The sequence below is a fragment of the Mercenaria mercenaria genome, chromosome 10 (genome assembly GCF_021730395.1).
Source record: "Mercenaria mercenaria strain notata chromosome 10, MADL_Memer_1, whole genome shotgun sequence".
In the NCBI taxonomy this organism is placed as follows: Eukaryota; Metazoa; Mollusca; class Bivalvia; order Venerida; family Veneridae; genus Mercenaria; species Mercenaria mercenaria.
In genome coordinates, this window is record NC_069370.1 from 8,675,660 (window position 1) to 8,743,471 (window position 67,812).

Consider the following 67,812-nt stretch of genomic DNA (forward strand, 5'->3'; position numbering starts at 1 on the left):
AATGACTCTCGTATAGATTTGAGCACACGGCAGGCAAAACTGACAAAATGTGCTGCAGTTTATGTTGAGTTATTGGTAACCTAGATACTCTTTCTCTGGCAGACCTCTTCAGACCCTCACAGAGTTTTTCAATGATGTAATGCTTTGAAACATCAAAAACATTACTCATCTTGCACTGGAAACCAATTGCATTAACATACAAAGGGCTGTAGAGGGCGCCATGTCCTTTAATGATAATCACGAGATAAACATGACTATTTGCTCTATGGAAGGTGGCCAAACCGACTGCATACCATAAATGTTCCTAAAGCGCTCAAAACAATTAAGCCCTGGACTATAAGCACCAAGGGTATTTTCTGCAAATGAAGCATTTAACAATCGTACAGCCTCAGATTGAATATCATTGAATGAAAGCGATCTGGTATCTTCGTTGGTTCCTGGTTTGCACCTGGATTCAGCTTCCGGAAACGCTCCCACTGCATACGAGAAATTGAATCGGCGATGGAGTTTAAATGAGTAGAAATATGCATTGCTTTAAACACTATGCCAAATTCCATTGCTAGTAATACAAACTGACGAACTAGTTGCATAAGGCGCTTTGATTTTGACGTTTGTTTGTTAATGACTAAGACTAAAGCCTCATTATCTATGCGCAACAACACTTTCTTATTTTGCAGCTGTCTACCCCATAAACACAATGCAAGCATAACGGGGACCATTTCTAAAAAGGTGATATCCCTCATAATCTCGCCACACTGCCAGGTTTTAGGCCACTGAAAAAACAACCACAGCCCATTTCAGAGGACCCAGCACTGTCTGTAAATAACTGCAAACTATTACTATCTAACCATGTGTCTGCTGGGATATACTAGTAAGTTACACCATTAAATTTATCCAGACATGTTAGCCACATACCTAAATCAAGTTTAACTGCTTCCGAAATACGCAACCTAAGATACGGTTTTTTCACACTGGCCATAACGTCATAGCATCTACGCAATGCCCTACTACAACGTATCGCTTGACTACAAAAAGCCAATTTACCTATTAACGACTGAAACGTCTTTAATGTAACTTTTTTTCTCTCAGTAGATCCTGTTTTATATCCTCGCGCAATTCATCTACTTTATGCAATGGAATTCTTATAATCATATAAACTGAATCCAACTCAAGCCCTAAAAATATCAACTTAGTGCACGGACCACCCGATTTTTCTTCGGCAACAGGAACTCCAAGCAAACTACACACTGATAAAAATGTACAAAGAAGATCGCTACAATTACTCGTATTACCCACTCCAGCAAAAATAAAATCATCCAGGTAATGGTCCAGCGTGTCTCGTTGTGCAACAAATTTGACCAGCCATTGTAAGAAGGTTGAAAACTTTTCAAATAACGCACAAAATATTTTGCACCCCATTGGTAAAAACTTATCTATATAAATATTCCCATCATTGTCTTTTAAACCTAACAAACAAAAATCTTCTTGACAAATAGGCAGGAGCCGAAATGCTGACTCAATGTCGAGCTTAGCAATTTCTGATTTATACCCTAGATGGAAAATCATATCTGCCACCGTATCAAATGATGTTTAGTTCACTGTGCTAATATTATCACTGATGCCTGACATCGAGCAATCACAATAACTCACATAGCATTGCTCAGGTGAGCTAAAAAGCTGATACGAATATGAAATACAACAGAATCATAAAATATTGTCACCATACAATTTTGTGTTACTTGGCTGTTTTATGCAGACATATGACATCTAATATTCTAATAGTCCGTAAGAACAGCAAGGACTTCCAAGTTAATATCTATTAGTGTGGTAACAGTTTTCTTGCAAAAATGAAATATAAAATGTTTCACAGTGTATATGGTTGTCAAAAATGTCTGCAAAAAAAAATGAAATATTTAACACGACTTTTGTAACTTTTTGTCTGGCTTGCACAAAGACCTACTGGTGAAAGACAGAGCACAAACGGAACTATTCAGATATATTATACAAGTAGACTGAACAAGAGAGGTCATCAGTAACAGACAGGCAAGTGGGAGAGGTGGTATAATGGTTAAGGTGTCAGTTGCTCAACCCAGGGGTCATGGGTTCGAGACCCAATGGGGTCACGACCACACCATCTTATTATGACATCAGTACTTGTTTTTCCAGGAAGCGGACTCGTGTGGTTCAAATAAGCTTGAAGGTTTCACCACAACTGAGCTAAAATAAATTAAGTGTAAACTAAAAATGAAAACACATTAAATGAAGTGCCCTTGACCTTGGATGTAAAAATCTGACTAAGGTATATGGCATACAACTTCTCAATATGATTTAAATCTGTTTAAGGTTTCATTAGAATCCCTTGAACTGTTTAAAAGCGATAACTCAAGACACCAAGTACTTAGCACAGATGAATTAACTAACTAACATATGGCACTGTGATTAAATGTAGGCATAAACAATCTTCCAGGCCTACAGTTCCTTTTGTAATGGAGAAATACATGTAACGAGGTTCCATCAAAATGTAAACTCACTTTCCCCAACTGTCTCATGTAAAAACTCTACAACTGGCTTTGTCAAATTATCACCAATAAATGTAATCTCTGGTTTCAATGGGCCTGAAACTGTTGTAATATAATGACATCATGTCAGAAATACTCCGTCATTAACTAAGTCAAATTACCTTAAAATTATCCATTTCTTGGAAACTTGGACCTCAGCAACTGGCGTTATTTTGTATGACTGTGCACTCCAGTTATGGTCATACAAATCTATGAGCACCTGCATCTCAAGAGGTGTCATTTTATGATCTGAAGTTAGAAACATCACTCTGAGAAATAAAATTCTTTATCAATTACAGTGTCATCTATAGAATAAAGATGGCAAGTGTTCCTAAATCAAATAATGTATATCTACTTGTTATGTAATATATGGTATTTCTAACTGATACAGAACACTAGAAGAACAATGGTGAGAAATGAAAACTTGCAGGAAGGAAGTTATAAACTACTTTTCTAAATGTATAAGAAGTAACTATATGTCAACGGAAACATTTTGCTTAAACGAAAATTATATCATTCAAAAATACTGCCATATCAAGTCCAATGCCAAACTTGAGCTATTTTGTTACTGCACTGCCATGAAACTTAGCGACCTTCTTGTTACCTGCCTTACCTGTGTGCACTGCCATGAAGCTCAGTGGCCTTCTGTCTAACAGCTTTACCTGTGTTTACTACCATGAAGGTGTTAGACCTTGCTACCAGCTTTACTTGTGTACACTGCCATGAATCCCAGTGACCTCCCTGATACTAGCTTTACCTGTGTGTACTGTCATGAAGCCCAGTGACTTTCTTGCTACCAGCTTTACCATATTGCACAGCCATGAAGCTAAGTGACTTTCTTTCAGCCATCTTTACATTTGTGCACCTTCCTGCTGCCAGCTTTACCTGTGTGCACTGCCATGAAGCCCAGCGACCTTCTTGCTGCCAGCTTTACCTGTGTGCACTGCCATGAAGCCTAGTGACATTTTGCTACCAGCTTTACCTGTGTGCACTGCCAGGAAGCTCAGCGACCTTCTTGCTGCCAGCTTTACCTGTGTGCACTGCCATGAAGCTCAGTGCACTTCTTGCTGCAAGATGTACATGTGTGCACTGCCATGAAGCCTAGCAATCTTCTTACTACCAGCTTTACCAATGTGCACTGCCATGAAGCTCAGTGACTTTCTTGCTGCCAGCTTTACCTGTGTAAACTGCCATGAAGCTCAGTGACCTTCTAACAGCCTTACCTGTGTACACGGTCATGAAGTTCAGTGACCTTGCTACCAGTTTTACCTGTGTATACTGCCATTAAGCTCAGTGACCTTCTGTCAACAAGCCTTACCTGTGTACACTGCCATGAAGCCCAGCAACCTTCTTGCTACCTGCCTTACCTGACCTTCTGTCTAACAGCTTTACCTGTGTTTACTGCCATGAAGGTGTTAGACCTTGCTATTATCTTTACCTGTGTGCACTGCCCTGAAGCCCAGTGACCTTCTTGCTGCAAGCTTAACCTGTTTGTACTTTCTTGAAGCCAAGCAACCTTCTTGCTGCCAGCTTTACCTGGGGCACTGCTATGCAGCCTATTCTTGCTGCCAGCTTTACTTGTGTGCATTGCCATGAAGCCTATTCTTGCTGCCAGACTTACATGTGTGCACTGCCACGAAGCCTTATCTTGCTGCCAGATTTACCTTTGTGCACTGCCATGAAGCCTATTCTTGCTGCAAGCTTTACCTGTGCGCACTGCCATGAAGCCTATTCTTGCTGCCAGATTTACCTGTGTGCACTGCCATGAAGCCTATTCTTACTGCCAGATTTACCTGAGTGCACTGCCATGAAGCCTATTCTTGCTGACAGCTTTACCTGTGTGCACTGCCATGAAGCCTGTTCTTGCTGCCAGCTTCATCTGTGTGCACTGCCATTAAGCACTTTGACCTTCTTGTTGCAGGCTTTACCTGAGTACACTGCCATGAAGCCTATTCTTGCTGCCAGCTTTACCTGTGTGCACTGCCAAGAAGCCTATTCTTGCTGCCAGCTTTTCCTGTGTGCACTGCCATGAAGCACTGTGACCTTCTTGTTGCATGCTTTAACTGAGTACATTGCCATGAAGCCTATTCTTGCTGCCAGCTTTACCTGGGTGCACTGCCATGAAGCCTATTCTTGCTGCTAGATTTACCTGTGTGCACTGCCATGAAGCCTATTCTTGCTGCCAGCTTTACCTGTGTGCATTTCCATATTGCCTATTCTTGCGGCCAGCTTTACATGTGTGCACTGCCATGAAGCACTGTGACCTTCTTGTTGCATGCTTTAACCGTATGCTCAGTGTAACTCAGTGCCATGAAGTCTATTCTTGCTCCCAGCTTTACCTGTGTGCATTGCCATGAAGCCTATTCTTGCTGCCAGATTTACCTGTGTGCACTGCCATGAAGCACTGTGACCTTCTTGTTGCATGCTTTACCTGTGTTTACTGCCATGAAGTTCAGTGACCTTGCTACCAGCCTTACCTGTGTACACTGTGATGAAGCTAAGTGTCCTTGCTACCAACTTTACCTGTGTACACTGCAATGAAGCTCAGTGACCTTCTTGCTGCCAGCTTTACCTGTGTTTACTGCCATGAAGTCTAGTGACCTTGCTATCAGCTTTACATGTGTACACTGCCATGAAGCTCAGTGACCTTGATACCAGCTTTACCTGTGTACAATGTCATGAAGCTGTGAACTTCTTGCTGCCAGCTTTACCTGTGTACATTGCAATGAAGCCCAGTGACCACGCTACCAGCCTTACCTGTGTACACTGCAATGAATCTCAGTGACCTTCTTGCTGCCAGCTTTACCTGTGTACACTGCCATGAAGCTCAACGACTTTCTTGCTAAAGGTAAAAGGTAAAGGTAAATTTCATTTACCGTCGCTTTGTGAAACAATTAACATAAGCTCTGTAGAGTTTTTGAGCGACCCTATTTTAAGAACAGTTAAAAACCAATTGCTGCCACCTTTATCTGTGTACACCGTCATGAAGCTCAGTGACCTTGTTGCCAGCTTTACCTGTGTACACTGCCATGAAGCTTAGTGACCTTGTTGCCAGGTTTACCTGTGTACACTGCCATGAAGCTCAGTGACCTTGTTGCCAGCTTTACCTGTGTACACTGCCATGAATCACTGTGACCTTCTTGTTGCATGCTTTAACTGTGTACACAGCCATGAAGCTCAGTGACCTTGCTACCAGCCTTACCTGTGTACACTGTCATGAAGCTAAGTATCCTTGCTACCAACTTTACCTGTGTATACTGCAATGAAGCTCAGTGACCTTCTTGCTGCCAGCTTTACCTGTGTACACTGCCATGAAGCCCAGTGACCTTGATACCAGCTTTACCTGTGTACACTGTAATGAAGCTAAGTGTCCTTGCTATCAGCCTTACCTGTGTGTACTGCCAAGAAGCTCAATGTCCTTGCTACCTGCTTTTCCTGTGTACACTATCATGAAGCTAAGTGTCCTTCCTGCCAGCTTTACCTGTGTACACTGCAATGAAGCACAGTGACCTTGCTACCAGCTTTACCTGTGTACACAGCCATGAAGAGAAGTAATCTTGCTACCAGCATTATCAGTGTACACAGTCATGAAGCGTGTACACTGCAATGAAGATGAGTGACATTCTTGCTGCCAGCTTTACCTGTGTACATTGCAATGAAGCCCAGTGACCATGCTACCAGCCTTACCTGTGTACACTGCCATGAATCTCAGTGACCTTCCTGCTGCCAGCTTTACCTGTGTACATGAAGCTCAATGGCCTTCTTGCTAAAAGGGAAAGATAAAGGTAAATTTCATTTACAGTCGCTTTGTGAAACAATTAACATAAGCTCTGTAGAGCTTTTGAGCGACCCTATTTTAAGAAAAGTTAAAAACCAATTGCTGCCACCTTTATCTGTGTACACTGTCATGAAGCTCAGTGACCTTGTTGCCAGCTTTACCTGTGTACACTGCCATGAAGCTCAGTGACATTGCTACCTGCTTTATCTGTGTACACTGCCATGAAGCCCAGTGACCTTGTTGCCAGCTTTACCTGTGTACACTGCCATGAAGCTCATTGACCTTGTTGCCAGCTTTACCTGTGTACACTGCCATGAAGCTCATTGACCTTGTTGCCAGCTTTACCTGTGTACACTGCCATGAAACTCAGTGACCTTGCTACCAGCCTTACCTGTGTACACTGTCATGAAGCTCAGTGACATTGCTACCTACTATACTTGGGTACACTGCCATGAAGCCCAGTGACCTTGTTGCCAGCTTTACCTGTGTACACTGCCATGAAGCTCAGTGACCTTGTTGCCAGCTTTACCTGTGTACACTGCTATGAAGCTTAGTGATCTAGTTGCTAGGTTTACCTATGTACACTGCCATGAAGCTCAGTGACCTTGTTGCCAGCTTTACCTGTGTACACTGCCACGAAGCTCAGAAACTTTGCTACCTGCTTTACCTGTGTACACTGCCATGAAGCTCAGTGACCTTGTTGCCAGCTTTACCTATGTACATTGCCATGAAGCACAGTGACCTTGCTACCTGCTTAACCTGTGTACACTGCCATGAAGTCCAGTGACCTTCTTGCCAGTTTTACCTGTGTACACTGCCATGAAGCTCAGTGACCTTGTTGCCAGCTTTACCTGTGTACACTGCCATGAAGCTCAGTGAGCTTGCTACCTGCTTTACCTGTGTACAATGCCATGAAGCTCAGTGACCTTGTTGCCATCTTTACCTGTGTACACTGCCATGAAGCTCAGTGACCTTGCTACCTGCTTTAGCAGTGTACACTGCCCTGAAGCTCAGTGACCTTGTTGCTGCCAGCTTTACCTATGTACATTGCCATGAAGCTCAATGACCTTGCTACCTGCTTAACCTGTGTACACTGCCATGAAGTCCAATGACCTTCTTGCCAGTTTTACCTGTGTACACTGCCATGAAGCTCAGTGACCTTGTTGCCAGCTTTACCTGTGTACACTGCCATGAAGCTCAGTGAGCTTGCTACCTGCCTTACCTGTGTAGAATGCCATGAAGCTCAGTGACCTTGTTGCCATCTTTACCTGTGTACACTGCCATGAAGCTCAGTGACCTTGCTACCTGCTTTACCAGTGTACACTGCCCTGAAGCTCAGTGACCTTGTTGCTGCCAGCTTTACCTGTGTACACTGCTATGAAGTCCAGTGACCTTGCTACTAGCTTTACCTGTGTATACTGTCATGAAGCTAAGTGTCTTTGCTATCAGCCTAACCTGTGTGTACTGCCAAGAAGCTCAGTGTCCTTGCTACATGCTTTTCCTGTGTACACTCTCATGAAGCTAGGTGTCCTTGCTACCAGTTTTACCTGTGTACACTGCAATGAAGCACAGTGACCTTGCTACCAGCTTTACCTGCGTACACAGCCATGAAGCAAAGTGACCTTGCTACCAGCCTTACCAGTGTACACTGTCATAAAGCGTGTACACTGCAATGTTGCTGAGTGACATTCTTGCTGCCAGCTTTACCTGTGTGCACTGCCATGAAGCTCAATGACCTTCTTGCTGAAGGTAAAAGGTAAATTTCATTTACCGTTGCTTTGTGAAACAATTAACATAAGCTCTGTAGAGTGACCGTATTTTAAGAACAGTTAAAAACCAATTGCTGCAACCTTTATCAGTGTACACTGCCATGAAGCCTAGTGATCTTGCTACCAGCTTTACCTGTGTACACTGGCATGAAGGTCAGTGACCTTGTTGCCAGCTTTACCTGTGTACACTGCCATGAAGCTCAATGACCTTCTTGCTGCCACCTTTACCTGTGTACACTGCGATGAAGCCCAGTGAACTTGCTACCAGCTTTACCTGTGTACACTGTCATGAAGCTAATTGTCCTTGCTACCAGTTATAACTGTACCTGTGTACACAGCCATGAAGCCCAGTGACCTTGCTACCAGCTCTACCTGTGTACACTGTCATGAAGCTCAGAGACCTTGCTACCAGCCTTACCTGTGTACGCTGCCATGAAGCTCAGTGAGCTTGCTACCAGCCTAACCTGTGTACACTGCCTGCCAAGAAGCTCATTGACCTTGCTACCAGCCTTACCTGTGTACACTGCCATGAAGGGCAGTTACCTTGTTGCCAGGTTTACCTGTGTAAACTGCCATGAAGGTCACTGGCCTTGATACCATTCTTACTTGTGCTCGCTGCCATGGAACTTTCTCATGCAGAACATCTACATTCTAAGTAGTCAACCAGTGTACCTCTTCTCCTCCACTCAGCCAGAGGTAAATGTGATTTGTCAGACAGTAAAGCCCATATTGCAGCTTTCAAACTTCCATGGCAGAGTTTGACCCTTGCAGGATTTCCAGCTAACTATCCTATCTGAAAGCAAGAGCAGGAAAAAAATAGGAACACACGAGGTCCACTGACCCTAAAGCGCTCTTCTGTGTACAAGGTTTTAAGTGTGTTTGTATAATGTAATGTTACAAGTACAGAGTTAGGTTTCTTCTATGTTAGCTTATATCATATATACATGTCATAAACATTTTTGAACCTAGGGCAATAATTTGAATAATTACGGTAGAAAGTAAAATTCTGATATCACACACAAAATATCTTTAGCTATTATGGATTCAGAGAAGAAGATTTTCAAAGTTTCTTATATATAAGCCTAATAGTAAGTACATGTCACACACAGGGCGTGGCCATTTTTGACCTTAGGGCAATAATTTGGACAATTATGGTAGAGAGTCAAACCCTTATATCACATGCCAAATATCAAAGTTCTAGAGAAGAAGATTTTTAAAGTCTGATAGCTGAAGATCTATTTTAAACCAAAACAACCCATATGTTCAATGAACCGGAACCATCTGAATAATTTAGTGGTTTTGGAGGAGATGGTGTTTGATGAAAAATGATCATGCTCTTTGGTGGCCATGTATTTTGAAGAATCAGAAAAATTTGAACAGTATTTGTAGAAAGTCACAATAGGACAATTTGTGTGAAATTATTTTAAAATCTGGCCAGCAGTTTCACACAAAAAGATTTTTAAAGTTTCCACTATATACATTTTAAGTGCAGCCATGTTTTTGGATGATTCAAAATAATTTGAACAATATTGGTAAAGGGTCATACATGGACCATTTGTGAAAAAAATATTTTAAAATCGAACCAGCAGTTTCACACAAGAAGATTTAAAAAATTTCCATTATATATATACAGAGAAAAATGACCATGCCCCCTGGCTCGAATGTTTTTCAATAATCAGAATAATTTGAACAATTTTGGTAGAAGGTCATACGAGGACCATTCGTGTAAAATTGTTTTAAAATAGGGCCAGCAGTTTCACACAAGAAGATTTTTAAAGTTTCCACTAAATACAATGTACATATATATATATATGGAAAAGTGACCATACCCTCTGGTGGCCATGAGTTTTGACGAAACAAAATAATTTTAGATTTTAAAATCGGGCCAGCAGTTTCACACAAGAAGATTTTTAAAATTTCCACTATATACATATAGGGAAAAGTGACCACACCCACTGGTGGCCATGTATTTTGATGAATCGGTATAATTTGAATAATCTTGATAGAGGGTGACATAATGACCATTTGTGTGAATTATTTCAAAATCGGACTAATGGTTTAGAAGGAGATGTCGTTTAAAGACTTTTCTGTTTTTAGCTCTGATGACCCTTATGTGCAACCAAGCGAAACCATTTGAACAATTCTGGTAGAGGACTACCCAAGGACGATCCAGACCAAATTTCATCAAAACCGGTGGTTTTGGAGAAGATGTCGTTTAAACACAATTGTTGACGAAAGACGGATGCACGACAGACACAGCATGATCACAATAGCTCACCATGAGCACTTTGTGCTGAGGTGAGCTAAAAATAGGAGCACTTTCAGGAAAGTACCCTAAATAGGTAATACACATTATTTTATGCTTGTCCGAGGAATACTGGAATTTATTACATGATTTTCAGTGAATTATTGAAATATAAGAGAGAAATATATCTGGTATTGTCACAGTGAAAAAAATCAAATATATATTTTACTGCTGAGTAACTATAAAATGAGCAAATTTAGTTAAAACATTGTTACAGTTGCTTACATACAGCATCATGTAAAAAGCCAATCTCTGACAACTGCGTCAGGGAGTCAACTCTTTGGCTCAGTGGTTAGAGCACTGTACGGTTCTTCCACCTGTGTGACCTGGGTTCGAGTCCCAACACAGGCACTTTGGATTTTTTGCCATAAAATGCTATGCGCTTTAATTTGTTACGGCTAAAAGTCGTAAGAATATGAAATAAAAAGAAAATTTGTTTGTTTTACATGTAAGATCAAAATATCTTTTACTCATGATCACTATAGCTTACATTTTCACTAGTGACTATGCTACTTGTGAAAATATTGCATTTGGTGTTCACTCATGAAAGATATTTCAATCATATACCCCAGTCATACATACAGCACAGATAGCTACGTCTAGCCACGGATAGAAACATAGTAATCCGTATCGATCCGAACCTGAACCGTACCTTAAAGTAGTAATCCATATCAATCCGTACCAACACTTGGTCAAAACGTATTCAAGACTTATCCCAAACTTGCAAGTTTCTCCAACTTTTGAACATGCACAAAAGTTTAAGCCATCCGTAGCCATTCGAGCGTGACTTTAGTCCAACTTGTTTGAAACTTATTCATCCGTAGTTAAACGTACTAAAACGTAGTTATCCGTACTGAAAAGTAGTCATGCGTATTTATCAGTAGCTGAATGTAGTTATCCGAGGCTGCCCGTACTTAAGGGTAGTTCAACGTAGTTCACCGCAATCCCGTCCACGCGCTGAGCAAGTTGCCAGGCACAGTAAAACGTAGAACGCCATACCTATCTGTACTTATTTGCGTCCTGTATTTTTTTGTTCCCCGTTTCTTACCATTTTTCCCGCACTAAGACGTACTGCTCCATACTTATCCGTGTCCGTCCCCTCCACAGACCAATCCCATCGGCACTGTACCTCAACGCACGGACATATCCGTATGTGTGACTGTAGTTTTACACAGAAACAAACAAATTTCCTCTATATATCAGTGAAACAGAATTGGTGACCATGTTTTCACTGTTTCAAACAGTGACAATACTGTTATATACAGATACCTAGAGATGTATACAGATACCTATGCAAACATAAAAATCCACCGTTACCAAATGTAAAAGAAATCTGGAACCTCGTAGAACTATTTCACATCTTTTCAACACAGATGATGTGACATCATGACACTGTGGCGTCACGACGTAACGCACATTTTGTTGTGTTGTGCAGGTAAAATGAGTATAATTTGGTTAAAACCACAGAAAATCATAATCTTGTTTGTTTTACAAGTTGTATTGAAATATGTTTCAATTCTGAACACAATCATTCAGATTTTCACTTGTGGCTGGTGAAAATATTGCATTTGGTGTTCACTTTGTGAAATAAATTTGGATGTTACACTGAAACAAACAATTATTGTATTGACTGATGTTCAGTTGTAAGTAATCAGGTTAGGAAGTACATCAACTCTACAGTCATTATGTGCACTTTGATTTTATCCATATTACTGTATGGTTAAATGAATTTATGTCCAGTTGTTATCATTTCTATGTTTTATCAAAATAAAATAATGACTTAATACCTGGTCCAATTTTTTTGAAAGCTGTCACGATATGGCAGAGAAAACAACCAACAAGAGGGTCATAATGACCCTGGATTGCTCACCTGAGTAATATGAGCTACATGTATCAAATGTCAAACTGATGCTAAAATATTAAGAAAGTAGGTCAGTAGGTCACAGTCATGGTCATTAAAAATCAGTTGTTAGATCAGTGTGCAAACTGTACATGTCACCCAAATTTCAAGGCTGTATCTTAAAAAACAAGAAAGTAGGTCAGTAGGTCACATTCATGGTCACTGAAAGTCAGTTTTAAGATCGGTGTGCAAAACTGTACACGTTATCTAAATCTCAAGGCTTATCTTAAAAAAACAAGGAAGTAGGTCAGTAGGTCAAGGTCACAGTCAAGTGACCCCTAATCACTTGGGATCATCAGGTAATTATAATTAAACATGATCTGATAATTTTTGAAGTATTTTTTCCTACATAACTCATATAACAAGTGACCCACAGGGTGGGCCTCTTTTCACCCCAGTGGCATAATTCGAACAATCTTATTAGAAATCAACTAGGCATTGATACATACCAAATATCAAAGGCCTAGGCCTTGAACTTTCAGACAAGAAGATTTTTTTATTTTTTTCCTATATAAGTCTATGTAAAACTTGGGACACCCTGGGTAGGGCCTCTTTTCCATAAAGGGGCATAATTTGAAAAATCTTGGAAGAGGACCACTAGGCAATGCAACATACCAAGTATCAAACACCTAGATCTTTAAAGTTTTTCCTATATAAGTATATGTAAAACTATGGACCCCCAGTGCAGGGCCTCTTTTCACCCCAGGGTAATAATTTGAACAGCCTTGGTAGAGGACCATAAGGCAATGCTACATACAAAGTATCAAAGGCCTAGGTCTTGTGGTTTCAGACAAGAATATTTTTAAATTTTTTTCCTGTACAAGTCTATATAAACCATGCGACCCGGGCCTGGGTGGGGCCATATTTGATCCTAGGTGGATAATTTGAAAAAGCTTGGTAAAGGACCAATAGATGATGCTACATACCAAATATCAAAGCCCTAGGCCCTGCGGTTTTGGACAAGAAGATTTTCAAAATTTTTCCCTCATAATATACATTTAAGTCTATATTAACCATGTGACCTCTGGGGCAGGGCCATATTTGACCCTAGGGGGATAATTTGAATGAACTTGGTAGAAGACTATTTGATGATGCTACATACCAAATATCAAAGCCCTAGACCCTGTGGTTTTGGACAAGAAGATTTTGAAAGTTTTTCCCTATATAAGTCTATATAAACGATGTGACCCCCGGGGCGGGGCCATATTTAACCCTAGGGGGTTAATTTGAACAATCTTAGTAGAAGACCACTAGATGATGTTACATACAAAATTTCAAAGCCCTAAGCCCTGTGGTTTTGGACAAGAAGATTTTCAAACCTTTTCCTATGTAACTCTATGTAAACCATATGACCCCCAGGGCGAGGCCATATCTGACCATAGGGGGATTATTTGAACTAATCTAGTAGAGGACCAGGAGATGATGCCACATACCAGATAACAAAGCCCAAAGTTTTCCCTTTCGGTTGCCATTGCAACCAGAGATCTGCATGGATTTCAATTCTTTGGGCAATTTTGATAGGGGGCCACCAAAGGATCATCTGTGAAGTTCAGTGCAAATCAGCCCAGCGGTTTTGAAGAAGATTTTTGAAATTAACAATACAGCCATATAGGGAAAATAAGCCCCACCCCCTGGTGACCATGTTTTTTACTGAAACAGGCAATTTTGGTCACCTAGAGATCATTTCTACAAAATATTTTTGAAATCCGGCTAACAGTTTCTGGCAAGAAGATTTTTTAAGATTTTCCTTTCAGTTGCCATGGCAACCAAAGTTCTGCATGGATTTCAGTTCTTTGGGCAATTGTGAGAGGGCCACCCAAGGATCATTCCTGTGAAGTTTGGTGTAAATCTGCCAAGTGGTTTTGAAGAAGAAGATTTTTTTACAAATTGTTGACACACGACAGACGATGGACATCGAGCAGTCACAAAAGCTCACCTTGAGCCTTTGGCTCAGGTGAGCTAAAAACAGAGTATGGAGTCAGAAAAGTTGTACAGTATACATATAAGGAAAATTTCTCATTTCTCCTAGCAGCCATCTGATTATCTGAACACTCTCTAGAGAGAGTCCACAATGAGTGCAATTACAATGTATTTCAAAACAGGATCAGTATTTTCTGACAGGAATTTTTTTTCCTAAGTTTCCACTGAACACATACAGGGAATAGTGACCACATCCTCTTACGGCCAAGGGCTTCTGTGGCAGAGTGGCTATGAGTTTGAATTGCTTGCCCCTGACTGACATGCTTTTAAAACCCCATAAAATACTTCATGTGTAGAAGTCATCCAGTAGGCTTACAGAATGTGTGGATTCCAATCTGAAATTCCAGTATGGTAGGTTTGGGCAACTAGGATGTAGGAAAAGCCAATCTCAGTGGAAGAAGTATCGGACCATCAAATTTGAACAAATGGTTCATAAACTGACTGCTGAACCAGGGTAAGGTGAGCTTCAGACAGAAAGACTGAATATGGACAACAAATAAAATGGCTCTTTGCTTTCTTTACAAGAGACTTGAGTAACTACCAATAGAGTGTTTTCCTCTCCAGCAGGGATGGTTCCTGACACATCAATGGTTCCTCATCCATCTTGTATGGCAAAACAGTCTGATGTTGTCTTAACACTCCGCGTGTCTACTTTATACATAAAAACTTCCAGTCTGTCCAGCGGTGCCCTGGTATCAGCTGAAAGTTAACATACATTGTATCTAAACTTAAGTTACCTTTCAAGCTTGTATACATCTAAATACTTATCATTCCTTCAAACTTTGACTGAAATCTGACAAACATTTCTGAAAGGAGATTCTAAACAACCATTAAAAAAGACTGACAGGCCCCAGAGAAAACCTTCCTTAACCCTCAGCCTGCTGGCAGAATGTGATTCTGCCTTTGCGACCAGTGCAGACCAAGATCAGCCTGCACATCCGAGCAGTCTGATCATGGTCTGCACTGTTCGCTATTCAGTCAGTAAATTTTCAGTGAAAACCCCTTTGAGTAATAAGTGGTACTGTCCAAATTGAAAGATGGACCAGTCCATTATAGAAATATAGCAGGGTAAGGGTTAATTAATCAATTAGCCTAGCAACTTTTGTGTACATTGATACTACCGGTGATGGCTCACTGTCTATGTAGGATGGTGTCTTGGTTCAGACCCTGACCTGTATTTGTGTCTAGGTCTCATGCTCTCAAAAACGTACAGTGTCATCTGCAGTCTTTAGATATGGTTGTGCAGCCTTTCAATTCTGCAAGAGGCCCCTGTGTAGATTTGAAATTTTGATATTCTTGGGCACTGTGTCATTTACAGACAGCTAATCAAGGATACATCTATGATGTTAAAAATATTTTTGTACTAAAGGAAGATTATATTCCATCTTTACATACTCATAAATTTTGAAGATTGCTCTGATATAAAACAGAAAGTGTTAAGGATTACTTTTTGTGGTACATGTACAGCCCCAAGAAGTACTACTTTCATTGGTTGATCTTTTGTTATTAGCTTCTAAGGTCAAAGGGAAATAAGTCACTGGGCTTTTGATTGGTTGAAAAAGTATATGGAATTCTGAGACAAATATTTAAGATGTAAAGTGGTCTCTGATCGGTGAAACATCTGTTGAATATGTTTGAAAACTGTTTTATTTCTTAAATTGAAGTTCTAAGCCATGATTAATTGAGGAAAAAATAGTTGAAGGTGTATTTTGCTTGAAAATTTTGCTTGTTTTAGTGATATAGTATTTTCATGAAATGTAAACAAAAATTAAGTGCCGGACTGGGGGTTACTGACTTCCGGGTGAAAAAGTGCAGAGAAATGATGGTCAACATGTATATTGCTGGTTGTTTTCTTATAGGTCTTGAATAGTTCTATCACCCTGTGTAGGTGGCATCAAAAGTTTAAATGTTAGGAAAGGGCTATAACCCAAAACATTACAATGTAAGTCTATGGGAAACCGGTTACATGTACTTCCCTTTGACCTAAATATCAAGCATGCCACGTCTTTTCAGTCTGAGATAATCTCCTGTTGTGAGACAAGCAATAAACATACACTGCAGTAGATTAATAGACCCTGGAATAATTTATCACTTATCTAAGAATCCCTTGGCCAGGTAACTGAAAAGAATTGTTATATTATTTGATGCAGTTACTGCTACTGCTATTGTTTTTGGTGTTATTCTAGGAGAAAAAATCATGACATTTCAATAAATTTTAATATCAGTTTAAAGATACACAAGGTGAATTAATACGAGCCGCACCATGAGAAAACCAACATATCGGTAGTGCATTTGCGACCAGCATGAATCCAGACCAGCATGCGCATCCGCGCAGTCTGTTCAGGATCCATGCTGTTTGCTTTAAAAGCCTAATGCAATCTGAGAAACCGTTAGCGAACAGCATAGATCCTGACCTGATTGCGCGGACCCCCTTACTTGTATTAATTTTTTGACACAAAAATAATTTCAAAAAGTCACACTTAATAAAAAAAAAAGTTCAGTTAAATTATCTAAAATTAGACACATTCAACATGAGATGCAAAGCAACATGCAACAGTATATACTGCAAATGTCGTGGAACTGTTGAGTGTCTAAGTGACCATTGTCCTAGTTAATTAATCACACAGAAATTAATCACACTGAAGAAATTTCTCTAATTCTGTCTATTAAAATATTCTTAGTTCAATTGTCTGGCTAATGAAGAGTCTAAGTATAAAATTCCTGTTAATAAATAATTGACAAAATTCTAAGTCCTAAAACCCATCTAAATTATTGTTCATCCCATATTTTTAATCACTTATGATCAACATTTCTATGTATTAATTATGTCAAAAAGACCATTTTGTTATTTTATCTGGATTACCTATAACAATGTCAAAACTAGAAAAATGTATTCAAACAGGAAGCAGGTGGTTTAGTTTTCACTATGATATGAACAAATTGTTTTTGTTTCATGTACTTTTGTGCCACTGAAACTATTAACTAAAGCAGCTGCAATTTCTAGTTGATCATGCTTTTAATTTACTAGAAAAAGATTGATATTCTTTTTAAATTGAATTATTCAATTGAGTCTGTCAAATTTAAGCCAGTAGAGTTATCTCCACAGGTGGCATTGCTGTATCAGAAGGTAAACAATGCTACCAGTCTGCTGACCACATAAATAATAATCTATAATAGAACTAAATAACCCATACACATTTCTTTCTGTTAAAAATAATTTTCATTTTACACCTTAATGTAATGAGTGCAACACCAATAAACTAATCTAGTAACTGGTTACCAACCCAGCACGTGCCTTCCCCCCACCCCCTCACTTGGCTGAGAAGTGACCGATACTCATTAAAGTTGCACCAAACTATTATGGCAAAGAAATAGTATTTTCTCTTATGTCCCTTTTCTTTTCAAAACACTACTGAGAGAGCCAAGAAAGATTGGCCAGAATATATAAGAGAAATGATTAAAACAATCTAAAAGATCATCTAGTCAGTAGTAGGTGCAGTGAGTAATGCATATAATATGAGCCATGCCAATAGGCTTTAAAAGCGAACAGCATGGAGCCTGACCAGACTGCGCGGATGCGCAGGCTGGTCTGGATCCATGCTGGTCGCACACCCACTATGTTGGTTTTCCCATGGCACGGCTCATATATTCATAGTTTGGAAGTTTTTCAATATGTGGCAAAATTAATAACTTATTTTACATAATCTTATTCAAAAATTTGTTAAATGTGCAGGTATTAATACTTGTATGAAACACCTTTTACATATCGTTACACAATTTTTTTTTGTATATTTTATAAGCTTAGGGTAATTAAAATATAACATATATCAATAACTTTTCCAAAATACTCCAATTTATTAATTAAGTCATGTTCATCCAGATGTTGAACTATGAAGCAAAAATAAAGTGTAATAAGAATAAATGAGCCGTGCCATGGGAAAACCAACATAGTGGGTGTGCGACCAGCATGGATCCAGACCAGCCTGCGCATCCGCGCAGTCTGGTCAGGATCCATGCTGTTCGCTAACAGTTTCTCCAATTGCAATAGGCCTTGAAAGCGAACAGCATGGATCCTGACCAGACTGCGCGGATGCGCAGGCTGGTCTGGATCCATGCTGGTCGCACACCCACTATGTTGGTTTTCCCATGGCACGGCTCAAATTATAAAAAAGTACTGTCAGATGATTAATTTTTACCCTCTATTTGCTACATTTGGTAGAAGCAGCTGATATTTTTTGGGTCCCATTATTCATCACAATGTACAGTTTTAATTTACGGTCATTGACATACCCAATAATAAACCAAATTTATTGTATAGACATCTAACTTTTAAATCAAATTTATTTTTCAGGTATAGCATCATATGTGTATTATAAAGTATCAGCACAAATGAATGAATCGAGACCTCATGAGTTTAGTGACCCAGTGTATTGTGTTCTATAGAGACTCCATCCATGAAAGTATACTGGCATTATATATTACAATGTACTACAGTATATACATGAACATACACACTACCATAGTTCTATGTTTTATTGGATGTGGGCAATTGACAAATTTTCCGCAAAATGACTGGATCAACCTATTTCCAGTAGAACCCATGGCAGATTTTATAATTATCTCCCTTGTATCAAGTCCAGACCAATATTATTTAATAATGATTAACAAGAGCTGTCAGTGGACAGCACGCTCGACTATTCTCAGTGCTTGATAGTATAATCACTAAGACGCCCCGTCGCAATCATATAACACCGGTTCTGAAGGAGCTTCACTGGTTGCCAGTGAAATACAGGGTGCAGTACAAGGTTCTGACCCACACCTTTAAGGCGTTACACAATCAGTCCCCTGCCTATATTAGGGATATGCTAGAAGTGTATAAACCGGTCAGGACCCTAAGATCGCAAGACACGCTGTCACTGGTTATGCCAAAATCTAATACCATGATGTATGGCAATCGCAGCTTTTCGTGCACTGCTCCAAAGCTTTGGAACTCTCTTCCTGTCAAGATCAGGGAAGCTGACACGCTAGCTGCTTTCAAAAGCCTGCTCAAAACCCACTTCTTTGTACAATATTTTGTTAACTGACCGATACATTTATTTTTTTTTTTATCTTGTTTTTTTTTTTTTTAAATTATACTTGTTTTCATTCATGATTTTTGTTAATGTGGAATGCATTATCTTTGTATACGTATTTGTTTGTATTTTTGCAATTTATTCTGTAAAGCACTTTTGAACGTGTACAAGTGCATGAAAAGAGTGCTATATAAATGTGGTATAATAATAATAATAATGAGTAAAACTATAACATTACAGTAAGTATATTCTAAGTCGAAAAGGGGCCATAATTCAGTCAAAATGCTTGATAGAGTTGCCTCCTCCTTTTTACAGGCTGGGGTCATGATGGTAAACAAGTATGCAAAATATCAAAGCAATATCTCAATGGACTTTGAAAATATTTGGGGTGTTATGCAAACTTTAACATTTGTGTGACGCTCACGTTCACGCACACGCTAACGCCGACGCCGGGACGAGTAGGATAGCTTTCCTATTCTTCAAAGAGTCAAGCTAAAAAGTACCAAATTAAGTAATCACTTGGCAGTCAACACAACTGGGGATGTCAGTAACTGGGAGACTTCCAACATTTGAAAAATGCATCTCTTGAAAATATAACAAGTATTTATGTTATAACTTGCTTAAATCTGCAGTGTTGCCTGTATCATAAAGATGCATTACTTTGAATACCATGTATGATATTAATTTAATTTTGAAACTATTACTATGAACTAAGTACAAAACTAATAAAGAAACTAAAGAATACCCTATTTTATTTTTTCACATGCAGATTTTTTTCCAGCCAAAAAGATAAGGGTGATAAGGGTTTCCTTAGCTGGATTTTTTTCTTGCTAAGACCTTAGGCAGAATTTTTTCCTGCTAGAATTATTTCCCTAGGGGGAATTTTTTCCTGCTAAATTATTTAAGGGGTTTTTATTTTCCTCCTAGTGGTTTTCTGTCTAAATAATTTGCATATTTTGCAGTGTGTTCTGGCTATAAGGAGGAAAACACCTTATTACTGCTTGATTACAGATAACACGGAAACCACCTAATTATTTTAGGCAGAATTCCATATTTTTTTCTGGGTGTATAATATTTTGTACGGGTATTTTAATAAAATTAGTAAAGCTAATAATATAGCCACTTAAATCTTTGTCTGTGGAAAAAGAACCCAGATGCCCTTTTGAGCATTTTTTTTCACACAAGGGGCACTTAATTATAGAAACAATGATGTTCTACAAACTACCTGGATATGCTTCCTCACAAAGGTTATAGGGATCTTATGTGACTGCCTGTGTAAACAGGTTTTCTTTCCAAAGCCAAGAGGCAGCGTGGAATGGAAAACCCCCCCGAGTGCTGGTAAGATTTTTTAACCATGCTGTCCCTAGGGTTGGGAAAACACCTGCCTTACTCAGGCAGCCATGTTTGATCATCTTTCTTGCTTACCATTAATATTATTGCAATATTTTCAATAAAAAATTGCTCATACACTAATATGCCGTCAAATTACGATGTCAGTAAGCGCATGTGTAGCTTGTTTTTTTCTAAGGAAAAGATAATGTGATTTCCTACTCGGATAATCTTGTCTTTCCCCGTTAGATAGGAAAGCATTTTGAAACTGACAATGGTAATGGGCATATTATTTGGGGATATATTCCAAACTACTCTACTCTACTACCTAACATTAAATCCTTTGTTATTCACATTACTGACAACCTATATAATTCCAGAAATATGCAAATTTCATCAGAGAACACATAATATTTTTCAAATATTCATTCATTGAACTACATAACTTTTACTGCTAAACTAGCATTTCTTGAATTGGTTATTTTCATCTATAAAATCACTGGTTGGAAGCACTTGATGACTTTGCTAGTATTAATCTAATACAGAAAAGAGTAATTCATATTTTTGTATCTTTTTCCAGATTTTGCACACATTTGACTTGAACTTGGCAGTCATCCAATAAGTTGACTTTTCAAAAAAAATCCTTAAAGAAGACATGACAAAGTGGAAAGTGCTTGGATGTACAATATTTAGGTGGAGGATGAAAGGCCATTAATGATAAAGTGATGGCCCTATTCAATGTAACATAAACTGCTATCATCAGAATGAATTGAACAAAAGCAAATAAGACAATAAACCAGGTCTTGTTTATTTTCATTCTAACAACTGCTCATAAAAAATGATGATAAATGCATTAATCCGAGTAATAATGAACTAATCGCAATGTGGCTATTTAACATGTTCTCTCACCAGTGTGGGCATCAACAGTTTTTCATCACAGAATATACAATGCTTGACTAATATTTCTTTGTTTGACTGAGGAAAAATCAGCCATGTTAGACTGTACAATTTAGTTGTATCTTATAATTCTTGGCCATGTACTATATATGAGTTTTGACAGTTTTTGAGCAGATGCTAATAGAAAAAATTCATTTGTATTTTTTTACAAATACAGAATGTTAAAGATTTTCTACTGTTGATGTCATTTTGCAAAAGGAATGTTAAAGACAGAACACATCTTATATTGTGACTGCTATAGAGTAGAGGGTTATGTGACTCATATTAAGCATAAGTGCTCAATGTTAGTTATTGTCACTGACCAATGTCCGTTGTTCCTAATTAACAAGTTTGGCCCTGTCTCAATGAAATTTGTTTAGAATAATACAGGATTAATACCGGGTCAAAAGTAGGTTTCTGCTAGGCCATAATTATGAACTAACCTTCTTGGTTCTTGAAACTCCTAGACTGGATTATCAGGGTAAACAAGAGCTGTCTCCGTAGGATGACACATGCCCCCGATGGCACTTTGAATGAATAGTTATAGCCGATGTTAGAGTTTAGGACCTTTGACCTACGGAGCTTGGTCTTGCGCGCGACACATCGTCTTACTGTGTCACACATTCATGCATAGTTATTTTAAAATCCATGCATGAATGACAAAGATATGGACCGGACATGCCCATCAATGCACTATCATGAAAAATGATCTTTAACGTCTAAGTGTGACCTTGACCTTTGAGCTACGGACCTGGGTCTTGCGTGTGACACGTCGTCTTACTGTGGTACACATTCATGCCAAGTTATTTGAAAATCCATCCATCGATGACAAAGATATGGACCGGACACGCCCATCAATGCACTATCCTTTAACATCTAAGTGTGACCTTGACCTTTGAGCTACGAACCTGGGTCTTGTGCAGGACACGTCGTCTTACTGTGGTACACATTAATGCCAAGTTATTTGAAAATCCATCCATCGATGACAAAGATATGGACCGGACACGCCAATCAATGCACTATCCTTTAACGTCTAAGTGTGGCACTATCCTTTAACGTCTAAGTGTGACCTTGACCTTTGAGCTACGGACCTGGGTCTTGCGCACTGCACGTCGTCTTACTGTGGTACACATTCATGCCAAGTTATTTGAAAATCCATCCATCGATGACAAAGATATGGACCGGACACGCCCATCAATGCACTATCCTTTAACGTCTAAGTGTGACCTTGACCTTTGAGCTACGGACCTGGGTCTTGCGCACTGCACGTCGTCTTACTGTGGTACACATTCATGCCAAGTTATTTGAAAATCCATCCATCGATGACAAAGATATGGACCGGACACGAAAATTGCGGACAGACCGACAGACTGACAGACGGTTCAAAAACTATATGCCTCCCTTTGGGGGCATAAAAACTAGGTAACAAAATTAGGTCAGATTGGAGATAAATTTTGTTGCTACATTTTCTACTTGATCTGCATAAAACCTGATCAAAATTTTTTTTTTTTTATTATTATAACTGGTCGCAATGTCAGATCATACTGAAACCTAGAGGCCATATTTAACATAGAATATGCATAGAACATGGCCAGAATTGTTGTCTCAATGAAATTTAGGTCAAGTTAGATAGGGTGTCAACCAGGGTAAGAACTAGGTTAGCTGTAAGATAGAGGCCTGTATGACCCTTTTTTTTTTTTTTAAAGAATACTTATTAAGTTATATGAACTTCAAGACTTACAACAAATCAGGGTGGACTTTCAGAATTACAAAGAAATCAGGGTGGATTTTATAGCTATTTTTTCAGGGTGGGATTTAAGAATTTTAAGGAAATAAGGGTGGATTTCAGGATGAGATTAGAAATTGGATTTCAGGCTGGGATTTTATAATTTAGGAAAAAAGTCAGGGTGGATAATGCCTCATTTAAATATTTCATTTTAATTCTACCCTGATATTGCTCTATATTTCTACTGAAGGGTGTTTTTTCTAGAATTCTTGATGGACCCAGTTTCTGGCTGGAACAGTCATTTTCAGGGTGTTATTTTTTTCAGGCTGGATTTTTGTGCGCTCATTTGCATATTTCACAAAAAAACACCCTGAAAACACTATATATTTGACCATAGAATTTCTAAAAAAATAAAATCCTGTGTCTTCAGTTTTCCTTAAAAAAAAAAAAAAAAAACCCAGCTGGGATTTGTTGCTAAAATCCCATATCAAATCAAGGTGTATACTGTATGGACTTTTTCATACAGGCCTTAACAAGACCTGTCTCTTAACAGCAATCTCGACTATCCAAGGCATAGATTGTCTATATAAGAACAGATACATTGTCCAAATTCACGTAAGGGTTATGGGACTTGATGCTGTTATCTTGCTTAATTGCACCCAACACCTGTGTAAAGTTTCAACCAAGTACCTGGTTCAGTTTTGGAGAACTTAACTTCTAACCAAAATTTTAACCTGTACCTTGCAATTTCAAAATTGGCACAACTTTATAAAAATATAACTCAGAGTTATGGATCTTTCACCTTTCAACCTAAATAATTTGAAATATGTTTCAGTTTAATATTTGCACTGACTTTGGAAAATAAAATTTGTATAAAGCAAGTGGTTGCTGAGTACAGGTGGCTTCAAAGGCAAGTTTATGCAAGTAATCTCTAGGTTTAGAGTTCTTACTTGAAAATGACTTTAAAATGAAAAAAGAAATCTCACATTTAGTTAAATATTTTGTATGATTGTCATGCAAATTTAATGTAACAGGGTCAGTTTTGAAGAAAACTTAGATTTGGTAAGGGAGACAATTCTGTTAATCTTGTACATCTAACCTGTCAAGAGTTACCTCATTGCCATGATTGGTTATTTTCAATATGTGACCTCTTTGACTGGAAAAAAACTGGGCAGTCAACATTTTTAGTCTTTGTTGTAAAGAACAGTTGTTCCCCATCATCACTCACATCACATGAGACAAAGGCCATATTGATTCGTTTACACAATTTTTTCTCAGCAGGTACCAGTACATACCATTTTCTTACTTTTTCTGTGAAAATCTGTTCATGGCCATACATATGGAAAAAAATTAGTGCAAAACAATGGGTACTTCTTGCCGTGTCTCTGGCATACTGCTGACAGCTCTGCCTCATATATTGCTCTAAAAACAGAAAAGATATTTCCACATATGACGTACATAAAAGCTATTTTATTAATGCAAAGAATATAAGACAATATTTACAATTCAAATGTGTTTCCTATAAATGTAAGGCTACATCAGTTATATATAAAATCTTAATGGTTGTTAAGCTGAGAGTATTTCAAGGATTACAAAGCTCCACTGGCGGGTCCTGATTACTTATCTCAGTGTTGTATCAGAGTTGTTCAAAGTGTGTGGTGTGATGCTTTGTTTTAACAATTAATCTTCTTTGTTTTCTATGTTGTTCTATCTGAAACTAATAGCAGAATTGGACCAACTGAAACAAGTGGCTGAAGAATGGTTGATCAGCAATACAGAAAACTGTTATATATCTTGTATAATAGACACATGAAACCACACCTTTAGGGCGTAGCTAAAGTGCTACAGCAGGTATATTGTAATAATGTTAACCATATAGTGAGTAGTTCACAAATGAAACTCATTGAGTTTATACGTGATATATATATATTAAAGACTACAAGTAAAACAATGCAGTGTTTGTCTCCCATATAAATACACAACAAAAGCCCTGCTAATAAGGGGGAATTACACAAAACAAGACAGCCATAGTAGCCCTTGGTCACTCACCTGACCTTAAGAATATGACCTTGAATAAATGATGACACTTTGCTCCACGAATGGTTACAAATGTGTTTAGCATAAAAACATATAACAGGTTCAAGTACCCCAATCCAAACAAACCTGTAGCAGGACCTTACAAAGATGCTACTGATAAAGTTTACTGAAGCTCCCCCAAGCAGTTCAAGGAATAAAGTCATATACAGACATTTTCTATTCACCTTTAAGGGGCCAAGTACCTCTTTTTTTGAAGAAATTAAATAGAATTTTATAAGAATGCTACAGCCCAAGTTTGATGAAAGTCCATCAAGTGCATATGAGAAGAAGTTGTTTAAAATCATTTCTATTTTCAGCTCTAATTTCCATAAAAAAGGGTTAGTGCCCCCATTTGTACAAAATAAAGAGAGGATCTTATAATATTGCTATGTGCAATTTGATGAGGATATATCTGGCAGCTGACAAGAAGTTGTTTAAATGTATTTCTAGTTTTGGAGCCTGTAAATACATTCAGCAAGTTCTTGAGGAAGAACTGAAATAAATATTTTGCTTTTTTTTTTTTTTTTTTTTTAGCTCAAACAACCCTTCAAAGGAGTCAAGTGCCTGGATTGAAATATATTTGACAGAGGATATTACAACGATAGTACTGAAGTAGTTTGATGAAAATCCATTCAGCAAGCCATGAAAAGAACTTCTAATGTTTTCCTATTAACTCTGGTTGCACCTAAAATGATCACAGGGCTCCCATTGGAATAAATACAAGAGAGAACCTTATAATGATCCACCAAGCAGTTCATAAGAAGAATTTGTTCATTATTTTTTCTTTTGTTTTATAGCTCTGGCAGCTCCTTAAAGCACCAAGTGCCCCCAACCGTTCCCCATCTAAATGAATTTGAGAAAGGACCTTACAATGATGCTACAGACCAAGACTGATGAAGATCTTTACACAATTCATGGGAAGAAGATGTTTAAAGTTTTTTTCTCTATTTTTAGCTCTGTCAGCCCTGTAAAGGGGCCAAATGCTCAAATTAGGACAAATCTGATAGAAGATGTTACAATGATGCCACAGAGAGAACCTTACAACGATCTATCAACCAAGGCTGATGAATATCTCTCAAGTAGTTCATGAGAAGAAATCCTTCAAAGCTTTTATTTTTATTTTAGCCCTAGCAGCCCCTTAAGATTTCAGCAGATGTGATGATATTTCATACAATTCATCATGCCCTCCCACTATGACTGCCACCGTAAAATAAAGCATTTATTCAATTCTATTCTATTCTAACTCAGTGTGGAACAGTACTTAAGTCTGAGTCAACTGACCTTTGCTTTGGCAAAGTTTGCGCTTTTAACATCTTTTAAGCAGGTATTTATCATAACTGTTCAATGAATGTTAGCCATTCTTTGTGGAAAGACTTTCACTGAACTCTTATTTTCATACCAGAAATGGAGCAGATCAAGGTAGAGACTGCGGACATTTGATTTCAATTTGACTGTATTTTGTCCAAGTTGAAATGGCATCACTTGTTTTGTACAAGAATGCCAGGTTAGCAACTATGATTTATATTTCACAGAAGTCAAATTGTAAGGAAGGGTTAATGTTTTTATTGCAATATATAAGCAATTCATTATTATGTTTCACTGAAGTGAGCAATCGGCTGGGGGAATTTACAAATCAGTAAAATGGAATACTGTGAAATCATAAATATTCGTGGGGGACTAATTTTCGTGGATTTCGAGGTTGAGTCAATCCACGAAATTTAATCCCAACGAACAATTTAATTCCTATTCATTTCATGTTCAAAAGTTGAAATCCACGAATTCCTATCCCCACGAAATTGCCGTTTTGACCAAAACCACAAAATTTCATGCCCACGAAATTAAATGATTTCACTGTAGATTATTTTTGTATCGTCACTGAACATTTTCAAATTTGTTCTGTACATATATACTGTGAAATCATTTAATTTTGTGGGCATGAAATTTTGTGGTTTTGGCCAAAACGGCGATTTCGTAGGGACATGAATTCGTGGATTTCAACTTTTGAACATAAAATGAATGTGAATTTTACTTGTTCGTTGGCATTAAATTTCATTGATTGGCTCAACCACGAAATCCATGAAAATTAGTCCCCCATGAATATTAATGATTTCACAGTAAATATTATAGAGGCTCACAGGGAAGACTTGGCAAGCCAAACTGTGTTACCTCTTGAAGTCATTTTAGTTATTTGTGTTATTATTTCTTTAAATTTGGGTCAGCTGTTTCAGAGGAAAAGATTTTAAAGTTCTCCATACTGCCATATAGAGAAAACTAATAAATCATATGACTAAATCATATGATCATCCAAGGAATGTTGCTGTGAAATTATTTTAGAATTTGAACAAGAGGAGAAGATATTCAAAGTTTTCCATGCAGCCAAATAAGGAAAACTTGTCCTGCCCATGGCATTCATGCTTTTTTACAAAACAAAATGATATCTGAAGGAATCTAAGTATTTCCAAGTCGTGTCAGGGGTTTCTAGATTATAAAATTTTTCCTTTTGGTTTCTATGGCAACTAGAATTCTGCTATGATATTAGATTTTAAGAAATCTTAAATTGGATCTCCGAAGGAACAATCCTGTGAAGTTTAGTTGAAACTGGCATTGTAATTTAGGAGGAGATGCTCTTTAAAGAAATTCTGGTTGATGGGTGGACGACAAACAACCAATGATCCTAAACCCTCACCATGAGCATTTTGTGTTCAGGTGAACTTTCCATTGGCTTTCCACCAATGAAGCAAAACTAGAGCTGTCACAGGAGTGACGAATTATACCCCCACAATATGGCCTTGTCAGAAAAGTAAGTCAATATCAAGGTTGAACTTGTCATATATTTGACAATGTTACATATGTGTATCAAAATGATTTAAATCTGTCAACTTTGCAAAAAAAGTTCTACTCTTCTGGGCAATGTGACTTTGACCTTTGACCTACTGGCTTCAAAATCAATAGGAGTCATCTGCTGGTCATGATCAACTTCCATATTAAGTTTCGTGATCCTATGCCCAAGCGTTTTAAAGTTATCGTCCGGAAACAGTTTCACTGTTACGGTCACTGTGTCCTTGCCCTTTGACTAACTGACCTCGAAAGCAATAGGGGTCATCTGCTGGTCATAACCAACCTTCCTATCAACTTTCATGACCCTAAGCTCAAGCGTTCCCAAGTTATTGTCCAGAAACGGTCCAACTTTCCGGGTCACTGTGACCTTGACCTTTGACCTACTAACCTCAAAGTTGTACTTGACCTGTATTTTATGAAGTTACACCTGTGTATACAAATTTATTGATCCTAGGCCCAAGCATTCTCAATTTATCATCCAGAAACCTTTAAATGTTCTGGGTCACTGTAACCTTGACCTTTGACCTAATGACCTCAAAGTAAAATTTGACCTGTTTTTTATGATGTTACATCTGTGTTCCAAAATTTATGATCCTAGGCCAAGTGTTCTCAAGTTATCATCTGGAAACCATTTAACTGTTCCAGATCATTGAGACCTTGACCTTTGACCTACTGACCTCAAAGTTTAACTTGACCTGTATTTTATGATGTTACACGTGTACCAAAAATTACTTAAATCTGTCGGGCCTTTCATAGGTCATTGTCCGGAAACCATGAAAACCAACGGGCCGGCCGACCGACCGACAAGCTCACTCCTATACACCCCAAAACTTCGTTGGTGGGGGTATAATTACCTAGAAACTTTTGCAATCTGTCTTTGTTACTGTGAAAAGTAATACCAAGTTACATGAGAATCCATGTAGCCACTGCAAATTTGTTGACTGGACAGAATGGGATAGACTGATCGACTGGTACACTCATCACTGTCCTATAGATCTGTATAAATATATGGTATGGTTGCAGTTAATTGGTATGGAAGTACAATGTTGCATTTATAGTAATTATTTAAAAATACATCAATTCTAAAATGTAGTGTGTACTCACTCTAAAACTATAAAACTGATTAGATTCTGTTAAAGCAATGGCATTTTAGTGTTCATTTTTAAAACTGAGTTAGCTCCCTTCAATTGTAAAGTTTGTTTTATGAATGAAAGATCAGTTGGTTTTTTTGTGTGTTTTTAAACTAATAGTATCTGTTCAGCTATTCTGCAACTCTAAATGCAGCTTGTATGTGGTTTTTAAAATGATTTTTAATATAAATTATCTGGTTATTTATTAAATATTTCTATGACTGCCAGGAAATCAAAAATTCCACAATAGTTCCCTCAAACAGCATGTAGAACAAAGACCTGCATCTCTTCAGTTCTGAACTAAAGGTCTGTAGTCATTCTGCTTTACAGTTAATTCACATTACAAAAAGAGAGATTTTTCAAAATGTTTATAAAAAACATAGAAATATAAGATGCACAGATAAGAAGCCACTGAACAATTTAATGATAATTACGGGGATTTTTACCTAAAATCTACACGTACCTTAAAATTAGGGTCAAAATGCTTTCTTATTTCAGCAATATTTTATCCAAAGTTTGTTGGAAGTGAATCCATGCATGCAAATAAAATGTTTCGACTGAACAAGTAAAATAATCTTAAATGTTTTATGTTAAAATTTTACGTCACTTTAGCCTTGCTTGAAACTAATTCCTTAATTTCAAATTCTATGCAAGTACAGCAAATTTGTTGAACAGAAGAAAACGAGATAAGTTTACTGAAAGATTGTCTTTAGGGGACTAATGATATACAGGGAAAGAACAAAATTTTATATATATATATGAAATGAAAAATACTCTGCCTTATCGGAATGGCTTATTTTATGATCTACTATTTTATACTTGCCATCTCTATAACAGTCAAAAGTCCCTAAACCTCCTATCACTTGGACTTATATACCGGTATTTCATATTAAAACTGAAACCTAAAACTTTTCTTGAATGTTTGACATTTCTGTAAAATCAAACCCTGTAGTTCACGAAGGACTTTTAAGTGTTCTTTTAAAAAATTGAGTTATCTCCCTTCAATTGTAAAATTTGTTCTGTGTTTAAAAAAACTTAAAGTAATGGACCAGTAATAGTGTACCTCCTTTTGAAGAGTATTTAATTCCTACCATAAACCTACTTTAATTTTACAGGAAGGTGCAGGTTAAAGCTGTACTAGGACCAAACATTTTTTTTCTTTATATTTCGTTTTTCTAGTAAGTCTGTTTTTCAAGACTTATGACTGATTAATTGTACAAAAGTGGAAATTTTTCATTTAATAAGCCATTTCTTGCTGTTTAAAGTGAATCTTACTTCTGATACGGAAGGGTGCAGGGATAGACATCTTTGAAAATACTGAGTTACATGCAGTAAAAAGTTCTTTACTTTACCTTTACTCTTTAGTTTACATATTGTGGAAGAAATGGAGGTAGGTTTTACTTCTGCCCCATGGTTATTTCTGAATGAGCAAAATTTAAAATAGTCTCACAGGACTCGGCCATAAGTTTTCAGTGTTGGCGCTAAATTTCTGTCCGATTAAAAACTTTTACTTAAGGCTCCCTAGAAAAAAATGTTCTCGAAAGATTTATGTTGTGTTTTATAATTGTTTACCAATACTTAGAGGTTTCTTTTATCAAAACTATTGGTGTAATGAATTCTCTGTGAACATTTTGTACAGTGGTTATCACTTTGAAATCAGTCTCTTATTTGAAATTGAGGAAATATAAATTATGCAAAACTGCAAAAAAATGACATGGTAAAAGTTGTTTAAAAACTGCAACAATGTAGTGCGAAACAATGTAAACTTTAAGACTGTATCAAGTTAATGGAATTTTTTAAACATTACTATTATGGGTCCACTACCTTAATGTATGTATTCAGTTCTTCTATAATTCTGCAGCTGGATTAGATGAAAATGGTTCTAAAAACAAATAATCTGTTTACTCATCAAATGTTTTCTAGACTGGCCATCCACTATATTTTCCATATACACCATGCTGAACAAAGACCAGCATCTCTTATGATCTGTAACTATTCTGCTTCACTAACAGTTCACAGGGTTCACTACAACAGAAGAGACTTTTGAAAAAAATATATCAAGTAAATCCAGGAAAGTTCTATAGATACACATTTCAAATGTTATAACACAAATCAGGGCTCCAGATAACATTTTTGGCCAATGAGCATTTACTCATCATAATTTTCAGTGGTCTAGCTAGGTCCAATTTTTTGGGAGAAGTCACTTCTCCCTCAAGCTGATTTAGGGAGAAGTGGGAAGACTTAAGCAGGAAGTGGGAAGACTTTTCCTACCCCAATGCTGTTGAGTGATTCGAAAGGTAGCTGTAATTTTCTTGTTTCTAGATAAACAACATTGATGTGACTATTCATTTTCTTAGATCATTTCCCATTCAGTGGTTATTGTTTCATTACAAAATTCTGAAAAAAGTCGTTTTCAAAATTCAAGTTGATGCTGTAAATCTAACCCGCCGATTTTTGGTTATATCTTGTATGAAGTGTTTATTTTAACACTGAGTCACCACCTCGTACAACAGTATCTCACTTCAATAAAACTGAAAGTTACTGTGTAAACTAGAAATATATATTCAAGTCAATTCATCAATGGAAGTCAATTTAACGTAATAATTGTGTACAATATTCCAATTAATCGCATGGTTAATCAGCAGTTTCTTCACAAAACACTGTTTTTTGCCCTCAAACATGCTGACAATTAAAAGCAAAGTGTCAAAGATGTAATCGCGGCGCTAACTGGCTGAACACAATCGACTCTGATGTATCGGATAATTTGATTCGCTTTCACACTTCTCGGGGGAAATTCTCGCAAATACCTGCAGAAGGCGGAGCTTAAATTATGCTATCTGCGTGTGTCTGTGTATTCAACACTCATTTTGACACCGTGCAAATTGCCAACAGCCCGGGTAGCGGTAATTAGCGAGTGCAGGTATCAAAGAAAATCGGGCAACTTGCATTTCGTTTAGATTTGAGCAAAGTTTGAAGTTTCAAAGCGCCTATTTCACCCAAGTCGCCCACTCGCGAGAGCCCTGATTTTTGTGAATGAGTAAAATGGTACAATCTGAATTTGACAGGGAGTACTTTTACTCCTGGGATTTTCTGTTAATGTAAAAACCTAGAAATCAGTTTTGTTACACATGTATTGCATATATATATTTGTTTGCAGTTGCAGTCAAGTTTTTGTTTATCTATAGTGGACTTCTGAAGGTTACTAGAGCCAGATGAAGGAAACGCATTTTTAGCTCGACTATTCGGAGAATATGGAGAGCTATACTACTTCCCCTGGAGTCGGTGTTGGTTAAAGCTTTTCGATATTATCAAAGGTACTCAAATGAGACTTGGAGACAGTGCGCACATGTATGAAAAGGTATATTACTCTGTCAGCAATATTTTCAGAGTTATGCCCCTTTTTAACTTACAAATTTGGTTAAGTTTTTGATAAAGGAAAGTATCTTGAACACTATCAAAGATATTCAACTGAGACTTGGAATACTTGCATATAGTGGCTGTGTGCACATGTAAGAAAAGGGACATTACTATGTCAGCAATATTTTCAGAGCTATGCCCCTTTTTAACTTACAAATTTGGTTAAGTTTTTGATAAAGGAAAGTATCTTGAACACTATCAAAGATATTCAACTGAGACTTGGAATACTTGCATATAGTGGCTCTGTGCACATGTAAGAAAAGGGACATTACTATGTTAGCAATATTTTCAGAGCTATGCCCCTTTTTAACTTAGAAATCTGATTAAAATTAATCATAATGATAACTATCTCTGCAATGTATTGATACATTGGATTAAAACTTCACACATGTCTTTAGGGTCAGTAAAATACAGTCACAGGTTAAGGTCCTAGAAATGTAATTTGTATTTTAACAAAAATATGTGCCTTTTTATATTCAGAAAATTCATGTGTTAATACAAAGTACAATTCTCTGCCTTTGTAAGTACTTGAGGGCTACAGTATTTGAAAATTGCACACATGCATATGGTCACTGGGCCAAGTCCAATAACTCTGAATTTTATTTTAACAGAATTATACCCCTTTGTTTACTAAGTTCATATTGAGGTTTTACATGCAACTCAAAATCTTTCTAAGTACCAGGACTATTGGATTGAGACTACAGAGCTTTGTTAAGAGTCAGAGTAAAAGGTCCCATATCTTGGACTTGTATTTTAACAGCTCTATGCCCCTTTTGCACTTAATGTGTAAATATTGCATACAAATTCCTGCCAATGTAAGTACTTGTAAATTACAGCAGGTTTTATAATTTTGACCTTACTGTGACACAGTTGTAGCAGTACTATTATATAATCCATTTCATTGACAAGTCTTTGAATAGTCAAGCGTGTAATTGTCCATTTTGTACTAAATGCATAATGCACATTTTAATTTCATTTGAAGGAATTTTCGGAACCGATAGAGCTCATTCCAAACCATAAGGGTTTTCTCGGAAACAGACACCAGCTTTGGTGATACACTGATCACTCAATCCAATGATTTCAACGATGTTTTAGTGATCACTTTCTGTTGGTTTAAAATATGCAGAGTTTGTTCACTTTCTGAATCCTTTAAAGGTGTCATTTTGTTGTTTTCACCGCACCAGAAGTTGATAATTTTAACCAGCTCCACTTTAAATATACTACCGTACCAACGCAATACCTATATGTTAAGGCACACACCTTATCGACGATAGGAATATCAGTCAGACAGACACAATAAAGCATTCAGACGAATCAGTTGTTGTGTACACTAGTAAAAGGTCATTGTGTTTCTGTTATTTCATATACTGTGAAATCATTAATATTCGTGAGGGACAAATTTTCATGGATTTCGTGGTTGAGTCCATCCACGAAATTTAATCCCAACGAACAAGTAAAATTCCCATTCATTTTATGTTCAAAAGTTGAAATCCACGAATTCATATCCCCATGAAATTGCCATTTTGACCAAAACCACGAAATTTCATGCCCACGAAATTTAATGATTTCACAGTACGTAGTTAAACGCTTGAAAATCATCAGATATGAATATAATATTATGCATTATTTCAATGTGCTAATACGCATCTTATCTAGAGCCGTGACAAATTCATAAAAATCTTCTAATATTTCAGTCAGACAGCACTCGAGTGTATGATACTGATAATAAGCACTGTGTGACACTTTAATGTATGCTGTGAAATCATTAATATTCGTGGAGGACTGATTTTCGTGGATTTCATGGTTGTGTCAATCAACAAATTTAATCCTAACGAACAAGTAAAATTCCCATTCATTTTATGTTCATAAGTAGAAATCCACGAATTCATATCCCCACGAAATTGCTATTTTGACCAAAACCATGAAACTTCATGCCCATGAAATTAAAAGATTTTACAGTGCACTTTAATTTAAACAAGAGCTGTCACACTCAGGAGACAGCACACTCAAATATTTCGATGCTGGACAGTGAAACTGGGCACATCTGAGGAAACTGGAGCTGCCACTGGAGTGACTCCAATGGTGGATGAAGATATTGCACAACAGCCAGAGTAAACAAGAGCTGTCACTAATGGTGGCAAATGCCCCCACAGCACCTTGACCTTTGACCTGGTGACCCCAAAGTCAGTAGGGTTGGTGTACTCATAAAGTACTATCAGCATGTAAAGTTTGAAGGTCCTGGGTGCAGTGGTTCGCGAGTAAAGTGCCTTCATGCAAAAAGTTAACGTTGGCCCCTGTGACCTTGACCTTTGACCTGGTGACCCCAAAGTCAGTAGGAGTGGTGTACTCAGTAAGTACTATCAGCATGTGAAGTTTGAAGGTCCTGGGTGCAGTGTTTCGCGAGTAAAGTGCCTTCATGCAAAAAGTTAACGTTGGCCCCTGTGTCCTTGACCTTTGACCTGGTGACCGCAAAGTCAGTAGGGGTGGTGTACTCAATAAGTACTATCAGCATGTGAAGTTTGAAGGTCATGGGTGCAGTGGTTCGCGAGTAAAGTGCCTTCATGCAAAAAGTTAACGTTGTGACTAACGAACGAACTAATGGACGGACAGTTGAAAACTTATATGCCTCCCTTCGGGGGCATAAAAATATTAAGAAATAAGAGAGGTAAAGACAAAGTGTATCAAAACATTATACAAGTATACTCTAAGCAAAAAGGGGCATAATTCATTAAAACAGGTGCAAACGTTATGCACCTTGTGTCATCTGATGTGGCTGATGATGTGGAACAACTACTTCAAGTTTGAATTAAATATGCATTTCATAATAACTGACATATAGTGAAAATGCATCAAAATTAACCTTAAATTCTAAGTAAAAGGGGGCTTAATTCATGAAAAAAAATGTGCAGAGTTATACACCTTGTGTCATATGATGTGGGTGATGATGTTGAACAATCATTTTAAGTTTGATTCAGATCCATTCAGTAATAACAGAAATAGAGTGAAAGTGCATCAAAACTTTAACCTAAAATTCTAAGCAAAAAAGGGGGAACAATTCATGAAAAAATTGTGCCAGGGTAACAATTCATGAAAAAATTGTGCCAGAGTTATGCACCTTAAGTCATATGAAGCGGGTGATGATGTTGAACAACTATTTTAAGTTTGAATCAAAACAATTCAGAAATAACAGAGATAGAGTGAAAGTGCATCAAAACTTTAACCTGAAATTCTAAGTAAAAAGGGGGAATAATTCATGAAAAAATTGTGCCAGAGTTATGCACCTTGTGTCATAGGATGTGGGTGATGATGTTTAACAACTATTTTAAGTTTGAATCAAATCAATTCAGTTATAACAGAGATAGAGTGAAAGTGCATCAAAAATTCAACCTGAAAATCTAAGTGAAAAGGGGGAATAAATCATGAAATATTAGTGCCAGAGTTATGGCCCTTAGGTCAATTGATGTGGGTGACGATGAGGAATAACTATTTTAGTTTGAATCAAATCTATAAAGTAATTACAGAGATATGTAGAAAAAAAGAGGAAGTGTAAAAAAAAAAACTTTAACCAAGATGGGGACGCGGAAAGACGTAGACTCCGGGTCGAGTAGGATAGCTTTCCTTATACTTCGTACAGTGGAGCTAAAAATGCCTTCAATAAGTCTGGGGATATATGACAATGGTAACCTCATTCAAGTACATGTAGCTGTAAAAGGACTTCTTAATTGCAGTAGAGAACACAAAAGGTTGTAGTACATGTATGTGGAAAGGAGCCTAAAAACTAACTACATCAAGAGGGGCTCAAAAAGGAAGTGTTCTTGATCCAATGCTGTTTTGATACATGCTGCATTCCAATGGATTTAAACCTCTTAAACATGGGCACATGTATCAATGATCTACCTGGTAAATCCAAAAATCCACTAAAAATTCCTCTTTCACCATGTAGAATAAAGACCTGCATCTCTTCAATTCTGAACTTACTTCTCTCTTGTCATTCTGTTTTACTTTTACATCACACTACAAAAAGAACCATTTTTCAAAATGTTTAGAAAGATACATAATATAAAATACAATATTAGATACACATATTTAATTATTCCATAACAGAATGAAGCAGAGCTTTTAGTATCCTTTTAAAAATTGAGTTAATTCCCTTCAACTGTAAAATTTGCTTCATCATTTTAAAAAGAAAATGACTAAAAGTGAACTTTCTTTAAAAGTGAAGTTTGGTCACATTATAAACACAATGACATGAGTTTTTGTTGCTAAACTATCTTAAAAATGCAAAATCAAGAAAAAAATATGTCTGAGTAAGGAATCGAACCTGGACTGCCTCTGCAATAAAAATTTTCCTACCATCTTGATAAGTGTCACCATGAGCGAATTCGTACTTAGGACAGCTAAAGGCATTGACTGCCAGATTTTCGCTGAAAATTACCTTTCTTTAAAAGTGAAGTTTGGTCAAATCATGAACACCAGAATATAAATTTTCATTTCTAAACTATCTTATAAATGCCAAATCAAGGAAGAAAAATGCCATAGTCAGGAATCTGACCGGGGCTGCCACTGCAATAAAAACTTTCATTATGTCTTTACCGGTATACACCATGGAGAAATATGCATTTAACAACCGTTAAATATTGATATTTATAATTAAGACAATTTACATTGAATGAAGAAATACAAGCACTTTTCAATTTTCAATGTAAAAATTAGTAAAAACAACTAATTCTCATTTGTTTCCACAACATATAGTCTGTGAGTAATAAAGTTTCAAAGCTTCCTTAAGAAACATAGCATTAATTTCCTGATACCTAAAATTTTCTCTTTTTTTTGTTGTTGGCAAGTTATGCCCTAGTCCCGATCCGCGACTCTAGTTACCTCCGCTGACGTCCATCCGCTATATCAAACTGAAATGAAATGAAAATGACAATTATGCAACTGATGGGACTAGTTATGCCACAACTGGGTTAGTCCAAAATATTAGATGTGTACATGCTCATTGTACCTTCAACATTTTCCTATCCGAACATATATTGCCAAATGCTTATCATTTTTTCTTACACTACTCTTTTAAAGCCGAGTGCCAAGCAATATATGCTATAATATATACTTCCATAACCCTAGAATCAGAGGCTAGGATTACAATACCGAATGGAAATCACACAGAGCAGAAATCTAGACAGTTTTAGTAAATGTTGCGAATTTCTGCGATAAGTCATTACAACGTCTGACTTATGCAACGATGAGTCTCACAAGTCAGCTAAGAAAGATTCAACAAAATGGAGACAATCTCTTGATTGAGTGAATGTCTCCAAACTGGGAGACATTTTTTATCAGGACTTATATTAACTAGATAATTAATTTTAATGTAGCCTGATCGGGAGACACTCTATTTTAAGATACATTATCCAGAATGGGTGACAGGAGTAGGATAAGTGTAAAATAAACAAGAGCTGTTAGTGGACAGCACGCTCGACTATTCTCAGTGCTTGATAGTATAATATAAGCTATGAGTAAAACTTTAACATTACAATAAGCATATTCTAAGTTGAAAAGGGGCCATAATTCAGTCAAAATGCTTGACAGAGTTACCTCCTCCTTTTTACAGAGTGGGGTCATGATGGTAAACAAGTATGCAAAATATTAAAGCAATATCTCAATGGACTTTGAAAATATTTGGGGTGGTAAGCAAACTTTAACATTTGTGTGACACTCTTGCTAACGCTCACGCCGGGGTGAGTAGGATAGCTCCCCTATTCTTCGAATAGTCGAGCTAATAAAAATGTAAAATGAGATTCAGTTCAGAAATAATTGCACATAGAAATTAAAGATATAATTTAAGTGAAAAATAAATTATATTTAATAACATACATGGCTGTAGCAGTCACTACTGGCACCTACTGATGTGCTGTGCAGAGGAAGCTTATGGTTGGCACACCTTTTAGGCTTACTATTCTCTGCCCAACACAAACAGCATGTGCCCAGTAGTGATAGCTGTCACGGTCACAGCCCAACCAAATGCCATTCTTTCTGTACCTTTTCCTGAAAAGTTTGTCTGCTTTAGAATTAAACATAATTGAGCAAACTGAGCATTTGTTGTTGACAGCCGTCACTGGCTTAATAGCCTTCTCTGCAGGCCTCTTCCCTGGCATATTGTTGATCACCTTTTTCTTCTTTGGTGTGTGTATCTGGGGAGGAGGGGATGATACAACTGTTCCTCTTTGACATGCGAAGCTGCTCTCGCCTGTCTGCAGCTTCACATGTCTGAAGGCTACTGGTAGCAGAGCCACCCTGAGCTCCACCTTCGCCCCACATAGGTTGTGAAGAGCCATTGCCTAGAAAAGATGTGTAATATGTGATTTTGTTATTATTTTTTTCTGAAGGTTAAAAAGAAGATTCTGGAGACAGCATCTGGTAGTACTGAAACTGTGAAGTACAGTCAGCAACCGAAAGTAGATTACCAAGAAATAATGCCAATAAGAGAAGTGTTAAGGAGTAGACAACATTTGCTACATTCCATGCAAGAAAATGAACACACAAGTTTAAATGGTATTTAATTAAATTTTGAGGTGAACTGAAAAAATTTCACTGCAGGAAGTGAAGCCATCAAAGATACTTACTATCAAACATTTGTTGCTGATGGCATGATTCATAAAAAAGAAATAGTGTATATTACTGAAGATGAAAAGCGCGAAAAGACTTCTCTTGACAAACATTATCTAAAGATGAAATACATAAAAAGATTCTTGAGGTGTTGGACCTAAAACATTGAAAGGAGGCCAAAATTATGGAAGAATTATTTACAAAACCTGTGAAGGAAAAATGCAAGGATGAATACTTGAGGTTTTATTACATATTTACAGACGATATTCAATAGTTCCAATGTTCAATATGTACCCGAGACTTAAGTCTTCAATCTTTTTGAAAAACACTTTTGCCTTGCCCTTCTGTTAGAGATATATCCCAGGTTGATTGGGCCTTTATGGTGCTGTGTACTCATGGATTTCATGGATTGACTACCTGTGCTTGTGCATTCATCAATCTGTTAAATATTATAGATATACATGCAGATATCATAAAATAATTAATGAATAATCTACACATACATGTACCCATGTAGGTGTAGTACTGTGTACCCCTCTCATTTGTATATCTGCTGTAATATTTCACAATACAATACAATGTATAATATTTTTAACATGATGTTTAGCAAATTGCATACTATAGTAAATACAGTGGTTAAAATTACCCTGTATTATTCACATAAACTGTATGAACTTGGTTATTGTGAAAAAACACAGCTTCTGCTTGTATATGAAATACAATGTTTAATACTATCTACATAGCATATTTTAATTTCAATAGATAGTTTGATACAAAGAATGTTTTAAACTACCTGAGCATGCTGAGTTTCCAAAATTTCAACTGCAGCTGTTACATTTACCTCTCACTGCTGTTGGGCAGCTCTGTCTCTACCTCTTGACCCTAGAAGATAAATACCCATTTTTTGTTGTTGTTTTCTAACATGTACATATGAGTTATTACTGTTAAATACAGCTTAACCACTTTAACAGGAATGAAGAGTTTGACTGTTTCTATATTTATTTAACTTGTAGCCCAATAGTGACAAATGTATCTGCCTTTGCAACAAGTGCGGATCAAGATAATAGCCTGCACATATTTGCAGTTTGATCATGGTCTGCACTGTAAATTTTCATTGAATACCCCTATGAACTTTAATTGGTACTGTAGTGTCCAAATAACTTTAGCAAATTGAAAGATGGAGTTGCCTGTTTTAAAATCTTAACATGGCAAGAGTTAGATATCATGCACAATACAGATTAGAAGTGTGTTTTAAATATACAAGTCATTACTACTGATGAAGCTATATACCAGTTCTATCTCTGCAGCTGAGTACACATGGTCCATGGTTGTGATCAACTTATCTAAAAAGATAAATGATAGTTTAAATAGTAATAAACTATTAGATGGAAAACAATATATACATATATATAAGAATCTTTAGATTAAGTCAGATACAACAAATGTATAATAATAATGAAATAAAAGCAAGCTCTGTAAAAAAGAAATTGCAGGTTTGTACAAATACATGTATACATCATCTGAGAAAAACAACCTTATACTGAGTCTTGTTAGCAAGAGTTGTTTAAATAAAGCAAGTGTTTGATCATATTGTTATTTTTGAACTGGAGCCCATTATTCTTTTGTACACACCCAGATTTGATATCCAGCCGTTAGTCATACCTTTATGGACTGTATGGAATTTAGAACAATGGATCATGGCGGAATGTAAACAAAACTTGCTTCAACATTTTTCGTCGTTTATTGGATTTATATTTCAATTTAAGAATAATTCTGTTCATTAAAACGGGACAAGATCGTCATTTTTAGATATTCATAGGCCTTCATGATGTGCGTCTTTCAGAATTTCCTTGGTAAATGTCGACAAAGCGGCTGACTTCTAACCTCATTTTTCCCGCTACGCAACTTATCTCTTTGCATTTTTACCTTGTGCATATGTTTTTGCATCAGACTAATTTCTTTAGTTTGTCAGCTGATTTCCCTTTTGTTGCTGCTGCATTTATCCTTTTGTTTTCTTATGCATATTCTATCTGCTAGAAAGATGTAAATAGTTCTTTTTTCTTAATTTACTAGGTGTATATGCCTGCATCAGAAAAGCTGCCGCTGATGCAGACATATACACATATTAAATAGGGTGTCACAATTAAATCTGTATATGAAAGCTTCCATTTTATGTTTTATGTTTATCTTCCCAATTATTTTATTTTGACTTAACTATTGATTATGAATAATAATACAAAATGTTCTTTATCCCATTTATTAACAAATTTGTAACTTTAGCATAATTAACATAATCATAATTTTGCTTATACAAAATGTAGTATACAGTAGTTTTATTATGCTTAGGAGTTTTAGCAATCTGCTTTTTTCCTGCTTGTATGTGCTTTAAAATGTTTACTGTTTACCATTAATTTTATTTTGTATCTTAGCCTTAACCGTGTAATTTTATCCTTTTAGATTGTTTGTTTGTATTGTTATAGGATAATCATGTTATGTCGGAAACTAACTTGTTATAGCTAATGTTTACATGTTTGTGAAAACCGACACTGAATAAAGATTATCTTATCTTATCCCTCTGCTGGTCCAACTATAAAAAGGTGCAAAGCAATCTTTTTCTGCGCAATGATTGTTAAATGACACAACTGCTAAAATATATCGCCGATTCCAGAGACAGTCTCTGCATCCAGTGACAAAAGTAGGTATATGTGTTTGTTAAATGTCTCCCGATCAGGAGATGTCTCCCAATCGAGTGATTGTCTCCAATTTGGTGAATCTACCTTAGCTGCAAGTGACACACTGCTCAATGATTGATATCGCAAAATACTGCTGCATTTATTGAAAATGTGCATCCCATTGGGACTCGATTCTGACCATTTCTGCATTTGATTCTGACATATAGAGCTCTACTGCATTATTGTTATTGGATTTATTGCTAATTCTAGCTATAAATAGCTTGATTTAGCTATATAGCTAATTTGTGACTTTTCTGGGACCTGTTGAATACAATTGTACAAGTTGAAATTCACTGACTGGTCACTACCTTACATATTTACCCTCTGGCATGTGACATGATGAAGTACAGCGACCTGTAAATAAGTTATCACGCCCTAAACCACAGGCACCAGTATCAGACCTGGGACAAAGAATATAGCCTTGTTTTTCATCCTAAATGAGTTCAAAATGAAAAGTATGTAATGAAATATGACCCCCCTACAAATGATACATATGTCTACTGAAGGCCAGAATCCCGAGAATCGAACCTGCGAGCAATGAATTCACTTCCCGGGCCATTGTGAAATAAATTCTTTAGACAAGTAAACAAACTACCTATCATTTTTTCCTGTATACATTTAGCTACAAAATGAAACCAACCCCAAGTCTCTAGCCCTTCCCATTCATGAAATATCTATCAGGAAACGAGTGATTTCTTGCTGAAAGTCCCTGGTAGATAAAGATGCGGCACAAAGAATCGGTACGTAAACATAGACTAAAGTATGGTTGTCCACCAAGTACGGCTCAAATTCAATAAAAAATACTAAATAGTATAAATAAATACATAAACTAGAGCCACTCACAATCGTCAGTTGCATCTCAAGCACGTGATATTGGCGTTTCAAATTTTTCCACGGTCTTTCAACTGAATGCTACACCATTGAACAGAATTCATTAGGTATTTTTAAACGCAATTTCTGATTGGCCAATAGCGACACACCTCCGACAGAATCGCAACGTTTCATGCAAAATTACTCGGATATTATCGTATCGGTTTCAATGGCCGAGAATACAATTGAAAGACCGACGGAAAAATAAAAAAGTAAATATCACATATAGTAGATGCTACTGACGGTGGTGAGTGGCCATGATTTACATATTTAGTAATATTTGTTATTAATGGCAAATGAATTTGACCCTTGCTAGGCTGACAAACATCTTTTAGTCCGTGATTTCATACCGTTTCGTTGTGCCACACTTCTGTCTACCTGGAGCTTGCAGCAGAAAGTCACTTGTTTTCTGATAGATATTTCATGAACACGGAGGGCTAGAGACTTTGGGTCGGTCTCATTTTGTAGCTAATTGTACATGTGAAATAGTGATAGGTAGTTTGTTCAAATGTCTAGAGAATTTATTTCGCAATGGCCCGGGAAGTGAACCCATTGCTCGCAGGCTCGATTCTCGAGATTCTGGCCTTCAGTAGACATATGTATCATTTGTACGGGGGTCATATTTCATTAGGTATTTCAATGACCTTGACCTTTAATGTAAACAAATATGGCGGCCGTCGATTGAAAGTAGAAAGTGCAACTCGCTTGAAAATTCGTAAATACACTCGTGATTTTTTTTATGGAAAAAACATGTTCTTTAGGAATGAAATCGGTGGTGAAACTTTGCTTTTATTTTGTAACACAGAAAGTTGGAAATGATTTTCAATTTTCATAAATACAGCAGCAAACAAAAAGAAATTCTTACAGATGATGGATTACCTCACAACTATTTTATTATTGCAGAAATTAAATCATTATCAACTAGCATTTATAAGCCATCTGCCTCCAAAACTTTGAATCGTAAAGTGCTCACTGCGCATGCACAGCGAAAGTTATGAAATTCTAAGGGAGAAGCAATTATTCACTTCCTGTATTTTTATGGTCTATCATCACTAAAGGGGAAGTAACTAAAACATTACTAATTATGCATTCTGGAACTTATCCCTTTGTTGGAAGTAGTGGTCTCCCTTTTGTTTACATTTTTTCTTGCATCAAGAGAGAAAAAGTTGGAGAAACAATTTTATGGAACAGAATCTTTTTTGCAATAAATTCAAATAATTTCTTAACATTTTTAGAAAGGTATTGCCTTAAGAAATGAAGTAACATTTTGAAAAATAGGAAATGTGTTTTTTATAAAATGTCATTGAAATAGCTAATTTCATTACATACTTTTCATTTTGAACTCATTTAGGATGAAAAACAAGGCCATATTCTTTGTCCCAGGTCCGATACTGGTGCCTGTGCCTTAAACGAGCAAATACCTGCATACTGGTGCAAAAACATCTGCACGGAGCCCAATGTTCTTTTTCTTCTGGGACGACCGGTGCAAATGGCGTATTTGGTTAAAGGGAAGTAACTGTGCACTATCGAAAATAAAGTATACTACCACTATTAGTCCAAATAATTAGACCTGAAAATGTTGTCATTTGACGTTCAACAGTCAATATTCTGACATTATACATTTTTACTATCAAAGCCTTTTTTTCGACATGGAAAAAAGAGAGTAAAATATCAATTAAAATGAACTTATAAAGTGATATGTGTTTATATTAGTGCGATCAATTCGTAACAGAAAATGCCAAAATACTTCAGAAAATGGGAAAAGCCCCAAAATTGCCACAGCTATTTATTAAAGCATTAAAAACATTTTTTTTCATGGGACCCATTTGATATCTGTCAAAATGGCCGATATGGCGGTCATTTTCCAAAATGGCCGCCAAAACTCAATATTTACCTTAGAAGACTCTAATCAAAGGTCATTATATTTACATTCACCCCCAAAATGCACTAAATATAAATGTATATAATAAAATAAATCCTAAATTTGCATCAAATGCAAAAATATCAATTCAAATGATGTTAGTTTCTTTCTGTTTCCATGGTAACGGCAAACATGTAACCTTTAAAACTTAGTTTAATATTATCATTGTGTAGTTTTCATTTTTTAAGAATATTTGATTTAATATATGTCTTTAAATTATTTTCCTTGAATTCCCTCCACACAGCATTTTTGAAACATTGTTGTTATTCCCTTACCAGTATTTAGCCAGATGGGGCTTATGGGTTGCCCCTGTATGCATGTCAATACGTCAGCCATGCAGAGTGGGATACTGCAATATTTTGAAACTACAGCAGAATTTTTCATGATACGTGGTACATGGATAGATGGCAATGCAGAGAATGCCATGTCATTTAATTTTTTTCCCTATGGCAACAAATGTTTTTGGGCTCGGCAACAAATATGCACGAATATGACACAAAGTGTCATCCTGCATTTCTTCAAAACAAGGAGAGATTGTTTCTTGAGAAATTTTTACATAGACAGAGGGACAAATTGAGAACATGCTTGTTATCTTATTTTCTCCTCTTGTACATCATTTTGTCCGTCTGTATGTCGGTCCATCATTTGCAAATGGGGGTTTCAATACTTCAAAATTCAAATTCTAAATATTTTCTTTATGAAACCTTGTTTATAGATGGTAAGTAATATGGAGAATGTGAAGGTCAATAACTTAGTTGCTATATAAAATTGTAGTTTCTTTGACACCAAGTACGACACTACCCCTTTCAGTTTGGGACTTTGAAATGCAAGAATAGTTTTATAGCGACTGGCTAGTGGATCAAATGAAACAATTTTCCCTTATTATGCACCCGCAGTCACAATGTCTGCGTAATAAATTGCTAACTGTGTAACAAAGAAGAGCAAGGCGAAAATATAAAAGTTGTTGTCATGGACAACACTTAGTAACTATTCTGTGAAATATATTACTCTGAACAGTGAGCTGAAATCTGAAAAAAGGGTACATGTCAGTTACTCTTGTCAGTCACACAAGCACGAGATTGTCGACAACTTTGTTAACTTGCAAAAGGCAGTGCAGAGCATTTCAGCACGTTTGAAAAATTACGTCTTCCTCGACAAAACTTTATCGAATTTGCAAATGCACTTGAGGAGCTATTGGTACGAGACTGGGGTACCTTGAGACAAAAACTATTGGAAAGTTCCAGTATATCAAAGATCTCTCTGGTCAGCCTTATTTATCTTGACTGGGAAATTTTTAGGAAAATGATAAAACACCCGACACCCATATGTGCCCGACCAAAGGGGGCAACCATTTTTAGTATGTTCAAGAGGTGTGCAGACGATGCAGGAATGCAACATTATAGCCCTAATCTATATGTGAACAGATGGTCGATCAAGCTATTTGACATGTTTTGCTGCAAAGAAGAGTATCGAAAGCCTCCTTTTAAAACCCCAGAAATATAATAGTCTATATACGAACAGTTTGTTTGTAGGAAGATGAGAAAATGCATTTAAAAGCTTGATTCACCGGTAAGCGCGAGCTTTACTGGTTAGTTTTGTTTTGACAAGACAGTGTTTTTTCTACATTGGACTGCTTAACTGGAAGTACAAATGGTAAATAGATAATTGTGTCGGTCTTAAAACTAGTAATTTAAATTAAATATTAAAATTGTGTTTCGAATGAACCTGTGCTCATTAGAAAAATCCTCAAGTCTCACATTTAATTAATTTTAATTTCAGTAAAATGCCCAGAAATAGATATTAGAGCACATTTTTCTTGTGAAATGATAGATTCTGCTCTTAATTTATACCCCGTTACACTCACCCACGTTCCCACTACGTCGTAAAAACTAGCAGGACGCAGGAAGAACTTGTACAATGTAGAGAAATACAGTAGACTCCGAAAAGAACATGATAATTAATAATTATGGTCTCCATGAGTGTAAGAAACGCGGTCGATTTTTGGACATGTTCAAAAAAAATGTAGTGAGAACGCGGTCTAATCAGGAAGCAGGAAGGACGTAGTAATGATTAACTAAAACCTAGTAGGACATAGTACAAGCGTGGTGTGGACGGAAAGGCTGCATGGCGTGCTCACTGCGCTGTCATTGGGTTATCATTGCGTTCTTTTCTACGTCAATGGAGTTCTTAAAACTACAAAAATTATCTACGCTTGTGTGCTATGACCATGCTACGTGCATGCCACATTGTAGTATACCGCATAAGGTTATTAATACGTTCTTTCGGTTTTAACACATCTATGGTCACGTTTGCGCAGGTTTTTCACCATGATTGGTTCAGATTCTGATAATTAAGTATGAATACTGGATCCAATTCCAATCACTTCGTTTTCAGTCAGCAATGGGTATGGAACATCATCAGGAATTGCCACATTTAATCATGGACTCGCAGCACTGACAGCTTGTAGTGGACTTTTGGAACCGTAATCCTTCACACTGCTTTTGCTATTCCACCCCAGTCTCTCTCTATAAGACTGCTCTTTTTTCTTCATTGGGGCGTTGGGGATGGGAGGGGGGGGGGGGGGGTCGTCATTTATTGTAATTTATGGTTGTTGAGTGTAGTGCGGACACAATTAAGTCAATATAACTTGCAGAAGGAATGAAAATAAAGAGGCGCATGGCATAGTATTTATAAGTAGCCGACGAATGCAGTGAAAAGTGATAAGCATATGGTTAAGCATGGTAAGCGAGAGGTGCAATCTGACTGATCGTACTAAGAAAGTAGTAAGAACACACTGGACGTGAAGAAGCGCGTGGTAAGAAAATTAGTGTGAACGTGTTAGACGCCGTGAGAACCTGGCAAGGATGTTAAAAGCGCGCCCGTATGAACTTTAGAACTGCACATTTTTCGGTTTGATCCCCTCCCACCGAGTCAAAATTTTCAGGAAGCAGTATGATCTTCATGGTCTTGCCTTAGAGTGATCAGGACATTAGTGACTGTACATTATATGCTTATGGCATTAAACTTAAAACCATTATTATGGCACCAATGTGCTACAATTTGACAAAACAGAATATTACAGGGACATGCAAATGTAAATTTGATTACGCTGATCAACCGGCAATGACTTTTCCCAAAGAAATCATGATGATCTGACGGCCAGGGATGTTCACATGGTCTAAACACACTAAACATAACTAATGAATTATATAGTTTTATTAACTGTCATTAGTTCTCTTAGTGTAAATAAATTGAAATGAATACAGCAACACTTACAAATTCTGAGTCACGAAAACTAATGACAAAGTGAAACACATGTCATTTATTCACTTAATACACATTACAGACTAAAAAATTCGTTTTTCTCAAACTTGTAATTCGGGAAAACCCTTCTTCAATTAATCTATCGTCAGGTCCCAAACAAATTCCTTTATAATTATTTTTCGATCACTCCCTAAATAAATACGTAATTCGAATAAATTTAGTCGGTCCTGATGGTTCCAGTTACCGAAGTTTGAAAGTATTTATAATTAATTAATTTACAATTTTTGTAAAGTTCTGCACAAGACTGTTGCATTTTTAAACTTCTTGATATGCCCGTTACCATTATAACTTAATTTGATTCATATAAATGCATTATGACCCTTTTTTTTTGCTTTAATAGCACATTTTTTTCCCAAGGGAGACAACTTTTTTTCATTTTTGTTGGAAGAGCGGTATTTTTGTTAATATTAATGTTTGGATTTATTCAGGCAAGTGGTTTTAGCTTATTATACTGATAACTTTAAGTGTCAATAGAAATTTTATATATGATATTATGTATTTTTGAAAATATATACATATATGGCGGCCATCTTGGATTTTTCGGCCATATTGGATTTTTCGGAGTGGGTCTCATGCTCACTTTTAGTATTTTGCCCTAAAGTAGTTATGTACCAAGTTTCATGCTTTTCCCATTTTCTGAAGTATTTTTACACCATTTATTGTACTATATAATCAGAATTAATCGTATTTTTCACTTTTATGACTTGTGTTTACATTGTACATTTGTGATTATTATACCAGAGATGATCCGTAATTGGAAAAATAAATATTCACGGCGATCAGTCTCCTATTCTACTCTATTCTGTTATCGTTGATAACCATAGAAATCACGTATTTTTAAGACTGGTTGACATATTGTTTTGAACACTATGGAACACTTTGGTCTGAAATCAATGGTTAACTGTTATGCCGTTTGCCCATTGTGACAATAGGTGGTAAGATAATTTAAGTCTTTCGCATGTTATTCACATCTGTAAATGCAAAGAGATATAAAAATAAATAGATGTATTTTATACTTCATTGGTAAATGTTATTATGCTTCATGCTGCCCAAATGTTTCCCAAAATGTGCACCCCTGCGCAAGTGTGTCCATTTGTAACCTACTACATAGCCTAAGTGTTACTTACTCTACAGTATGACTTTGGTTACTTCGTCAGTGATAGGTGTCCATTTACGATCCACTAGGCCTACATACCTATCTTCTTTTTCCCAAATTCCCTAGTAGAAACTACTATAGCTTCGGTTCCTGCTTACTTGTGAAGCAATTACCATTATTACCATATATTACAGTTGCATTAAAATTCATGGCTCCTGTAGGCCTAGATCCTGTAGAGTTATCGGGTCACAGCTCAGCCTGTATGAAATTTTACAGCTGTTAAAGACCTGTATTTTTGTTCAAAATTACAGTCATGATTATTTCAAATTTACACCTGTAGATTTCATTATCAACATTGATTTTACAGCTGTAGATTTTAAACAGTTCGAATTATGCAAATGAGATACAGCTGTAAATTTTTTTACAGCTGTAAAAATGAAATAGTTACAACTGTAAAAATGCTTCAAAATTACAGCTGTAGAAATATTACAAGTGTTGAAAAAGAAATTATTTTTAAGGACGAAAGCAGAGGTACAAAATTTTTAGGATGAATTGTTAATTTTCTAGAAAAAGTAGCAATTACTACAAAAATAGCAAAATAAATTATCTTGTAAGTAAAAAGAAAACAGTAATGAAATATGTTTACATTTATAGCATTGAAAAATTCAAGAGTGGATAGTCAAAGTAGATACTGTGCATAGATCTTGTTTTCCCTCTTTGTCATAAAAAACATATGACAATTTTGAAATTATTTCCTTAAATTATCAGCTTCAAATAATGTGTCAATAGTTAATGCATGTACATATATAGGTCCTTTTATAATATATTAAATAATAATACAGTTGCACTTACTCTATATGGTTTTGGGAATTCCAATATTTTAGAAAATGTATTTTCTTGTGAACTTCAGTATATCCCGCCAAATTAATTAAAGATGGCTGACAGTACTTGCTGACAATGTTTCCCTCCAAACATTTACAGCTGTAATTTTGAGACAATGAACATTTTTACAGCTGTAACTTTCAAATGAAATTTTTCACAGCTGTATTTTTGAGAACTGATGTTTTACACCTGTAAATTTCAATTGTATTTCTGGTCATTTTCTATTGCAGTCTTTTACAGCTGTAATTTCAAAATACAGTTCATTTACAGACGTTTTACAGCTGTAAAACAGTTCCTTTTTCCGTGCAGGAGGTCATCATATTGGTGATTTTTGCTGACTGTTTTTGATTCTGAACCTGTCATGTATTGGAAGTTGTGTATAAATCAACATTGTGCAAAAGAAGTGGTTGTTTATAGTTCAGCATTGCGGAAAAATGACATCTTCAAGTAAGATCATAACATAATTATATCTTATGCATTTTGTATTTTCTAATTAAGCACTGTTCGATAGTCTACATCCTCTGAAAATATAAAGAATACTGTAGAATTTTAACGTATTTACATAAATTTCCACATTTAGTTTTCTATCTAAACTTCATGAGGCCTAAAAAACAATCTTTGTTCCGGTAAATGCGGAAAAATATTAGGGTAGGTAGGTCGGATTTTTTTTTTTGGAATTTTTTTTTTTATTAAGGGGGACTTTTGGGAAAAATTATTTTTTGTCAAAAAATGATTACAAATAAGAGGTTTTATGCCTTTAGAGCATCAATAAGTTGTTTTTCTAACATCACGGGCTATGTTTTAAAGCATAAAAAGTGCATTTTTGCATCTTTTTGTTAAAAAGTTGAAAAAAATTTTTCCCCCTGGCCATAAAAACATTTAGGGTCGGGCCAAAAATTTAGAGTAGGTCGGGGTACGGAAACAAACAAATTTTTTTACGCCTGATCGAGATTAAATGCATAGTTCTAAAGACATGCATTTTTCCCTTTCATGTTGCATTTTTTTCAAAATAGAGTTGTAGGGGTCATAATATGTCAAAACCTACAATTAAAAGGACCAATTTACCTTTGAGAAAGCCTATCTAATTTTAAAATATTGTTAAGGTTCTTTATTAAAAAAAAAACTATTAAGACGACATACTTTTTCAAAATGACAATCTTGAAATAAAAAGCACGCCCGGTCGGGAATTGAAACTAGGTTGCCGCGCAATATTTTTTTTTTGCACTATTGATCAATACCCCAGGGAAAAGAAATAAGTACTTAACGGTCGTTACATATAAAGTTTTATAATTCAAGGCAACCTCCGATACCCCATTTCAAATTGCTTTTAAATTTTGAAGGGAAAAATTAGTAAAAAAAAAAAATTTTTATGTGTTTCCCGGACATATGTTATGATCTGTCAATAACTAAGTTTCTTAAAAGGGCCTTTTTGGGAAAAACAAAAATAATATTTCCTGTCTCCTGTTTTAGTTTTCGCACGATCTTGAAATTCCGTGCCTTTAAGATATTGCAATCATTTCTTAGCTCACTCGAAGAGTCGGGATTTATTAGTGTAGGTAGAGGGTCCTGTGGTCATCGTCTGTAGTCTATCACCACAGTTTCATAACATCTTCTTTGAGACTGGTCAAAATTAAAAAAGCGTGTTCTAGAGCACTCCTGCAAGCCCCTTTTCTCAAGAAAATTTTTCCCAAATTGGGTCTACTTTTCCGCTTTTAGGGCAGTTAAAGCTAAATACAAATTTTTATATTATATATATATTTTATATAATATATATTTATTTTTAAAATATATATATATATATTTTAAAACTTATACAACTTCTTCTCATGAATCTCTTCATCGATCTTCACCAAACGTGGCCTGTAGAACATTATAAGATTGTCTTTAAAATTTTAACAAATTTGGGAGCAAAGCTGCCTGTATGTGCCAATGGAGCTAAATTAGAAATATTTTTTAAACGACTTGTTCTCAAAATCACCTGATGGATATAGCAATCATTTTTAAGACATTCTGCCAAAAGTAGTTCAAGTGGTAGCCTGGGAATCGTGCTTTGTCAGAAGAAATCATCCCCCATATTTATGCATTAAAGATCCCACTTAAATTGCTCTAATTAGTGTTAACTGGCATTCATCGACTTTTGATATTAACAACCGCAAGTTGCGAGTAGGAAAAAATGTGAAAAATTTGTCAGACTGGACCCCAGACTATTCTTACGGCGGTACTCGCCACATTATAGGGGCCGCTAGAGTAAAAATAGAATTACCTTCTTCTGAATGCTTGATGGACAAAACTTGCTTGGTACACTCATTTTTAGGTTCTGTTAAAGTAGTTCAAAATAGAGATATTGGCCCCTTTCAGCGGACATTTAGAGTTAAAATTAGAAATACCTTGAAAACAAATTCTATTCGTGAACCATTTCACGGAACTTCATCAAACTTGATCTGTGGCATTATTGTAAAATTGGTCTGTAGCATCATTGTAGGATCCTCTCCTCAATTTGTCCAAATGGTGACTTTGGCCCCCTTTAGGGGCCACTAGTTTACACTAAAGACAGTTGAAAACCATTCACGGGCCAATCGTGTCATACATATATTCAAGGTGAAACAGTCGAACTCAAAATAAGCGATTCTTATATTAAGAATTAAAATGCTTATGATTCATCAATAATTAGCCATTTTTCTTCAAAAAGTAACATGTCATATGACGGATTACACCAAAATTCACAAGAGTTTTTCTTTACCTAGTTGGGGGTATCATCAGCATTTTACGGTTGGTGATTTTAAGAAGAATTATGGCCTTTGATTCATTAACCCTCCATCTGTAAAGAGATTTCAAAATAATTTGGCGCAAACCCTAGCTGATTCAGGTCACATTTTGAAGTCAAAGGTTTTAAAAGAGGAGCTGTTTGTGTCCAATTTCCCTAACTGTGTTCATGAAAGAATTTTAGTTATTTGGTACAAATGTTTACGATGATGAAGCCACCTGTCGCAAAGCAAGACCCAGACCCCTATCGCCAAGGTCGGTCACACTTTGAAGTCATATATTAACAGGGTCGTTTTTTGTCTGCCAAATCATCAAAAGTTTTCAGAATTACTTTTCCAGATGTTCCCATAACCAGAAGACTTGTCATATGCTAGACCCCGGCCCCTGTCTCAAAGATCAAGGCCACACTTAGAGATAAGAGACATTTGGTAATTTCTTTTGTCTGGTCAATAACTTTACTTTGCATAGATAGATGTTGATATAAAATGATCTGTTGCATTGTATTTAATTGTCGAATTGGGATGACCTAGACCTCTAGCCCAAAGTCAAGATCACAGAAATGAAAGATTGTTGTCTTTTGTTTTGTCTGGTATGTTGCTGGATATATACTAAAATAACTTGGGATAGAATTTATCATTGCAAAACAATGCTATGTAAAACTCAAAATCTGCTCTGAACGGTCAAGGCCACAGTCATCCAAAGTAACTTTTGTTTTTTGAAATTACTTCCCTCTCACGGAGAATGTACAGTGAATGCGATTTTTGCAGTTTTCCAACTAAATTTAGGGAAAAGTTTAAAGCGATAAAGGGTTCCCTTTAATTTGATAAAACGTTTGATTACATTCACCTATTACGGTAGTCCAGAATTTCGAACTACATAATCTTCATGAATAATATAATATATACTATGATTGATATAAAGAATATTATGAAAGGTGGACATTCTTTGTATTTGCCCAGTTAGCTCGAGGAAGATGTTATATCGGCTGGCAAAAAAAGTCGCTAGGTGGGGGATGTTGGTCATACTTTTGTTGAGCAAATTATGATTATTTTTCTTCTTAGCGAACCTGAACAAATGTTCAAGTTGAGTATTGTATACGCAGATGTATTAGATTCCTCGCCCAACTTTTAATCCCGTGAAAATACTGGGCAGAAGTTACAAAAATTGATTCCAGCGACCCCTTTTTTTGGGCTGCCAGAGCTGAAAAATGGATATACATGTACAGTGATACATTGTACCTTTAACAACGACTTCTGGTGAATGGTCTCCCTCAAGTTATTAGATGGTTCTTCCCGAGCTGAAATATAAAAAAACCTCAAACAGCTCTTTTTAATACTTTTTTTTGATCTTCACTAACCAAAGATAAAAGTAAGGGGTTGATTTCCGGAAGCACGGAGTACCCCCAAACACAGCCATAGGGCCAATGCATCGCTAAGAAGGCCCAAGAAAAAAAAAAGATGCTGCAAACCCTAAAAATATGTAGACGGTTGCTTGGTTTGTAGCATCCTTGAATGGTCTCTCTCAAAAGTGTTCAAATAATCTAATTGACCATTTGCATTGATGCCAGAGCTAACATTTAACCCTATCCAAAAATTTTCCGGAATTGGTCTGTAGCACCCTTTAGATTTATTACAATAGGTACGCTTGTCACTCTCAGTGACTGCCAATGTAAAACACAAACAACTTTCTCATGAATTATTTGTTTTTTCATAGCATAACTTGATCTGTGATATTTACATGGTGTTACGTGCCCATCTAAAAGGTCACCGAAAGGTAAAAAAAAAGAAAAAAAAAAAAAAGAAAAAAAAAAAAAAGAAAAGGTCCTCCTTTAGGGGTTGCCAGTGCTTAAAAACATTGAACAGCTTCTACTCATGTACAGCTTAAATGTATCTTCACCAAATTTGTTATGTAGTATCCATTCACTGACATCTCGTTTTTCTAGAGCTTTAACAAAAAGTTTTTTCTGAACAACTTGAGCTCATTATGGATTTTTGGGATCAACTGAGTTATGCTTTCCGTCCCCGTCATGTTTTCCCCTTTCATGACCTTTTCAATATGTAAAGTATCATACAGTCCCTTTAAAATTATTCGAGTTTCCCCGGACAAGGTTTTAAAAAAAGGAGATAATGCAAAAAAAAAGGTACTTTAATGGTTTTTTGTTTTTTTCTCCCAAAATTGGCTTGCTGGTTTTTAAATAAAATCCAAAGGGTTTTGTAAGGGCGGCCCGACATTTTAAAATTTGGTGCGAATTTTTTTTCTCTGATTAAGAGAAAATTTTGGGTTTTGTTTTGGGGAAAAAATAAACCTAAGGGAAAATTTAAATTTTATCCGACCTGACAAAAGTGATAATGGTGCCCACAAAATAAAAGTTATTCTAAAACCCGTACCCCAAATTTATTTAATTACCATCATAAATTTTCAACTATCCCCCATACCCAATTTCCCCAGATCACCATCATTATGTCTACCATCTCGAAGAAATTGTCATTACCATTTTCCAAACACCACCTTTGCTATCTTTTTTGTACATCGTAAACCGCCACATAAAACCCATGATCCATCATCACCAAAATTGACCGTCGCATAGGATTTAGGCCCTGATTTGAATAGGTTTAATTAGTGCTAAATTAAGTCAAGTGTGTTTTAAATAAAACGGTACTGGGCCCAAATAATATTTAAGCTTGTTTAAAGAGAACCCCTTGGGTTATTCATGTAAAATATTAAAAATAAACTGTTTCTTTAAATTTATGTTTTTTATAGTTTAATGTGTCCCCCTTGTAAAATTGTTTAAACAGCTTTTGTCTGTTGATTTTGATGTTGATATTAGCCCTAACTTATGTAAAAATGTAGGGGTTTAAAAATTTAAAGTTTTTTGTTTTAGTAAAAACGTACTTATTTACCTACCGTCATTATATTACAACTTTACATCATCAGTAAATTACCGTCACTTCACCACCACCAACAGCAGCACCCACGCCAAAAACCTCATCCATTTGCAAAATTACCCCCGCAAAGTAAATCCAAGAAAAATTCATTCATATCATCATGACTATCATTATAATCAAATCATTTTCGTCATTCAAAAACCCATTACATAACACAATGATCGTCTTTTTTTCATCACCTTTTCCTTTTTATCGCCGTCACATCATCACTTGATTCGTATGCAAACTGGAAAGTCTTATTAATGTATGTGTTATTTAATAGTGAACTGTTTGTTTTTTCTGTCTTTTATCATTTCCACTGTTTTAAAACATTTATATGTTTTTCTTTTTTTTTTATAAATATGTTTAATGTTAAACTATTTGGATATGTATATTAATTTTTTTTATTATTTTTATTATTATTTTTACCAATTTGTTGAGCCCCTTTCCTTTGTTTAAAATTTCGTTCAAAAAGGGGCTTTACAATTAAAATGTGAACATCACAGATATGTAGGAAAAAAACAAAAAAAAGACAATGCAATCCCAAAACTGAAAAAGAACATTTTATTTAAAAGCCTTTTTAAAAATGATTTTTCAATGGCATTGTACTTAAAAATAAAAATTTAATTATTAAAACAATATCTAAATGAAAAAATTTAAAATTTACAGCCTTATTGTAACAAACAGCCCGACCGCACCCCACCCCTTTAGGCTTTTACCCCCGTTGCCAAAACCCGGTTTAAAACATTGGTACGCCCCAAAGGTGATATATGGGTTTAACCTCCCCGGGAATGGGGCCGTATGATGTATTAGATAGAAAAAACCCCCATTTAAAATGAAATCAATTTGCAAAAAACCACATAGAACTCATAACCCCTTTAAAAGTGACTGATGAAACAAAAGAGGATTGTCAAAATTTTGTTAATTAATGATGAATTTTTAAATTAAGAGATCTTCCACGCGAAGACTTTGTAGTTCTGTAATTAAAAATAACAATGGCTTTTTTATTATGAGTAGAAAAAGTCACAGTTTGGGTTTTTGTGCGTAGAAAATTTTTAAAAAGGGTGTTTTGAGAGCTCTTTTTAATGAATTTTAAATATGATCTTTTCTGAGATTGTGGGAGGAGTTCCCTAGGTTTGCGGGGGCAAAACCGAAACTTCTATCCCCCTAGGAACCCGTCATTTTTTTGGCACAAGGGTTTTTGGCATTTGCGACCTAGATTTCGAGTGGCACGTAACTCCCGTAGTCTTTATATAAACCCGGGATTATCAAGGTTGAATGTTTGAATGAAAATTTTGTATTTTGATTTTTTTTTGTTTTGAAGCCCAAAGAAGATCTTTAAGGATTGGGTTTTATTGTTCAAAACGGGGGTTTTCGTAATAAGACGTGGCAGTGAATATAATCTCATAAAATCTGACGTGTTATGAGAATTAGAGGATTGTTTCTCTAAAAAGATTGATAGTCTCTTAAATAATATATATAACTACAAAGAAATATAAACATGTAATAAAAATAATATATATAAACTCTCAAAATATAGAAATACATAAATATAAAATTTAGGTAATAACAAATCTATCTACTATGTACGGAAATGCATATTAACACCCTTATATTTAAGATATATAAGTATGTCATTTTCAATGCGTTATCTGTTATCTGTTTCACATAATCTTGCATGAAAACGATTTATAAACACGGTGGCATATTATGCTAATTGGTAATTAAAATGATATAAATAGTGCAAGAATAATTATTGAAAAATAATATGACTTTTTTTTATTTTGAACTTAAAATTTGGAAATTTCCTTCAAATAAATATATATTGCACAAAAATTGTAATACTAATAAAGAAATATTTTATTTCAGAAATTGAACAATTATTTTATTTTAGGAAAGCTCTTGGAATATAGACTTGAAATGTGGAAGAACATTGTCACAGTGGGTTCATTGAAGCATCTACATGAGTTTCCGCCTCTCCTGCCCCCCCCCCCCCCCCACCCCCTCACACACACACACAAACCATGACCCATACACCCACCAATACCACGAACGAGTAAGACAACGACTTGTGTTGCAAATAGAGATCTGACGGCTAAACTGGCACAGTATCCTACTGCATTCTAGATTTCTGAGATGTATTTATTAAGGCAGTGACAAGAGTTCAAGAAACTATTTTTGCGACACATTTTCCCCCAAAATTGTATGTTGAAAAAAAATATTCCTACTAACATTATTTTGTAGTTTTCTACCAAAATTATTAAATACAATTTTGTAAATCTTACACTAAAAAAAACTGTGTAAACATTAATTATAGTAACCAGTATGTTGTGGAAGAAAAAGAAATATTCAAAAATGAATTCCCCTTTCATATAAAATAACTTGAAAATCCCCTCTCAGAGCCAGAGGGACTGGCCCAGTTACCCAATTTTGAAGAGAGGGCCCTGGGTATGACTATGACTCTTTTTGCAGGTACGGACCTGGATCTCTAAACATTTGTGAAGTTTCAATAGCTACAAAATTATTTCAGTCACTTTAAACCCTCACCGTCAAGTAATTGCCGGTTTGACTGAGGAGTGGGGTCAACTATTATTCCTCTATTTCCTAGCAAAGACACAGGCGTCTTTACTCTTTCAATAAAAAGCCCATGGAAATACTGAACAATTCTTGTGCAAGCGCTTTTTGCCAGTGTAAGGTTTCATATGCATAATAGTCGAGAACACGAAACATATATCATTAAGTAGATACGCACAAATCATGTATTAACATGGTTACATAAATTGTGGAACATAATCACGTCTGTATAAAAAAAATCTACATTTAAGACAATTTTAAATAACAAACTATTAATCTACAAATCATTTAACAGAAATAAAAACCAAAGGTGAAATTGCATAAAAATATAAATTGAGGAAACAGCGTTGAATTTATTTATCGCTCGTACATGATAACTGTTCAGTTGGTAGTTGGGCTAAGGTTGTAAATAGATATTAAACAGGAAATAGGGTAACTTAGATATGATAAATACATATAATCACACAAAACATGTATGTTTTGCAATATCAATATGCAATTCATGACAGAACCTTAATTTTTGTATAACTTTAATAAAATAAAGGGGATTAATATGCGTTTCCGTAACTATAAATATACCTTGGGGGTCAGGATACTCTTCCGTACATCTACAATCCATAGGGCAGACATATAAAATGTATTATATATTATATGTCTACCCTGATGATAACGGGAGAGTGTACTGTACATTCACAGTAGATTAATTCTTCGTATAATATGTTGTTTTCTGAAAGATATATATTCAATAATGAGGGGTCAGTATACACTTCCGTAATATGGAACCATTTTGAATTTTTTGGTACTATTCGTGTAATGGCCTGCACGATGTTTTACACAGTAAATGTAATGATATAAAACGTAATATTCATGCGTTTGTATTCAGTTTGGACTTAAAAGGATTTTGCAAGTAATTGCGATAGTTGTATTATTCTTTCATTGTTAAGACAATTGTCGCTTCAACGAAAATGTTAGAAAATCATTTTATTTTGCAGTCAGCACCCAATTTGTATTATTTTTTAGAATAAATTGCGGCATATCCGACAAAATATTTCATTCTTTCAATTTAGTGCTCATATTTAAATCACACTCAGTACAAAAAAAGAGTGTCGTTTCAGTTTCAAATAAAAAATAAAAGGTGAAAAAACATCACACAGACAACCAACACAAGAACATTATACGGAAACTATGGACTCCGCTTACTTGATGAACTAACACTATCCGGATTTGGAATATAAATTCAGACAAACATTGCATTTTCAAATGGAATTATTCATATCATAAGGAACGAAATGACCGATTATATAATAAAACTATCCGTATAAATTAATTAAATCTCAAAATTGAAACATACATACCAGAATATTAAAGGTAGTGGTTATAAGGGTAGAGTTGTAAAATAAGAGATATATTTCAATACTTTTATATATCAGAGTACAACAGCGTGAATTTAGATTATAATTTAATTAAAACATAAAAGTGTTGAAATACACGGTCAAAATCCGTTATTCAATATTTCCGTTGTTCTCAGTTTTAATAGTTATTTTACCGAGTTGATAAATGATAACTATTGATAAATATTAACCTATATTTCTTGAATAAAAATGTAAAGAATTAATAACCTGACTACTAGTGTTGTTTCGTCTTTTATACACTTTGATTACTAATTTTATTGCCATTAGAAATAGTAATTCATCAAAATAGTACCTAAGTTCTAGACTACAAAAAATGTTAAATTGAAAATATATACTTACATCTATCAGTTGGAAGCGTAGGTCTTGGTGTTTTAAACCCTGATCGAAATTCCATTTTATGTAAGCATTGTTTCTTGTATAGTATATATACAGAAAGTATATTACAAAACTTCATTGAGATTTCACACAGCTAAAATCTCGTAATTATGTATTTCTACTGCTACAAACACAGTTTCATAAGATAAATAATAACGATTATTTCTTAAATTAACACATAATTACAATGTAATTCTATATTTATTTGAAAAATTATTTTACAACATAACTGAAACAGATTTTTTAAATATTTTGATAACAATTTACATTTTGTATATATTATGCAACATATACCCAGATCATATTACTCGACTTATAAATAATATAAAATAATGTTTTCTCAAAGATATATACATATATATATATATATAAGAGGGTCAGTATACTCTTCCGTATATTTCCTTTTTGTTATCTATTTACAACTTCAACCTTCACCAAGTCAAACCGGCTATCAATTACTTGACGGTGAAAGTTTAAAGTGACTGAAATAATTTTGGAGCTATTGAAACATCGCAAATGTTTAGAGATCCAGGTCCGTACCTGCAAAAAGGGTCATAGTCATACCCAAAGCTCTCTCTTTTTGGGTAACGTGGCTAGTCCCTCTGGCTCAGAGAGGGAATTTTTAAGTCATTTTCATATGAAACGGGAATTCTTTTTTGTATATTTCTGTCTCTCACAACATACTGGTTACTATAATTAATGTTTACAGTTTCAGTGTGGGGAGTGGGGAGGGCCGTGGCTCATTTAGACATTTAGATGCCTCGATGTACCCATTGTGTCAATGTTTTTCCAAATCTGAGGCCTATGTTTCACGAGTTTTTCTAAACTAAAATAATCATGATAATTGTCCAGTTTCTGAAATAAAGTATTTCTTTAACAGTACACAAGGATTGTGTAATATATACATCTATTTTAAGGAAATTCCAAAATTATAAGTTCAAAATATAAAAGTCATATTTTTTCAATATCTAAACTCGCAATAATTCTCAATTTGCATTATATGCCACCATGTTTATAAATCGTCTTCGTGCAAGAATATGTGAAACAGAAATTAGATAACGCATTGAAAATGACATACTTATATATTTTAAATTTTTTCCGTAGTATACTTAAATGCAGATATCATATATTTGTATATAATAAAGACTATTAAAGTATGTTTAAGACATATTACTGAACTTCAATATTTTAAATCTAAGCTGTAACTATGTTAATTTTATTTGAACGAAAATTTTTATTACAAGTGGGAGAAAAAAATATTATAACAAAATCTAACAGTTCAGAAAGAAATGGTGAATTTTTACTAGGTATAAAAGATATGAATTCCACTGTTTACATACCCTAGTTAACACGGGTTATTCCTATTTTGTACTAGTAAAAATATTGTAACAAGTTTTTGTACAGAAACCATTCTGTGTGGAGTTTGATAATACATGTGATGTCTTGTTTTAATTTCTTATACCCTGCTGTATATATTTACAATTCTTGCAAAAAAAGCTGCAAAGTACTTGAAAACCTCTGCACTCCTAAGGAATATATGGACTTTTGTAATTATATTACTTTCATTTCTAACATAATATGCATGTTGAACAAAAAAATAAACAAATGTATTTCTCCGAGTCTGATGTAGAAATCTATTAAATTTCAAACAACAATGAAATAACCAAGGCTGTATGCTTTTAACACATATCAGTCTGCAAAAAAATTAAAAACGTTTTCTGTGCAAACTACTAAGTTTCCATTCTTACTGTTAGGTGTCAAAATAAAGAAAGTAAGGAACTGCAGACGCTGATGGAGGAACCCATTCTAGGGTGGTGATGTGTAAGAATTAAAAGCTTCAGTTTTTTCTGGTTCTGTTCCCATACGGAATTGCAATAAATAAAGGTTTGTAACATTAAATAAAATTACATCAAACTTTTCATATAGTTTGTATATTATTCTCTTACTGAGATAATTCTATAAGAACAAAGTTTCTAAAATTCTCCCATGACATTTCAAACTTTTCATATTTGCGAGTTTGTATAGCAACATATCTTTCAATGCTATATGTTTCAACAATTTGAGTCTTAAACCTTTGTAGACCAGACCTTATTTAAGAAATAAATTATAGCAAAACAGTGCTTTAACACTTATTTATACACGATGGGCGGTTATACGCCGGGCGTAATAATTTCACGAGGGCGCAGCCTTTATTTATTGCCATTCTGTATGGGAACAGAACCAGAAAAAACTGAAGCTTTTAATTCTTACACATCACCACCCTAGAATGGGTTCCTCCATCAGCGTCTGCAGTTCCATACTTTAATTTATTTCGATTCTAATACGAATTTTATTGTTAAATTTAGATCAAATATGAGAGAACTGTTTCTTCGCGCATGCATGGCGCCAACTGTTAGATCGTCACGCTCTTTCTTTATGCACGGCAGGACCGGAAATGGTAATTTGACTTGCGGAAGAGTTCAGTTTGGGCGAATTATTTTGCAAAGCGAATAACCAAATTAATATATGTGTAAATTAATCAAGACAGTTGTTCAATGTGACATTTCGTTTGAAACATGTTATTAAGTAAAATATTTCGTGAAATAAAGCGCTATTTCTTGATGCGTAAATGGTGCTAAATATCACGTTGACGTGACGTCAACATAATATCGTTGTGATGATTAAAGCATTGTTAGTCATATTAGAATTTTTCATCACCCTACTATTACTATATATGATGTTTCGCATATAATATTAGTTTATCTAATACATTTTCAATATCTGTATTGCCAATAAAATATCTGAATTAGTCCAATCTTAAATTCAAATTTACATTACATTACATTTATTTTTCATTTAAGATTGAATCTGCAGCCAAAATTATTTAGCTACTATACAGTCATAAAACAAATGCATCAAAGTTTCTGGCTCACTCTGATAAAAAGGAGTCTTAATTTTTGCTACAGTTCTATGGTTAGTCCTAAATTTGAACCATTATTATATTTTTGGTCCTTTGTGAATTTATCATATATTGAATTCCTGTGAAAAAATCTCTGCCTCTGCGGTATCTCTTAGTTCTTTTCCATTTTTGTAAAGGATTTGGATAATGTCCTACATTCTGCATTGCTTTGTAGATTGATCTGTATCATTTTTATCCTTATTTATTAATGCCAGACTTTGTAGAATACGTATATAATAGCTGATTTTTTTTTGCTAATGTTGGATATTGTTTCTTCAAGAAATTCATTTACTGCCGTCAAGATATCCCTATATTCTTAAAACGTTACTTCTAATGTTGTAAGTGGCCAACAATTCATTGTATGTGTAGAATTTCCATCTTTATTTAAAAGATCACATAAAAACAAAATTTCATCTGAACTCCATCTATTTAAATAAATACTTGAGTTTCCAACTTTGATTCCAGGATTAAGCCATAAATTAACAGAATAAAATTGTTATTTTCAGGTGTTTCATTTAAAGAGAGAGCATAATAGTTGTAAAGAACATTTTTCAAAAACAGGATTAATATGTAAATGCAGTTTTGTTTTAGTTACTATAATCTGTTCCAAATGGACAAATGTTGTCTACTAACTGACTAAATTTGTTATTTAAATTGATGAGTCTTCTTATCCATGTTGCTTTTAAACTATTCATAAAACATTTTAAATCTATCATTTTTAGCCCTCCAAACTTGTAATTATGGATTTAGTTCTGCTTATTGTCTTCTCGTTTAAGGCAAACCCTTTATTTTATCTGGGAACCATACGCCGCTTCTCATTGAATAACATGCAAGTGTGTCATTGAAGGTTCCATGTGCATCGCCGTATGCGGGTGTCTCTAAATTATTTTTGTACTTGTAGCATGTGTAAATGTTGAGTTCCGCTCAGCCGGGGCTAGAGGGCGTGGACAATAGCATGCGTTTCTACTACCGTCCATGAACAGGCTCAATCAAACCGAGCCTGCAACATTTTCGTTTTTTTCGTGTTGAGCGACCTGTGGAGTTTCCACTTTTTCTATTTTATATTTCTTTACACTTTGTCTGCAGTTATTTCACATGAAGTTAAAAAAAGGTTCAATGGTATTAATTTTGGTCAATGGTGGATTTGGTAAACTCGGGAACAAATGATTTAATTATGCAATAGCAAGGGATTTTATAACACCTAGCCTGCCAATTGGAGATAAAACTCTTTTAAACCGACTAGCATACAATACCTTGATTTCTTCAATTTTTGAATCATAGTTCAGCTCTATAAGTTCAGATAGATCTGTGATAAATTTAACACCTAAGATTGTAAAACCTCCATTATTCTATGACAAATTATATTCTGGACAAAGAATGGTATTACTATTTATTGGGGGATCCAAACCAAATCACTTTTGTTTTACCCATTTTGATATTAAGGTCTGAAATTCTGGCATAATATTTTAATGTTAACATTGTGTTCTTCAGAGATTTGCTTGTTTGCTTGTACCGCTCAAAAGAAACTAGTGTCATCTGCATACTGGGTAATCTTATACTCTTTTCCATGAATTATTGTACCTTTTATATCTTGGTTATTTCTTATTAATATTGAAAGTATTTCAGCACATAGAATGAGCAGGTATGGTGATGGGATATCCCTTTGACGACAGTAATGAGAACCATTTAGGCAATGACACAGGATTCAATATTTGTGTAAAAAAAATTAATCCAAGATCTTATTGAATGGCCAAAATTCAAAATGTCTAAAACTTTGTGCATAAAATTTCATGAGACAGAATCGAAAGCTATCAATCAAAGGTAGTAAACCAGGCACATAAATTTTCTGTACAAGAAAGCGAGTTGTATAACATTCTGATGTTTGATGCCATTAGTCTGCTTGGTAGAAATCCAGTTTAGTTCTGATTTATGATATTTACTCAAATGATTTTGATTCGAGGAGCGATTGAAGCAGAGGAAACTTTGTAAGCAACATTCAATAAGGGTCTCCAAGTTTTGAAGTAAAGTTTGTCTTTATTTTCCATGGTTCTGGGTAACTGATATTTCTCCTATTGAATATGCATGGTTAATTGACCTTACTAGCAATGCCCACAATGTCCAGGACTTGTATCATTTGACTTAGAATTCAGAGAATTCAACATTTCATTGCATGTCAGAGCCCCCTCAATGGATTGATTATCACTTTCTGTCTGATAGTTTAGGTACCTAAAATCACCTAATGTTTCATTTAAAGATAATTTTCTGTTTCTTTCACTTGGTATAAACATAGTGACGCTTTGTTTCAACAAGAATTTCATCTTGTATTTTTAAAATGTCACCTTTTCCAGAAATTAAAGAGTGAAAGAGTTAAGAACATTTTGAAACATAGTATCTGTTTTTTAAAGATCGCAGAAGTAGAGTGTAGGTGTCTCTCCTTTGCGTATCCATTAAGCTTTGGATCTAATGAAAATTCCGTCCATTTTTCCTTTCTTAAATCTGCAAGTTCTCTTCTTTTATAGTCTAATAATTCATAATGTATATTTGTTTCCCTTTCAATTTTCTCCATTTCTTTTAAAACTTTTTTCTTCTTTATAAATTTCTGTTGTTTTTTTTTTTCTTATGTAAGGCATAGCTTATTGTTATTCCTCTGATATTCAGCAACATTGTCACGAATTTTAACTGATCATTAATATTGAATTTTATTTCTTGAAGAGGAATGTTATATACACCCTCATTGTTTTTCTGGTGTGTTTTAAATTTACCAAATTCTAGAGACAAAAAAATTAATGAGTGATCAGTACTGTATCCAAGTAAAATTAAAATATGATCAAGGTCAGTATATAAATGATTTGAAATTAGGAAAATGTCAAAAAGTGCTTTTTTATTGCATTTTGTCTAAAATGTATATTCCCTTTTTCCAATGATTTTTTTTCTCCAGCAATCCATTAGGTCAAACTCTCACGAATATCATTTGTATACTAAGCCGGAATTTTCAGAAACACTTGCGGTAGAAAATGTTTCAGGCTTTTTTTCCATATTTAGCAATTTTAATTCAAGTTAGTGTCTTAGGTCTTGAAATTAAGAATCTTTGACTTTATTCCTAGCAAATACTTTAGAATAAAACAAATTATTTTCTGAAACGAAATAATTTCGTATTAGCCGCTTTTATAAGTAACGCAAAATTGCAAAATCTCCAGACAATTTGCCATTGAGTAATACATTTGCTTTTAACAAGAAATTAAGATATAATTCGCAGTATCATATTCATCCTGTCAAAATGTGATCAAGAGCGGTTTTCTTAAATTCCAATATTAGTCAATGGTTTTGCGCTTTAATTCTTAGAAAATATTTATGTTTAGTGGATGATTGTACCTGAAATTTTATTTGGTGTCTCTTGTTATGTGCATCGCATTCAATACTATTTATTATTTTTTGCTCATTTGTTTAACCAAAAAAATTGAAAAGATAAACAGCGACAATGCACTATCTATAAAATTTATAAAAGCGAAGTAAAATGTTAATTTAAATAATGATTGTAATCACATATGTTTATATCTAAGAACAAATTAATTACTTTTAATTAAATGTAAAATGTATTCTACATTCAATTTTGTATTTTGAGCTGAAATGCAATAAAAATGATTAATAAATGGTGCATCATCTTTTGTACACCAAAAATATTTTTTTCTTAGAATTCGTCTTAAAATTTGAGTTGCATGATTAATAATGACACCTCTGTCAATTTTCTGAATTATAACTGAAAAAGCGTATTCTGTAAAATGGTTGCAAGTATACTGGTGCAATACTCAGCATCTCGTAGAATTTGATTTACATCTAACAATATGTAAGCGATCTTTGACACTTGTCAGAAATTAAAAAGTATATATCTATTAAAAAATTTCGTATGTTGTCAATACTTTTATAGAATATATTTGCGGACTGAGATATTTATCTTACGTTATTCAGCTGTAAAGGAAACAACTATAACAGACCATAAATGGACGGAAGGCGTAGGAAATGAGCAAAAGCACTTTGTTAATTATCGACGTTCTGTAAAACAGGGATTTTGTAAGGTCAATCGTTTGTTTCTATTTCAAGGGAATTGTCTATAGTTTTCATGCATTTTTCTCGATTAGTTTGTTGAAATGATAACTCTTATAGTATGTGGTTGCCGCCAAGTTCCATATCTTTTTACAGTTAGTTTGATATATATTCCCGTTAGGTTGAAAGGAGTGCGCATTTCTTCATGTAATAACGTAGAAATAGAACGATCAGACAAGAAATTCATTTGAACGGGAAATTAACTCTACTGGCAGTGTTGCACATTAATGAAACTTCAACAAATTTCAGGCTGTGTGTCAACCTTTTTACATTGTCAGTAACTTCTACGGAGAACATTAAAGCGTGTGTATAAGCTTAACAGGTTGGAGACAGAGTAAAAATAAAAAATATTCTATAGGTTTTCATAGACACATTCATCTTTTCAATGAATATGCGAGCTCTACGAATTTTTCGTCTAAAGGAAAAGTATTGTCATCGCATGAGTAAAAGCCTTTCTAGCGAAGGCGAGCGAGAAATGACGGT

General features: G+C 35.4%; 1 long non-coding RNA gene across 11 annotated transcripts; it reads right to left on the minus strand.

The window, feature by feature from the left end:
- Positions 1-785: 785 nt before the first annotated feature.
- On the minus strand, positions 786-49,704 carry LOC123560015 (uncharacterized). 11 transcript variants are annotated; one of them, XR_008372570.1, is made up of 13 exons: positions 49,392-49,704; positions 40,708-40,760; positions 40,211-40,299; positions 39,712-39,856; positions 38,851-39,149; positions 37,626-37,721; positions 36,712-36,828; positions 31,303-31,422; positions 29,122-29,263; positions 24,649-24,775; positions 14,832-14,989; positions 8,778-8,898; positions 786-2,807 (listed from the first exon to the last, which is right to left on the minus strand). It is a non-coding gene; the product is annotated as an uncharacterized LOC123560015 (long non-coding RNA). The 11 variants fall into 11 exon arrangements; XR_008372577.1 differs by lacking the exon at positions 49,392-49,704 and adding an exon at positions 44,441-44,538 and having other exon boundaries at positions 40,259-40,299; XR_008372578.1 differs by lacking the exon at positions 49,392-49,704 and adding an exon at positions 44,441-44,538 and having other exon boundaries at positions 29,175-29,263; positions 31,222-31,422.
- Between the last annotated feature and the right edge of the window lie 18,108 nt (positions 49,705-67,812).